Genomic DNA, 72,089 nt, shown 5'->3' with positions numbered 1-72,089 from the left:
AACTACTTCAGGTCATCCAGGGAACGATCAAATCGTAGACTGTTAGAGACATTACGCCCATGGTGAAAAGTGCGCATAGTGACTGTTGTATGCAATCCCGATGCCATTTCTGCGTTTCATGAACACTCAGATAGTCCACAGATTGCAGAATGCCTCCAGATGTGCATCGGAAACTACTACTGGTCTTCCAGGGAACGTTCAAAGCCTAGACTGCTTGAGACATTACTAACATGGAGAAAAGAGCGGATGGTGACTGTTGTATTCAATCCCGATGTAATTTCTGTGTTTCATCAACACTTTGAAGGTCCACAGATTATAGAATGCCTCCAGATGTGCATCGAAAACTACTTGTGGTCTTCCAGGGAACGATCAAAGAATAGACTGTTTAAGACATTACTCCCTTGGAGGAAAGTGCGCATGGTGCCTGTTGTATTCAATCCCGATGCAATTACTGTGTTTCATCAACAGTCTGATAGTCCACAGATTACAGAGTGCCTCCAGATGTGCATCGGAAACTACTACTGGTTTTCCAGGGAATGATCAAAGCGTAGTCTGCTTGAGACTCTACTTTTATGGAGGAAAGTGTGCATGGTGACATTTGTATTCAATCCCGATGCAACTTCTGTGTTTCATCAACACTCTGATACTCCACAGATTACAGTATGCCTCCAGATGTGTATCGGAAACTACTACTGGTCTACCATTGAACGATCAAAGCTTAGACTGTTTGAGACATTACTCTCATGGAGGAAAGTGCTCATGGTGACTGTTGTATTCAATCCCGATGCAATTTCTGTGTTTCATCAGCTCTCTGATAGTCCACAGATTACAGAATGCCTCCAGATGTGCATTGGAAACTACTACTGGTCTTCCAGGGAACGATCAAATCGTAGACTGTTAGAGACATTACTCCCATGGAGGAAAGTGCGCATAGTGATTGCTGTATTCAATCCCGATGCAATTTCTGTGTTTCATCAACACTCTGATAGTCCACAGATTACAGAATGCCTCCAGATGTGCATCGGACACTACCACTGGTCTTCCAGGGACTATCAAAGTGTAGACTTTTTGAGACATTACTCCCATGGAGGAAAGTGGGCATGGTGATTGTTGTATTCATTCCCGATGCAATTTCTGTGTTTCATCAACGCTCTGATAGTCCACAGGTTACAGATTGTCTCCAGATGTGCATCGGAAACTACTACTGGTCTTCCTGGGAACGATCAAAACGTAGACTGTTTGAGAATTACTTCCATGGAGGAAAGAGCGCATGGTAACTGTTGTATTCAATCCCGATGCAATTTCTGTGTTTCATCAACACTCTGATAGTCGTCAGATTACAGAATGACTCCAGATGTCCATCGGAAACTACTACTGGTCTTCCAGTGAACGATCAAAGCGTAGACTGTTTGAGTCATCTCTTCTATGGAAGAAAGTGCGCATGGTGACTGTTGTATTCAATCCCGATGCAATTTCTGTGTTTCATCAACACTGTGATAGTCCACAGAAAACAGAATGCCTCCAGATGTGCATCGGAAAATACTTCTGGTCATCCAGGGAACGATCAAATCGTAGACTGTTAGAGACATTACTCCCATGGTGGAAAGTGCGCATGGTGACTGTTGTATGCAATCCCGATGCCATTTCTGTGTTTCATGAACACTCAGATAGTACACTGATTGCAGAATGCCTCCAGATGTGCATCGGAAACTACTACTGGTCTTCCAGGGAACGATTAAAGCCTAGACTGCTTGAGACATTACTAACATGGAGAAAAGTGCGGATGGTGTTATTGTATTCAATCCCGATGCGATTTCTGTGTTTCATCAACACTTTGAAGGTCCACAGATTATAGAATGCCTCCAGATGTGCATCGAAAACTACTTGTGGTCTTCCAGGGAACGATCAAAGAATAGACTGTTTAAGACATTACTCTCTTGGAGGAAAGTGCACATGGTGCCTGTTGTATTCAATCCCGATGCAATTTCTGTGTTTCATCAACAGTCTGATAGTCCACAGATAACAGAGTGCCTCCAGATGTGCATCGGAAACTACTACTGGTCTTCCGGGAATGATCAAAGCGTAGACTGTTTGAGACATTCCTCCCAGGGAGGAAAGTGCGCGTGGTGACTGTTGTACTCAATACCGATGCATTTTCTGTGTTTCAACAACACTCTGATAGTCCACAGATTACAGAATGCCTCCAGATGTGCATCGAAATCTACTACTGGTCTTCCTGGGAACGATCAAAACGTAGACTGTCTGCGACGTTACTCCCATGGAGGAATGTGCTCATGGTGACTGTTGTATTCAAACCCGATGCAATTTCTGTGTTTCATCAGCACTCTGATAGTCCACAGATTACAGAATGCCTCCAGATGTGCATCGGAAACTACTACTGGTCTTCCAGGGAACGATCAAAGCGTAGACTGTTAGAGACATTACTCCCATGGAGGAAAGTGCACATGGTGAGAGCTGTATTCAATCCCGATGCAATTTCTGTGTTTCATCAACACTCTGATAGTCCACTGATTACAGAATGCCTCCAGATGTGCATCGGACACTACCACTGGTCTTCCAGGGACGATCAAAGTATAGCCTGTTTGAGACATTACTCCCATGGGGGAAAGTGGGCATGGTGACTGTTGTATTCAATCCCGATGCAATTTTTGTGTTTCATCAACGCTCTGACAGTCCACAGGTTACAGATTGTCTCCAGATGTGGATTGGAAACTACTACTGGTCATCCTGGGAACGATCAAAGCGTAGACTGTTTCAGACATTACACCCATGGAGGAAAGTGCGTATAGTGACTGTTGTATTCAATCCCGATGCAATTTCTGTGTTTCATCAACAGTCGAATAGTCCACAGATTACAAAATGCCTCCAGATGTGCATCGGAAACTACTACTGGACTTCCAGGGAACGATCAAAGCGTAGACTGTTTCAGACACTACTCCCATGGAGGAAAGTGGGCATGGTGACTGTTGTATTCAATACCGAGGCAATTTCTGTGTTTCATCAACACTTTGAAGGTCCACAGATTACGGAATGCCTCCAGATGTGCATCGGACACTACTACTGGTCTTCCAGGGAACGATCAAAGCGTAGACTGTTTGAGAATTACTCCCATGGAGGAAAGTGCGCATGGTGCCATTTGTATTCAATCCCAAAGCAATTTCTGTGTTCCTAAACACTCTGATAGTCCACAGATTACAGAATGCCTCCGGATGTGCATCGGAAGCTACTACTGGTCTTCCAGTGAACGATCAAAGCGTAATCTCTTTGAGTCATTACTCCCATGGGAGAAAGTGCCCATGGAGACTGTTGTATTCAATCCCGATGCATTTTCTGTGTTTCATCAACACTCTAATAGTCCACAGACTACAAAATGCCTCCAGATGTGCATCGTAAACTACTACTAGTCTTCCAGGGAACGATCAAACCGTAGACTGTTTGAGACATTACTCCCATGGAGGAAACTGCGCATGGTGACTGTTGTATTCAATCCCGATGCAATTTCCGTGTTTCATCAACACTCTGATAGTCCACAGTTTACAGATTGTCTCCAGATGTGCATCGGAAACTACTACTGGTCTTCCTGGGAACGATCAAAGCGTAGACTGTTTGAGACATTACTCCCATGGAGGAAAGTGGGCATGGTGACTGTTGTATTCAATCCCAATGCAATTTCAGTGTTTCATCAACGCTCTGATAGTCCACAGATTACAGATTGTCACCAGATGTGCATCGGAAACTACTACTGGTCCTCCTGGGAACGATCAAAGCGTAGACTGTTTGAGACATTACTCCCATGGAGGAAAGTGGGCATGGTGACTGTTGTATTCAATCCCAATGCAATTTCAGTGTTTCATCAACGCTCTGATAGTCCACAGATTACAGATTGTCTCCAGATGTGCATCGGAAACTACTACTGGTCTTCCTGGGAACGTTCAAAGCGTAGACTGTTTCAGACATTACTCCCATGGAGGAAAGTGCGTATGGTGACTGTTGTATTCAATCCCGTTGGAATTTCTGTGTTTCATCAACAGTCTGATAGTCCACAGATTACAGAATGCCTCCAGATGTGCATCGGAAACTACTACTGGTCTTCCATTGAACGATCAAAGCGTAAACTCTTTGAGTCATTACTCCCATAGGAGAAAGTGGACATGGAGACTGTTGTATTCAATCCCGATGCATTTTCTGTGTTTCATCAACACTCTGATAGTCCACAGATTACAGAATGCCTCCAGATGTGCACCGGAAACTACTACTGGTCTTCGTGTGAACGATCAAAGCGTAGACTGTCTGAGACATTACTCCCATTGAGGAAAGTGCACATGGTGCCTGTCGTATTCAATCCCGATGCAACTTCTGTATTTCATCAAAAGTCTGATAGTCCACAGATTACAGAATGCCTCCAGATGTGCATATTAAACTACTACTGTTCTTCCTGGGAACGATGAAACCGTAGACTGTTTGAGACATTACTCCTATGGAGGAAACTGCGCATGGTGTCTGTTGTATTCAATCCCGATGCAATTTCCCTGTTTCATCAACACACTGATAGTCCACAGATTACAGATTGTCTCCAGATGTGCATCGGACACTACCACTGGTCTTCCAGGGACGATCAAAGTGTGGACTGTTTGAGACATTACTCCCATGGAGGAAAGTGGGCATGGTGACTGTTGTATTCAATCCCGATGCAATTTCTGTGTTTCATCAACGCTCTTATAGTCCACAGGTTACAGATTGTCTCCAGATGTGCATCGTAAACTACTACTGGTCTTGTTGGGAACGATCAAAGCGTAGACTGTTTCAGACATTACACCCATGGAGGAAAGTGCGTATGGTGACTGTTGTATTCAATCCCGATGCAATTTCTGTGTTTCATCAACAGTCTGATAGTCCACAGATTACAGAATGCCTCCCGATGTGCTTCAGAAACTACTACTGGTCTTCCAGGGAACGATCAAATCGCAGCCTGTTTTAGGATTACTCCCATGGAGGAAAGTGCGGATGGTGACTGTTGTATTCACTCCCGATGTAATTTCTGTGTTTCATCAACACTTCGAAGGTCCACAGATTACAGAATAATTCCAGATGTGCATCGGAAACTACCACTGGTCTTCCAGGGAACGATCAAAGCGTAGACTGTTTCAGACATTACACCCATGGAGAAAAGTGCGCATGGTGACTGTTGTATTCAATACCGAGGCAATTTCTCTGTTTCATCAATACCTTGAAAGTCCACAGATTACAGAATGCCTCCAGATATGCATCGGAAACTACTAATGGTCTTCCAGGGAACGATCAAACCGTAGACTGTTTGAGAATTACTCCCATGGAGGAAAGTGCGCATGGTGACTGTTGTATTCAATCACGATGCAATTTCTGTGTTTCATCTATACTCTGATAGTCCACAGATTACAGATTGCCTCCAGATGTGCAGCGGAAACTACCACTGGTCTTCTAGGGAGCGATCACAGCGTAGACTGTTTGACACATTACTCACATGGAGGAAAGTGCGCATGGTGACTCTTGTATTCAATCCCGATGCAATTCTAGTGTTTCATCAACACTCTGATAGTCCACAGATTACAGAATGCCTCCAGATGTGGATCGGTAACTACTACTGGTCTTCCAGGGAACGATCAAAGCTTAGACTGTTTCAGACATTACTCCCATGGAGGAAAGTGCGCATGGTGACTGTTGTATTCAATTCCGATGCAATTTCTGTGTTTCATCAACACTTCGAAGGTCCACAGATTACAGAATGATTCCAGATGTGCAGCGGAAACTACTACTGTTCTTCCAGGCAACGATCAAAGCGTAGACTGTTTCAGACATTACTCCCATGGAGGAAAGTGCCCATGGTGACTGTTGTATTCAATACCGAGGCAATTTCTCTGTTTCATCAACACTTTGAAGGTCCACAGATTACAGAATGCCTCCAGATGTGCATCGGAAACTACTACTGGTCTTCCAGGGAACGATCAAAGCGTAGACTGTTTGAGAATTACTCCCATGGAGGAAAGTGCGCATGGTGACTTTTGTATTCAATCCCAAAGCAATTTCTGTGTTCCTAAACACTCTGATAGTCCACAGACTACAGAATGCCTCCGGATGTGCATCGGAAGCTACTACTGGTCTTCCAGTGAACGATCAAAGCGTAAACTCTTTGAGTCATTACTGCCATGGGAGAAAGTGCCCATGGAGACTGTTGTATTCAATCCCGATGCATTTTCTGTGTTTCATCAACACTCTGATAGTCCACAGATTACAGAATGCCTCCAGATGTGCATCGTAAACTACTACTAGTCTTCCAGGGAACGATCAAACCGTAGACTGTTTGAGACATTACTCCCATGGAGGAAACTGCGCATGGTGACTGTTGTATTCAATCCCGATGCAATTTCCGTGTTTCATCAACACTCTGATAGTCCACAGATTACAGATTGTCTCCAGATGTGCATCGGAAACTACTACTGGTCTTCCTGGGAACGATGAAAGCGTAGAATGTTTGATACATAACTCCCATGGAGGAAAGTGCGCATGGTGACTGTCGTATTCAGTCCCAATGCAATTTCTGTGTTTCATCAACACTCTGATAGTCCACAGATTACAGAATGCCTCCAGATGTGCATCGGAAACTACTACTGGTCTTCCAGGGAACGATCAAAGCGTAGACTGTTTGAGACATTACTCCCATGGAGGAAAGTGCGCATGGTGATTGCTGTATTCAATCCCGATGCAATTTCTGTGTGTCATCAACACTCTGATAGTCCACAGATTACAGAATGCGTCCAGATGTGCATCGGACACTACCACTGGTCTTCCTTGGACGATCAAAGTGTAGACTGTTTGAGACATTACTCCCATGGAGGAAAGTGGGCATGGTGACTGTTGTATTCAATCCCAATGCAATTTCTGTGTTTCATCATTGCTCTGATAGTCCACAGATTACAGATTGTCTCCAGATGTGCAACGGAAACTACTACTGGTCTTCCAGGGAACGATCAAAGCGTAGAATGTTTGATACATTACTCCCATGGAGGAAAGTGCGCATGGTGACTGTCGTATTCAGTCCCAATGCAATTTCTGTGTTTCATCAACACTCTGATAGTCCACAGATTGCAGAATGCCTCCAGATGTGCATCGTAAACTACTACTAGTCTTCCAGGGAACGATCAAACCGTAGACTGTTTGAGACATTACTCCCATGGAGGAAACTGCGCATGGTGACTGTTGTATTCAATCCCGATGCAATTTCCGTGTTTCATCAACACTCTGATAGTCCACAGATTGCAGATTGTCTCCAGATGTGCATCGGAAACTACTACTGGTCTTCCAGGGAACGATTAAAGCCTAGACTGCTTGAGACATTACTAACATGGAGAAAAGTGCGGATGGTGACTGTTGTATTCAATCCCGATGCGATTTCTGTGTTTCATCAACACTTTGAAGGTCCACAGATTATAGAATGCCTCCAGATGTGCATCGAAAACTACTTGTGGTCTTCCAGGGAACGATCAAAGAATAGACTGTTTAAGACATTACTCTCTTGGAGGAAAGTGCGCATGGTGCCTGTTGTATTCAATCCCGATGCAATATCTGTGTTTCATCAACAGTCTGATAGTCCACAGATAACAGAGTGCCTCCAGATGTGCGACGGAAACTACTACTGGTCTTCCGGGAATGATCAAAGCGTAGACTGTTTGAGACATTCCTCCCATGGAGGAAAGTGCGCGTGGTGATTGTTGTATTCAATCCCGATGCAATTTTTGTGTTTCTTCAACAATCTGATAGTCCACAGATTACAGAATGATTCCAGATGTACATCGGAAACTACTACTGGTTTTCCAGAGAATGATCAAAGCGTAGTCTGTTTGAGACTCCACTTTTATGGAGGAAAATGTGCATGGTGACATTTGTATTCAATCCCGATGCAACTTCTGTGTTTCATCAACACTCTGATACTCCACAGATTACAGAATGAGTCCAGATGTGTATCGGAAACTACTACTGGTCTTCCATTGAACGATCAAAGCTTAGACTGTGTGAGACATTACTCTCATGGACGAAAGTGCGCATGGTGACTGTTGTACTCAATACCGATGCATTTTCTGTGTTTCAACAACACTCTGATAGGCCACAGATTACAGAATGAATCCAGATGTGCATCGAAATCTACTACTGGTCTTCCTGGGAACGATCAAAACGTAGACTGTCTGAGACATTATTCCAACTGAGGAAAGTGCGCATGGTGCCTGTCGTGTTCAATCCCGATGCAACTTCTGTATTTCATAAAAAGTCTGATAGTCCACAGATTACAGAATACCTCCAGATGTGCATCGTAAACTACTACTGGTCTTCCAGGGAACGATCAAAGCGTAGACTGTTTGAGACATTACTCCCATGGAGGAAAGTGCTCATGGTGACTGTTGTATTCAATCCCGATGCAATTTCTGTGTTTCATCAGCACTCTGATAGTCCACAGATTACAGAATGCCTCCAGATGTGCATCGGAAACTACTACTGGTCTTCCATTGAACGATCAAAGCGTAGACTGTTAGAGACATTACTCCCATGGAGGAAAGTGCACATGGTGATTGCTGTATTCAATCCCGATGCAATTTCTGTGTTTCATCAACACTCGGATAGTCCACTGATTACAGAATGCCTCCAGATGTGCCTCGGACACTACCACTGGTCTTCCAGGGACGATCAAAGTGTAGACTGTTTGAGACATTACTCCCATGGAGGAAAGTGGGCATGGTGACAGTTGTATTCAATACCGATGCAATTTTTGTGTTTCATCAACGCTCTGACAGTCCACAGGTTACAGATTGTCTCCAGATGTGGATCGGAAACTACTACTGGTCTTCCTGGGAACGATCAAAGCGTAGACTGTTTCAGACATTACACCCATGGAGGAAAGTGCGTATGGTGACTGTTGTATTCAATCCCGATGCAATATCTGTGTTTCATCAACTGTCTGATAGTCCACAGATTACAGAATGCCTCCAGATGTACATCGGAAACTACTACTGGTCTTCCAGGGAACTATCAAAGCGTAGAATGTTTGATACATTACTCCCATGGAGGAAAGTGCGCATGGTGACTGTCGTATTCAGTCCCAATGCAATTTCTGTGTTTCATCAACACTCTGATAGTCCACAGATTGCAGAATGCCTCCAGATGTGCATCGTAAACTACTACTAGTCTTCCAGGGAACGATCAAACCGTAGACTGTTTGAGACATTACTCCCATGGAGGAAACTGCGCATGGTGACTGTTGTATTCAATCCCGATACAATTTCCGTGTTTCATCAACACTCTGATAGTCCACAGATTGCAGATTGTCTCCAGATGTGCATCGGAAACTACTACTGGTCTTCCAGGGAACGATTAAAGCCTAGACTGCTTGAGACATTAGTAACATGGAGAAAAGTGCGGATGGTGACTGTTGTATTCAATCCCGATGCGATTTCTGTGTTTCATCAACACTTTGAAGGTCCACAGATTATAGAATGCCTCCAGATGTGCATCGAAAACTACTTGTGGTCTTCCAGGGAACGATCAAAGAATAGACTGTTTAAGACATTACTCTCTTGGAGGAAAGTGCGCATGGTGCCTGTTGTATTCAATCCCGATGCAATATCTGTGTTTCATCAACAGTCTGATAGTCCACAGATAACAGAGTGCCTCCAGATGTGCGACGGAAACTACTACTGGTCTTCCGGGAATGATCAAAGCGTAGACTGTTTGAGACATTCCTCCCATGGAGGAAAGTGCGCGTGGTGATTGTTGTATTCAATCCCGATGCAATTTCTGTGTTTCATCAACAATCTGATAGTCCACAGATTACAGAATGATTCCAGATGTACATCGGAAACTACTACTGGTTTTCCAGAGAATGATCAAAGCGTAGTCTGTTTGAGACTCCACTTTTATGGAGGAAAGTGTGCATGGTGACATTTGTATTCAATCCCGATGCAACTTCTGTATTTCATAAAAAGTCTGATAGTCCACAGATTACAGAATACCTCCAGATGTGCATCGTAAACTACTACTGGTCTTCCAGGGAACAATCAAAGCGTAATCTCTTTGAGTCATTACTCCCATGGGAGAAAGTGCCCATGGAGACTGTTGTATTCAATCCCGATGCATTTTCTGTGTTTCATCAACACTCTAATAGTCCACACACTACAGAATGCCTCCAGATGTGCATCGTAAACTACTACTAGTCTTCCAGGGAACGATCAAACCGTAGACTGTTTGAGACATTACTCCCATGGAGGAAACTGCGCATGGTGACTGTTGTATTCAATCCCGATGCAATTTCCGTGTTTCATCAACACTCTGATAGTCCACAGTTTACAGATTGTCTCCAGATGTGCATCGGAAACTACTACTGGTCTTCCTGGGAACGATCAAAGCGTAGACTATTTGATACATTACTCCCATGGAGGAAAGTGCGCATGGTGACTGTCGTATTCAGTCAGAATGCAATTTCTGTGTTTCATCAACACTTTGATGCTCCACAGATTACAGAATGCCTCCAGATGTGCATCGGAAACTACTACTGGTCTTCCAGGGAACGATCAAAGCGTAGACTGTGAGAGACATTACTCCCATGGAGGAAAGTGCGCATGGTGATTGCTGTATTCAATCGCGATACAATTTCTGTGTTTCATCAACACTCTGATAGTCCACAGATTACAGAATGCCTCCAGATGTGCATCGGAAACTACTACTGGTCTTCCAGGGAACGATCAAATCGTAGCCTGTTTGAGAATTACTCCCATGGAGGAAAGTGCGGATGGTGACTGTTGTATTCACTCCCGATGTAATTTCTGTGTTTCATCAACACTTCGAAGGTCCACAGATTACAGAATGATTCCAGATGTGCATCGGAAACTACTACTGGTCTTCCAGGGAACGATCAAAGCGTAGACTGTTTCAGACATTACACCCATGGAGGAAAGTGCGCATGGTGACTTTTGTATTCAATCCCAAAGCAATTTCTGTGTTCCTAAACACTCTGATAGTCCACAGATTACAGAATGCCTCCGGATGTGCATCGGAAGCTACTACTGGTCTTCCAGTGAACGATGAAAGCGTAAACTCTTTGAGTCATTACTGCCATGGGAGAAAGTGCCCATGATGCCTGTCGTATTCAATCCCGATGCAACTTCTGTATTTCATCAAAAGTCTGATAGTCCACAGATTACAGAATGCCTCCAGATGTGCATATTAAACTACTACTGGTCTTCCTGGGAACGATCAAACCGTAGACTGTTTGAGACATTACTCCCATGGAGGAAACTGCGCATGGTGACTGTTGTATTCAATCCCGATGCAATTTCCGTGTTTCATCAACACTCTGATAGTCCACAGATTACAGATTGTCTCGAGATGTGCATCGGAAACTACTACTGGTGTTCCTGGGAACGATCAAAGCGTAGACTGTTTGAGACATTACTCCCATGGAGGAAAGTGCGCATGGTGACTGTCATATTCAGTCCCAATGCAATTTCTGTGTTTCATCAACACTCTAATAGTCCACAGATTACAGAATGCCTCCAGATGTGCTTCGGAAAGTACTACTGGTCTTCCAGGGAACGATCAAAGCGTAGACTGTTTGAGACATTACTCCCATGGAGGAAAGTGCTCATGGTGACTGTTGTATTCAATCCCGATGCAATTTCTGTGTTTCATCAGCACTCTGATAGTCCACAGATTACAGAATGCCTCCAGATGTGCACCGGAAACTACTACTGGTCTTCCTGGGAACGATCAAAGGGTAAACTCTTAGAGTCATTACTCCCATGGGAGAATGTGCCCATGGAGACTGTTGTATTCAATCCCGATGCAATTTCTGTGTTTCATCAACAGTCTGATAGTCCACAGATTACAGAAATCCTCCAGATGTGCATCGGAAACTACTACTGGTCTTCCAGGGAACGATCACATCGTAGCCTGTTTGAGAATTACTCCCATGGAGGAAAGTGCGGATGGTGACTGTTGTATTCAATACCGATTCAATTTCTCTGTTTCATCAACACTTTGAAGGTCCACAGATTACAGAATGCCTCCAGATGTGCATCGGAAACTACTACTGGTCTTCCAGGGAACGATCAAAGCGTATACTGTTTGAGAATTACTCCCATTTAGGAAAGTGCGCATGGTGACTTTTGTATTCAATCCCAAAGCAATTTCTGTGTTCCTAAACACTCTGATAGTCCACAGATTACAGAATGCCTCCGGATGTGCATCGGAAGCTACTACTGGTCTTCCAGTGAACGATCAAAGCGTAAACTCTTTGAGTCATTACTGCCATGGGAGAAAGTGCCCATGGTGCCTGTCGTATTCAATCCCGATGCAACTTCTGTATTTCATCAAAAGTCTGATAGTCCACAGATTACAGAATGCCTCCAGATGTGCATATTAAACTACTACTGGTCTTCCTGGGAACGATCAAACCGTAGACTGTTTGAGACATTACTCCCATGGAGGAAACTGCGCATGGTGACTGTTGTATTCAATCCCGATGCAATTTCCGTGTTTCATCAACACTCTGATAGTCCACAGATTACAGATTGCCTCCAGATATGCATCGGAAACTACTACTGGTCTTCCTGGGAACGATCAAAGCGTAGACTGTTTGAGACATTACTCCCATGGAGAAAAGTGCGCATGGTGACTGTTGTATTCAATTCCGATGCAATTTCTGTGTTTCATCAACATTCTGATAGTCCACAGATTACAGAATGCCTCCAGATGTGCATCGGAAAGTAATACTGGTCTTCCAGGGAACGATCAAAGCGTGTACCGTTTGAGACATTACTCCCATTGAGGAAATTGCGCATGGTGACTATTGTATTCAATCCTTGTACAATTTCTGTGTTTCATCAACAATCTGATAGTCCACAGAATACAGATTGCCTCCATATGAGCATCGGAAACTACTACTGGTCTTCCAGGGAACGATCAAAGCGTAGACTGTTAGAGACGTTACTCCCATAGAGGAAAGTGCGCATGGTGATTGCTGTATTCAATCCCGATGCAATTTCTGTGTTCCTAAACACTGTGATAGTCCACAGATTACAGAATGCCTCCAAATGTGCACCGGAAACTACTACTGGTCTTGCTGGGAACGATCAAAGGGTAAACTCTTTGAGTCATTACTCCCATGGGAGAATGTGCCCATGGAGACTGTTGTATTCAATTCCGATGCAATTTCTGTGTTTCATCAACAGTCTGATAGTCCACAGATTACAGAATGCCTCCAGATGTGCATCGGAAACTACTACTGGTCTTCCAGGGAACGATCAAATCGTAGCCTGTTTGAGAATTACTCCCATGGAGGAAAGTGCGGATGGTGACTGTTGTATTCACTCCCGATGTAATTTCTGTGTTTCATCAACACTTCGAAGGTCCACAGATTACAGAATGATTCCAGATGTTCATCGGAAACTACTACTGGTCTTCCAGGGAACGATCAAAGCGTAGACTGTTTCAGACATTACTATCATGGAGGAAAGTGCGGATGGTGACTGTTGTATTCACTCCCGATGTAATTTCTGTGTTTCATCAACACTTCGAAGGTCCACAGATTACAGAATGATTCCAGATGTGCATCGGAAACTACTACTGGTCTTCCAGGGAACGATCAAAGCGTAGACTGTTTGAGAATTACTCCCATGGAGGAAAGTGCGCATGGTGACTTTTATATTCAATCCCGATGCAATTTCTGTGTTCCTAAACACTCTGATAGTCCACAGATTACAGAATGCCTCCGGATGTGCATCGGAAGCTACTACTGGTCTTCCAGTGAACGATCAAAGCGTAAACTCTTTGAGTCATTACTGCAATGGGAGAAAGTGCCCATGGAGACTGTTGTATTCAATCCCGATGCATTTTCTGTGTTTCATCAACACTCTGATAGTCCGCAGATTACAGAATGCCTCCAGATGTGCATATTAAACTAGTACAGGTCTTCCTGGGAACGATCAAACCGTAGACTGTTTGAGACATTACTCCCATGCAGGAAACTGCGCGTGATGACTGTTGTATTCAATCCCGATGCAATTTCCCTGTTTCATAAACACTCTGATAGTCCACAGAATACAGATTGTCTCCAGATGTGCATCGGACACTACCACTGGTCTTCCAGGGACGATCAAAGTGTGGACTGTTTGAGACATTACTCCCATGGAGGAAAGTGCGCATGGTGACGGTTGTATTCAATCCCGAGGTAATTTCTGTGTTACATCAATACTTTAAAGGTCCACAGATTACAGATTGTCTCCAGATGAGCGTCGGAAACTACTACTGATCTTCCTGGGAACGATCAAAACGTAGACTGTTTGAGACACTACTCCCATTGAGGAAAGTGCGTATGGTGACTGTTGTATTCAATCCCGATGCAATTTCCGTGTTTCATGAACAGTCTGATAGTCCACTGATTACAGAATGCCTCCTGATGTGCATCGGAAACTACTACTGGTCTTCCAGGGAACGATCAAATCGTAGCCTGTTTGAGAATTACTCCCATGGAGGAAAGTGCGGATGGTGACTGTTGTATTCACTCCCGATCTAATTTCTGTGTTTCATCAACACTTCGAAGGTCCACAGATTACAGAATGATTCCAGATGTGCATCGGAAACTACCACTGGTCTTCCAGGGAACGATCAAAGCGTAGACTGTTTCAGACATTACACCCATGGAGGAAAGTGCGCATGGTGACTTTTGTATTCAATCCCAAAGCAATTTCTGTGTTCCTAAACACTCTGATAGTCCACAAATTACAGAATGCCTCCGGATGTGCATCGGAAGCTACTACTGGTCTTCCAGTAAACGATCAAAGCGTAAACTCTTTGAGTCATTACTGCCATGGGAGAAAGTGCCCATGGTGCCTGTCGTATTCAATCCCGATGCAACTTCTGTATTTCATCAAAAGTCTGATAGTCCACAGATTACAGAATGCCTCCAGATGTGCATATTAAACTACTACTGGTCTTCCTGGGAACGATCAAACCGTAGACTGTTTGAGACATTACTCCCATGGAGGAAACTGCGCATGGTGACTGTTGTATTCAATCCCGATGCAATTTCCGTGTTTCATCAACACTCTGATAGTCCACAGATTACAGATTGTCTCGAGATGTGCATCGGAAACTACTACTGGTCTTCCTGGGAACGATCAAAGCGTAGACTGTTTGAGACATTACTCCCATGGAGGAAAGTGCGCATGGTGACTGTCATATTCAGTCCCAATGCAATTTCTGTGTTTCATCAACACTCTAATAGTCCACAGATTACATAATGCCTCCAGATGTGCATTGGAAACTACTACTGGTCTTCCAGGGAACGATCAAAGCGTAGACTGTTTGAGACATTACACCCATGGAGGAAAGTGCTCATGGTGACTGTTGTATTCAATCCCGATGCAATTTCTGTGTTTCATCAGCACTCTGATAGTCCACAGATTACAGAATGCCTCCAGATGTGCACCGGAAACTACTACTGGTCTTCCTGGGAACGATCAAAGGGTAAACTCTTAGAGTCATTACTCCCATGGGAGAATGTGCCCATGGAGACTGTTGTATTCAATCCCGATGCAATTTCTGTGCTTCATCAACAGTCTGATAGTCCACAGATTACAGAATGCCTCCAGATGTGCATCGGAAACTACTAGTGGTCATCCAGGGAACGATCAAATCGTAGCCTGTTTGAGAATTACTCCCATGGAGGGAAGTGCGGATGGTGACTGTTGTATTCATTCCCGATGTAATTTCTGTGTTTCATCAACACTTCGAAGGTCCACAGATTACAGAATGATTCCAGATGTGCATCGGAAACTACTACTGGTCTTCCAGGGAACGATCAAAGCGTAGACTGTTTCAGACATTACTCCCATGGAGGAAAGTGCGCATGGTGACTGTTGTATTCAATACCGAGGCAATTTCTCTGTTTCATCAACACTTTGAAGGTCCGCAGATTACAGAATGCCTCCAGATGTGCATCGGAAACTACTACTGGTCTTCCAGGGAACGATCAAAGCGTAGACTGTTTGAGAATTACTCCCATGGAGGAAAGTGCGCATGGTGAATTTTGTATTCAATCCCAAGGCAATTTCTGTGTTCCTAAACACTCTGACAGTCCACAGATTACAGAATGCCTCCGGATGTGCATCGGAAGCTACTACTGGTCTTCCAGTGAACGGTCATAGCGTAAACTCTTTGAGTCATTACTGCCATGGGAGAAAGTGCCCATGGTGCCTGTCGTATTCAATCCCGATGCAACTTCTGTATTTCATCAAAAGTCTGATAGTCCACAGATTACAGAATGCCTCCAGATGTGCATATTAAACTACCACTGGTCATCCTGGGAACGATCAAACCGTAGACTGTTTGAGACATTACTCCCATGGAGGAAACTGCGCATGGTGACTGTTGTATTCAATCCCGATGCAATTTCCGTGTCTCACCAACACTCTGATAGTCCACAGATTACAGATTGTCTCCAGATATGCATCGGAAACTACTACTGGTCTTCCTGGGAACGATCAAAGCGTAGACTGTTTGAGACATTACTCCCATGGAGGAAAGTGCGCATGGTGACTGTCATATTCAGTCCCAATGCAATTTCTGTGTTTCATCAACACTCTAATAGTCCACAGATTACAGAATGCCTCCAGATGTGCATCGGAAACTACTACTGGTCTTCCAGGGAACGATCAAAGCGTAGACTATTAGAGACGTTACTCCCATAGAGGAAAGTGCGCATGGTGATTGCTGTATTCAATCCCGATGCAATTTCTGTGTTCCTAAACACTGTGATAGTCCTCAGATTACAGAATGCCTCCAGATGTGCACCGGAAACTACTACTGGTCTTCCTGGGAACGATCAAAGGGTAAACTCTTTGAGTCATTACTCCCATGGGAGAATGTGCCCATGGAGACTGTTGTATTCAATCCCGATGCAATTTCTGTGTTTCATCAACAGTCTGATAGTCCACAGATTACAGAATGCCTCCAGATGTGCATCGGAAACTACTACTCGTCTTCCAGGGAACGATCAAATCGTAGCCTGTTTGAGAATTACTCCTATGGAGGAAAGTGCGGATGGTGACTGTTGTATTCACTCCCGATGTAATTTCTGTGTTTCATCAACACTTCGAAGGTCCACAGATTACAGAATGATTCCAGATGTGCATCGGAAACTACTACTGGTCTTCCAGGGAACGATCAAAGCGTAGACTGTTTCAGACATTACTCCCATGGAAGAAAGTGCGCATGGTGACTGTTGTATTCAATCCCGATGCAATTTCTGTGTTTCATCAACGCTCTTATAGTAGACAGGTTACAGATTGTCTCCAGATGTGCATCGTAAACTACTACTGGTCTTCCTGCGAACGATCAAAGCGTAGACTGTTTGAGACATTACACCCATGGAGGAAAGTGCGTATGGTGACTGTTGTATTCAATCCCGATGCAATTTCTGTGTTTCATCAACAGTCTGATAGTCCACAGATTACAGAATGCCTCCGGATGTGCATCGGAAGCTACTACTGGTCTTCCAGTGAACGATCAAAGCGTAAACTCTTTGAGTCATTACTGCAATGGGAGAAAGTGCCCATGGAGACTGTTGTATTCAATCCCGATGCATTTTCTGTGTTTCATCAACACTCTGATAGTCCGCAGATTACAGAATGCCTCCAGATGTGCATATTAAACTAGTACAGGTCTTCCTGGGAACGATCAAACCGTAGACTGTTTGAGACATTACTCCCATGCAGGAAACTGCGCGTGATGACTGTTGTATTCAATCCCGATGCAATTTCCCTGTTTCATAAACACTCTGATAGTCCACAGAATACAGATTGTCTCCAGATGTGCATCGGACACTACCACTGGTCTTCCAGGGACGATCAAAGTGTGGACTGTTTGAGACATTACTCCCATGGAGGAAAGTGCGCATGGTGACGGTTGTATTCAATCCCGAGGTAATTTCTGTGTTACATCAATACTTTAAAGGTCCACAGATTACAGATTGTCTCCAGATGAGCGTCGGAAACTACTACTGATCTTCCTGGGAACGATCAAAACGTAGACTGTTTGAGACACTACTCCCATTGAGGAAAGTGCGTATGGTGACTGTTGTATTCAATCCCGATGCAATTTCCGTGTTTCATGAACAGTCTGATAGTCCACTGATTACAGAATGCCTCCTGATGTGCATCGGAAACTACTACTGGTCTTCCAGGGAACGATCAAATCGTAGCCTGTTTGAGAATTACTCCCATGGAGGAAAGTGCGGATGGTGACTGTTGTATTCACTCCCGATCTAATTTCTGTGTTTCATCAACACTTCGAAGGTCCACAGATTACAGAATGATTCCAGATGTGCATCGGAAACTACCACTGGTCTTCCAGGGAACGATCAAAGCGTAGACTGTTTCAGACATTACACCCATGGAGGAAAGTGCGCATGGTGACTTTTGTATTCAATCCCAAAGCAATTTCTGTGTTCCTAAACACTCTGATAGTCCACAAATTACAGAATGCCTCCGGATGTGCATCGGAAGCTACTACTGGTCTTCCAGTAAACGATCAAAGCGTAAACTCTTTGAGTCATTACTGCCATGGGAGAAAGTGCCCATGGTGCCTGTCGTATTCAATCCCGATGCAACTTCTGTATTTCATCAAAAGTCTGATAGTCCACAGATTACAGAATGCCTCCAGATGTGCATATTAAACTACTACTGGTCTTCCTGGGAACGATCAAACCGTAGACTGTTTGAGACATTACTCCCATGGAGGAAACTGCGCATGGTGACTGTTGTATTCAATCCCGATGCAATTTCCGTGTTTCATCAACACTCTGATAGTCCACAGATTACAGATTGTCTCGAGATGTGCATCGGAAACTACTACTGGTCTTCCTGGGAACGATCAAAGCGTAGACTGTTTGAGACATTACTCCCATGGAGGAAAGTGCGCATGGTGACTGTCATATTCAGTCCCAATGCAATTTCTGTGTTTCATCAACACTCTAATAGTCCACAGATTACAGAATGCCTCCAGATGTGCATTGGAAACTACTACTGGTCTTCCAGGGAACGATCAAAGCGTAGACTGTTTGAGACATTACACCCATGGAGGAAAGTGCTCATGGTGACTGTTGTATTCAATCCCGATGCAATTTCTGTGTTTCATCAGCACTCTGATAGTCCACAGATTACAGAATGCCTCCAGATGTGCACCGGAAACTACTACTGGTCTTCCTGGGAACGATCAAAGGGTAAACTCTTAGAGTCATTACTCCCATGGGAGAATGTGCCCATGGAGACTGTTGTATTCAATCCCGATGCAATTTCTGTGCTTCATCAACAGTCTGATAGTCCACAGATTACAGAATGCCTCCAGATGTGCATCGGAAACTACTAGTGGTCATCCAGGGAACGATCAAATCGTAGCCTGTTTGAGAATTACTCCCATGGAGGGAAGTGCGGATGGTGACTGTTGTATTCATTCCCGATGTAATTTCTGTGTTTCATCAACACTTCGAAGGTCCACAGATTACAGAATGATTCCAGATGTGCATCGGAAACTACTACTGGTCTTCCAGGGAACGATCAAAGCGTAGACTGTTTCAGACATTACTCCCATGGAGGAAAGTGCGCATGGTGACTGTTGTATTCAATACCGAGGCAATTTCTCTGTTTCATCAACACTTTGAAGGTCCGCAGATTACAGAATGCCTCCAGATGTGCATCGGAAACTACTACTGGTCTTCCAGGGAACGATCAAAGCGTAGACTGTTTGAGAATTACTCCCATGGAGGAAAGTGCGCATGGTGAATTTTGTATTCAATCCCAAGGCAATTTCTGTGTTCCTAAACACTCTGACAGTCCACAGATTACAGAATGCCTCCGGATGTGCATCGGAAGCTACTACTGGTCTTCCAGTGAACGGTCATAGCGTAAACTCTTTGAGTCATTACTGCCATGGGAGAAAGTGCCCATGGTGCCTGTCGTATTCAATCCCGATGCAACTTCTGTATTTCATCAAAAGTCTGATAGTCCACAGATTACAGAATGCCTCCAGATGTGCATATTAAACTACCACTGGTCATCCTGGGAACGATCAAACCGTAGACTGTTTGAGACATTACTCCCATGGAGGAAACTGCGCATGGTGACTGTTGTATTCAATCCCGATGCAATTTCCGTGTTTCACCAACACTCTGATAGTCCACAGATTACAGATTGTCTCCAGATATGCATCGGAAACTACTACTGGTCTTCCTGGGAACGATCAAAGCGTAGACTGTTTGAGACATTACTCCCATGGAGGAAAGTGCGCATGGTGACTGTCATATTCAGTCCCAATGCAATTTCTGTGTTTCATCAACACTCTAATAGTCCACAGATTACAGAATGCCTCCAGATGTGCATCGGAAACTACTACTGGTCTTCCAGGGAACGATCAAAGCGTAGACTATTAGAGACGTTACTCCCATAGAGGAAAGTGCGCATGGTGATTGCTGTATTCAATCCCGATGCAATTTCTGTGTTCCTAAACACTGTGATAGTCCTCAGATTACAGAATGCCTCCAGATGTGCACCGGAAACTACTACTGGTCTTCCTGGGAACGATCAAAGGGTAAACTCTTTGAGTCATTACTCCCATGGGAGAATGTGCCCATGGAGACTGTTGTATTCAATCCCGATGCAATTTCTGTGTTTCATCAACAGTCTGATAGTCCACAGATTACAGAATGCCTCCAGATGTGCATCGGAAACTACTACTCGTCTTCCAGGGAACGATCAAATCGTAGCCTGTTTGAGAATTACTCCTATGGAGGAAAGTGCGGATGGTGACTGTTGTATTCACTCCCGATGTAATTTCTGTGTTTCATCAACACTTCGAAGGTCCACAGATTACAGAATGATTCCAGATGTGCATCGGAAACTACTACTGGTCTTCCAGGGAACGATCAAAGCGTAGACTGTTTCAGACATTACTCCCATGGAAGAAAGTGCGCATGGTGACTGTTGTATTCAATCCCGATGCAATTTCTGTGTTTCATCAACGCTCTTATAGTAGACAGGTTACAGATTGTCTCCAGATGTGCATCGTAAACTACTACTGGTCTTCCTGCGAACGATCAAAGCGTAGACTGTTTGAGACATTACACCCATGGAGGAAAGTGCGTATGGTGACTGTTGTATTCAATCCCGATGCAATTTCTGTGTTTCATCAACAGTCTGATAGTCCACAGATTACAGAATGCCTCCGGATGTGCATCGGAAGCTACTACTGGTCTTCCAGTGAACGATCAAAGCGTAAACTCTTTGAGTCATTACTGCCATGGGAGAAAGTGCCCATGGAGACTGTTGTATTCAATCCCGATGCATTTTCTCTGTTTCATCAACACTCTGATAGTCCACAGATTACAGAATGCCTCCAGATGTGCATCGGAAACTACCACTGGTCTTCAAGGGAACGATCAAAGCGTAGACTGTGAGAGACGTTACTACCATATAGGAAAGTGCGCATGGTGATTGCTGTATTCAATCCCGATGCAATTTCTGTGTTCCTAAACACTGTGATAGTCCACAGATTATAGAATGCCTCCAGATGTGCACCGGAAACTACTACTGGTCTTCCTGGGAACGATCAAAGGATAAACTCTTAGAGTCATTACTCCCATGGGAGAATGTGCCCATGGAGACTGTTGTATTCAATCCCGATGCAATTTCTGTGTTTCATCAACAGTCTGATAGTCCACAGATTACAGAATGCCTCCAGATGTGCATCGGAAACTACTACTGGTCTTCCAGGGAACGATCAAATCGTAGCCTGTTTGAGAATTACTCCCATGGAGGAAAGTGCGGTGGTGACTGTTGTATTCAATACCGAGGCAATTTCTCTGTTTCATCAACACTTTGAAGGTCCACAGATTACAGAATTCCTCCAGATATGCATCGGAAACTACTACTGGTCTTCCAGGGAACAATCAAAGCGTAGACTGTTTGAGAATTACTCCCATTTAGGAAAGTGCGCATGGTGACTTTTTTATTCAATCCCAAAGCAATTTCTGTGTTCCTAAACACCCTGATAGTCCACAGATTACAGAATGCCTCCGGATGTGCATCGGAAGCTACTACTGGTCTTCCAGTGAACGATCAAAGCGTAAACTCTTTGAGTCATTACTGCCATGGGAGAAAGTGCCCATGGTGCCTGTCGTATTCAATCCCGATGCAACTTCTGTATTTCATCAAAAGTCTGATAGTCCACAGATTACAGAATGCCTCCAGATGTGCATATTAAACTACTACTGGTCTTCCTGGGAACGATCAAAGCGTAGACTGTTTGAGACATTACTCCCATGGAGAAAAGTGCGCATGGTGACTGTTGTATTCAATTCCGATGCAATTTCTGTGTTTCATCAACATTCAGATAGTCCACAGATTACAGAATGCCTCCAGATGTGCATCGGAAAGTAATACTGGTCTTCCAGGGAACTATCAAAGCGTGTACCGTTTGAGACATTACTCCCATGGAGGAAAGTGCGCATGGTGACTATTGTATTCAATCCTTGTACAATTTCTGTGTTTCATCAACAATCTGATAGTCCACAGAATACAGATTGCCTCCATATGAGCATCGGAAACTACTACTGGTCTTCCAGGGAACGATCAAAGCGTAGACTGTTAGAGACGTTACTCCCATAGAGGAAAGTGCGCATGGTGATTGCTGTATTCAATCCCGATGCAATTTCTGTGTTCCTAAACACTGTGATAGTTCACAGATTACAGAATGCCTCCAGATGTGCACCGGAAACTACTACTGGTCTTCCTGGGAACGATCAAAAGGTAAACTCCTTGAGTCATTACTCCCATGGGAGAATGTGCCCATGGAGACTGTTGTATTCAATTCCGATGCAATTTCTGTGTTTCATCAACAGTCTGATAGTCCACAGATTACAGAATGCCTCCAGATGTGCATCGGAAACTACTACTGGTCTTCCAGGGAACGATCAAATCGTAGCCTGTTTGAGAATTACTCCCATGGAGGAAAGTGCGGATGGTGACTGTTGTATTCACACCCGATGTAATTTCTGTGTTTCATCAACACTTCGAAGGTACACAGATTACAGAATGATTCCAGATGTGCATCGGAAACTACTACTGGTCTTCCAGGGAACGATCAAAGCGTAGACTGTTTCAGACATTACTCCCATGGAGGAGAGTGCGGATGGTGACTGTTGTATTCACTCCCGATGTAATTTCTGTGTTTCATCGACACTTCGAAGGTCCACAGATTACAGAATGATTCCAGATGTGCATCGGAAACTACTACTGGTCTTCCAGGGAACGATCAAAGCGTAGACTGTTTGAGAATTACTCCCATGGAGGAAACTGCGCATGATGACTGTTGTATTGAATCCCGATGCAATTTCCCTGTTTCATAAACACTCTGATAGTCCACAGAATACAGATTGTCTCCAGATGTGCATCGGACACTACCACTGGTCTTCCAGGGACGATCAAAGTGTGGACTGTTTGAGACATTACTCCCATGGAGGAAAGTGGGCATGGTGACTGTTGTATTCAATCCCGATGCAATTTCTGTGTTTCATCAACGCTCTTATGGTCCACAGGTTACAGATTGTCTCCAGATGTGCATCGTAAACTACTACTGGTCTTCCTGCGAACGATCAAAGCGTAGACTGTTTCAGACATTACACCCATGGAGGAAAGTGCGTATGGTGACTGTTGTATTCAATCCCGATGCAATTTCTGTGTTTCATGAACAGTCTGATAGTCCACATATTACAGAATGCCTACAGATGTGCATCGGAAACTACTACTGGTCTTCCAGGGAAAGATCAAATCGTAGCCTGTTTGAGAATTACTCCCATGGAGGAAAGTGCGGATGGTGACTGTTGTATTCACTCCCGATGTAATTTCTGTGTTTCATCAACACTTCGAAGGTCCACAGATTACAGAATGATTCCAGATGTGCATCGGAAACTACTACTGGTCTTCCAGGGAACGATCAAAGCGTAGACTGTTTCAGACATTACACCAATGGAGGAAAGTGCGCATGGTGACTTTGGTATTCAATCCCAAAGCAATTTCTGTGTTCCTAAACACTCTGATAGTCCACAAATTACAGAATGCATCCGGATGTGCATCGGAAGCTACTACTCGTCTTCCAGTGAACGATCAAAGCGTAAACTCTTTGAGTCATTACTGCCATGGGAGAAAGTGCCCATGGTGCCTGTCGTATTCAATCCCGATGCAACTTCTGTATTTCATCAAAAGTCTGATAGTCCACAGATTACAGAATGCCTCCAGATGTGCATATTAAACTACTACTGGTCTTCCTAGGAACGATCAAACCGTAGACTGTTTGAGACATTACTACCATGGAGGAAACTGCGCATGGTGACTGTTGTATTCAATCCCGATGCAATTGCCGTGTTTCATCAACACTCTGATAGTCCACAGATTACAGATTGTCTCGAGATGTGCATCGGAAACTACTACTGGTCTTCCTGGGAGCGATCAAAGCGTAGACTGTTTGAGACATTACTCCCATGGAGGAAAGTGCGCATGGTGACTGTCATATTCAGTCCCAATGCAATTTCTGTGTTTCATCAACACTCTAATAGTCCACAGATTACAGAATGCCTCCAGATGTGCATCGGAAACTACTACTGGTCTTCCAGGGAACGATCAGAGCGTAGACTGTTTGAGACATTACTCCCATGGAGGAAAGTGCTCATGGTGACTGTTGTATTCAATCCCGATGCAATTTCTGTGTTTCATCAGCACTCTGATAGTCCACAGATTACAGAATGCCTCCAGATGTGCATCGGAAACTACTACTGGTCTTCCTGGGAACGATCAAAGGGTAAACTCTTAGAGTCATTACTCCCATGGGAGAATGTGCCCATGGAGACTGTTGTATTCAATCCCGATGCAATTTCTGTGTTTCATCAACAGTCTGATAGTCCACAGATTACAGAATGCCTCCAGATGTGCATCGGAAACTACTACTGGTCTTCCAGGGAACGATCAAATCGTAGCCTGTTTGAGAATTACTCCCATGGAGGAAAGTGCGGATGGTGACTGTTGTATTCACTCCCGATGTAATTTCTGTGTTTCATCAACACTTCGAAGGTCCACAGATTACAGAATGATTCCAGATGTGCATCGGAAACTACTACTGGTCTTCCAGGGAACGATCAAAGCGTAGACTGTTTGAGAATTACTCCCATGGAGGAAAGTGCGCATGGTGACTTTTATATTCAATCCCGATGCAATTTCTGTGTTCCTAAACACTCTGATAGTCCACAGATTACAGAATGCCTCCGGATGTGCATCGGAAGCTACTACTGGTCTTCCAGTGAACGATCAAAGCGTAAACTCTTTGAGTCATTACTGCAATGGGAGAAAGTGCCCATGGAGACTGTTGTATTCAATCCCGATGCATTTTCTGTGTTTCATCAACACTCTGATAGTCCGCAGATTACAGAATGCCTCCAGATGTGCATATTAAACTAGTACAGGTCTTCCTGGGAACGATCAAACCGTAGACTGTTTGAGACATTACTCCCATGCAGGAAACTGCGCGTGATGACTGTTGTATTCAATCCCGATGCAATTTCCCTGTTTCATAAACACTCTGATAGTCCACAGAATACAGATTGTCTCCAGATGTGCATCGGACACTACCACTGGTCTTCCAGGGACGATCAAAGTGTGGACTGTTTGAGACATTACTCCCATGGAGGAAAGTGCGCATGGTGACTGTTGTATTCAATCCCGAGGTAATTTCTGTGTTACATAAATACTTTAAAGGTCCACAGATTACAGAATGATTCCAGATGTGCATCCGAAACTACTACTGGTCTTCCAGGGAACGATCAAAGCGTAGACTGTTTCAGACATTACTCCCATGGAGGAAAGTGCGCATGGTGACTGTTGTATTCAATACCGAGGCAATTTCTCTGTTTCATCAACACTTTGAAGGTCCACAGATTACAGAATGCCTCCAGATGTGCATCGGAAACTACTACTGGTCTTCCAGGGAACGATCAAAGCGTAGACTGTTTGAGAATTACTCCCATGGAGGAAAGTGCGCATGGTGACTTTTGTATTCAATCCCAAAGCAATTTCAGTGTTCCTAAACACTCTGATAGTCCACAGATTACAGAATGCCTCCGGATGTGCATCGGAAGCTACTACAGGTCTTCCAGTGAACGATCAAAGCGTAAACTCTTTGAGTCATTACTACCATGGGAGAAAGTGCCCATGGTGCCTGTCGTATTCAATCCCGATGCAACTTCTGTATTTCATCAAAAGTCTGATAGTCCACAGATTACAGAATGCCTCCTGATGTGAATATTAAACTACTACTGGTCTTCCTGGGAACGATTAAACCGTAGACTGTTTGAGACATTACTCCCATGGAGGAAACTGCGCATGGTGACTGTTGTATTCAATCCCGATGCAATTTCCGTGTTTCATCAACACTCTGATAATCCACAGATTACAGATTGTCTCCAGATATGCATCGGAAACTACTACTGGTCTTCCTGGGAACGATCAAAGCGTAGACTGTTTGAGACATTACTCCCATGGAGGAAAGTGCGCATGGTGACTGTCATATTCAGTCCCAATGCAATTTCTGTGTTTCATCAACACTCTAATAGTCCACAGATTACAGAATGCCTCCAGATGTGAATCGGAAACTACTACTGGTCTTCCAGGGAACGATCAAAGCATAGACTGTTAGAGACGTTACTCCCATAGAGGAAAGTGCTTATGGTGATTGCTGTATTCAATCCCGATGCAATTTCTGTGTTCCTAAACACTGTGATAGTCCACAGATTACAGAATGCCTCCAGATGTTACCGGAAACTACTACTGGTCTTCCTGGGAACGATCAAAGGGTAAACTCTTTGAGTCATTACTCCCATGGGAGAATGTGCCCATGGAGGCTGTTGTATTCGATCCCGATGCAATTTCTGTGTTTCATCAACAGTCTGATAGTCCACAGATTACAGAATGCCTCCAGATGTTCATCGGAAACTACTACTGGTCTTCCAGGGAACGATCAAATCGTAGCCTGTTTGAGAATTACTCCCATGGAGGAAAGTGCGGATGGTGACTGTTGTATTCACTCCCGATGTAATTTCTGTGTTTCATCAACACTTCGAAGGTCCACAGATTACAGAATGATTCCAGATGTGCATCGGAAACTACTACTGGTCTTCCAGGGAACTATCAAAGCGTAGATTGTTTCAGACATTACTCCCATGGAGGAAAGTGCGCATGGTGACTGTTGTATTCAATACCGAGGCAATTTCTCTGTTTCATCAACACTTTAAAGGTCCACAGATTACAGAATGCCTCCAGATGTGCATCGGAAACTACTACTGGTCTTCCAGCGAACGATCAAAGCGTAGACTGTTTGAGAATTACTCCCATGGAGGAAAGTGCGCATGGTGACTTTTGTATTCAATCCCAAAGCAATTTCTGTGTTCCTAAACACTCTGATAGTCCACAGATTACAGAATGCCTCCGGATGTGCATCGGAAGCTACTACTGGTCTTCCAGTGAACGATCAAAGCGTAAACTCTTTGAGTCATTACTGCCATGGGAGAAAGTGCCCATGGAGAATGTTGTATTCAATCCCGATGCATTTTCTGTGTTTCATCAACACTCTGATAGTCCACAGATTATAGAATGCCTCCAGATGTGCATCGTAAACTACTACTAGTCTTCCAGGGAACGATCAAACCGTAGACTGTTTGAGACATTACTCCCATGGAGGAAACTGCGCATGGTGACTGTTGTATTCAATCCCGATGAAATTTCCGTGTTTCATCAACACTCTGATAGTCCACAGATTACAGATTGTCTCCAGATGTGCATCGGAAACTACTACTGGTCTTCCTGGGAACGATCAAAGCGTAGAATGTTTGATACATAACTCCCATGGAGGAAAGTGCGCATGGTGACTGTCGTATTCAGTCCCAATGCAATTTCTGTGTTTCATCAACACTCTGATAGTCCACAGATTACAGAATGCCTCCAGATGTGCATCGGAAACTACTACTGGTCTTCCAGGGAACGATCAAAGCGTAGACTGTTAGAGACATTACTCCCATGGAGGAAAGTGCGCATGGTGATTGCTGTATTCAATCCCGATGCAATTTCTGTGTTTCATCAACACTCTGATAGTCCACAGATTACAGAAGGATTCCAGATGTGCATCGGAAACTACTACTGGTCTTCCTGGGAACGATCAAAGCGTAGAAAGTTTGATACATTACTCCCATGGAGGAAAGTGCGCATGGTGACTGTCGTATTCAGTCCCAATGCAATTTCTGTGTTTCATCAACACTCTGATAGTCCACAGATTACAGAATGCCTCCAGATGTGCATCGTAAACTACAACTAGTCTTCCAGGGAACGATCAAACCGTAGACTGTTTGAGACATTACTCCCATGGAGGAAACTGCGCATGGTGACTGTTGTATTCAATCCCGATGCAATTTCTGAGTTTCATCAACAGTCTGATAGTCCACAGATTACAGAATGCCTCCAGATGTGCATCGGAAACTACTAATGGTCTTCCAGGGAACGATCAAAGCGTAAACTCTTTGAGGCATTACTCCCATGGGAGAAAGTGCCCATGGAGTCTATTGTATTCAATCCCGATGCATTTTCTGTGTTTCATCAACACTCTGATAGTCCACAGATTACAGAATGCCTCCAGATGTGCATCGGAAAGTACTACTGGTCTTCCTGGGAACGATCAAAGCGTAGACTCTTTGAGACATAACTCCCATGGAGGAAAGTGCGCACGGTGACTGTCATATTCAGTCCCAATGCAATTTCTGTGTTTCAACAACACTCTTATAGTCCACAGATTACAGAATGCCTCCAGATGTGCTTCGGAAACTACTACTGGTCTTCCAGGGAACGATCAAAGCGTAGACTGTTTGAGACATTACTCCCATGGAGGAAAGTGCTCATGGTGACTGTTGTATTCAATCCCGATGCAATTTCTGTGTTTCATCAGCACTCTGATAGTCCACAGATTACAGAATGCCTCCTGATGTGCACCTGAAACTACTACTGGTCTTCCTTGGAACGATCAAATCGTAGACTGTCTGAGACATTACTCCCATTGAGGAAAGTGCGCATGGTGCCTGTCGTATTCAATCCCGATGAAACTTCTGTATTTCATCAAAAGTCTGATAGTCCACAGATTACAGAATTCCTCCAGATGTGCATCGTAAACTACTACTGGTCTTCCAGGGAACGATCAAACCGTAGACAGTTAGAGACATTACTCCCATAGAGGAAAGTGCGCATGGTGATTGCTGTATTCAATCCCGATGCAATTTCTGTGTTTCATCAACACTCTGATAGTCCACAGATTACGGAATGCCTCCAGATGTGCACCGAAATCTACTACTGGTCTTCCTGGGAACGATCAAAGCGTAAACACTTTGAGTCATTACTCCAATGGGAGAAAGTGCCCATGGATACTGTTGTATTCAATCCCGATGCATTTTCTGTGTTTCATCAGCACTCTGATAGTCCACAGATTACAGAATGCCTAAAGATGTGCACCGGAAACTACTACTGGTCTTCCTGGGAACGATCAAAGCGTAGACTGTCTGAGACATTACTCCCATTGAGGAAAGTGCGCATGGCGCCTGTCGTATTCAATCCCGATGCAACTCCTGTATTTCATCAAAAGTCTGATAGTCCACAGATTACAGAATGCCTCCAGATGTGCATCGTAAACTGCTACTGGTCTCCCAGGGAACGATCAAACCGTAGACTGTTTGAGACATTACTCCCATGGAGGAAACTGCGCATGGTGACTGTTGTATTCAATCCCGATGCAATTTCTGAGTTTCATCAACAGTCTGACAGTCCACAGATTACAGAATGCCTCCAGATGTGCATCGGAAACTACTAATGGTCTTCCAGGGAACGATCAAAGCGTAAAATCTTTGAGTCATTACTCCCATGGGAGAAAGTGCCCATGGAGTCTATTGTATTCAATCCCGATGCATTTTCTGTGTTTCATCAACACTCTGATAGTCCACAGATTACAGAATGCCTCCAGATGTGCAGCGGAAACTACTACTGGTCTTCCTGTGAACGATCAAAGCGTAGACTGTCTGAGACATTACTCCCATTGAGGAAAGTGCGCTTGGTACCTGTCGTTTTCAATCCCGATGCAATTTCTGTATTTCATCAAAAGTCTGATAGTCCACAGATTACAGAATGCCTCCAGATGTGCTTCGGAAACTACTACTGGTCTTCCAGGGAACGATCAAAGCGTAGACTGTTTGAGACATTACTCCCATGGAGGAAAGTGCTCATGGTGACTGTTGTATTCAATCCCGATGCAATTTCTGTGTTTCATCAGCACTCTGATAGTCCACAGATTACAGAATGCCTCCAGATATGCATCGGAAACTACTACTGGTCTTCCAGGGAACGATCAAAGCGTAGACTGTTAGAGACATTACTCCCATAGAGGAAAGTGCGCATGGTGATTGCTGTATTCAATCCCGATGCAATTTCTGAGTTTCATCAACACTCTGATAGTCCACAGATTACAGAATGCCTCCAGATGTGCACCGGAAACTACTACTGGTCTTCCTGGGAACGATCAAAGCGTAAACTCTTTGAGTCATTACTCCCATGGGAGAAAGTGCCCTTGGAGACTGTTGTATTGAATCCCGATGCATTTTCTGTGTTTCATCAGCACTCTGATAGTCCACAGATTACAGAATGCATCCTGATGTGCACCTGAAACTACTACTGGTCTTCCTGGGAACGATCAAATCGTAGACTGTCTGAGACATTACTCCCATTGAGGAAAGTGCGCATGGTGCCTGTCGTATTCAATCCCGATGAAACTTCTGTATTTCATCAAAAGTCTGATAGTCCACAGATTACAGAATGCCTCCAGATGTGCATCGTAAACTACAATTGGTCTTCCAGGGAACGATCTAACCGTAGACAGTTAGAGACATTACTCCCATAGAGGAAAGTGCGCATGGTGATTGCTGTATTCAATCCCGATGCAATTTCTGTGTTTCATCAACACTCTGATAGTAAACAGATTACGGAATGCCTCCAGATGTGCACCGAAATCTACTACTGGTCTTCCTGGGAACGATCAAAGCGTAAACACTTTGAGTCATTACTCCAATGGGAGAAAGTGCCCATGGAGACTGTTGTATTCAATCCCGATGCATTTTCTGTGTTTCATCAACACTCTGATAGTCCACAGATTACAGAATGCCTAAAGATGTGCACCGGAAACTACTACTGGTCTTCCTGGGAACGATCAAAGCGTAGACTGTCTGAGACATTACTCCCATTGAGGAAAGTGCGCATGGCGCCTGTCGTATTCAATCCCGATGCAACTCCTGTATTTCATCAAAAGTATGATAGTCCACAGATTACAGAATGCCTCCAGATGTGCATCGTAAACTGCTACTGGTCTCCCAGGGAACGATCAAACAGTAGACTGTTTGAGACTTTACTCCCATAGAGGAAACTGCGCATGGTGACTGTTGTATTCAATCCCGATGCAAATTCCGTGTTTCATCAACACTCTGATAGTCCACAGATTACAGAATGCCTCTAGATGTTTATCGGAAACTACTACTGGTCTTCCAGGGAACGATCAAATCGTAGCCTGTTTGAGAATTACTCCCATGGAGGAAGGTGTGGATGGTGACTGTTGCATTCACTCCCGATGTAATTTCTGTGTTTCATCAACACTTCGAAGGTCCACAGATTACAGAATGATTCCAGATGTGCATCGGAAACTACTACTGGTCTTCCAGGGAACAATCAAAACGTAGACTGCTTCAGACAATACTCCCATGGAGGAAAGTGCGCATGGTGACTGTTGTATTCAATCCCAAAGCAATTTATGTGTTCCTAAACACTCTGATAGTCCACAGATTACAGAATGCCTCCAGGTGTGCATCGGAAACTACTACTGGTCTTCCAGCGAATAATCAAAGCGTAGAATGTTAGAGACATTACTCCCATGGAGGAAAGTGCGTATGGTGACTGTTGTATTCAAACCCGATGCAATTTCAGTGTTTCATCAACACTCTGATTGTACACAAATTACAGAATGCCTGCAGATGTGCATCGGAAACTACTACTGGTCTTCCTGGGAATGATCAAAGCGTAGACTGTTTCAGGCATTACTCCCATGGAGGAAAGTGCGTATGGTGAATGTTGTATTCACCCCGATGCAATTTCTGTGATTCATCAACAGTCTGATAGTCCACAGAATACAGAATGCCTCCAGATGTGCATCGGAAACTACTACTGGTCTTCCAGGGACGATCAAAGTGAAGACTGTTTGAGACATTACTCCCATGGAGGAAAGTGCGCATGGTGACTGTTGCATTCAATCCCGATGGAATTTCTGTGTTTCATCGACACTCTGATAGTCCACAGATTACAGATTGTCTCCAGATGTGCGTCGGAAACTACTACTGGTCTTCCAGGGAACGATCAAAACGTAGCCTGCTTGAGAATTACTCCCATGGAGGAAAGTGCAGATGGTGACTGTTGTATTCAATCCTGATACAATTTCTGTGTTTCGTTACCTCTCTGATAGTCCACAGATTACAGAATGCCTCCAGATGTGCATCGGAAACTACTACTGGTCTTCCAGGGAACGATCAAAAAGTAGACTGTTTGAGAATTACTCCCATGGAGGAAAGTGCGCATGGTGACTGTTGTAATTCAATCCCGATGCAATTTCTGTGTTTCATCAGCACTGTGATACTCCACAGATAACAGAATACCTCCAGATGTGCATCGGAAGTTACTACTGGTCTTCCAGGGAACGATCAGAGAGTAAACTCTTTGAGACATTACTCCCATGGAGGAAAGTGCGCATGGTGACTCTTGTATTCAATCCCGATGCAATTTCTGTGTTTCATCAATACTCTGATAGTCCACAGGTTACAGAATGCCTCCAGATGTGCGTCGGAAGCTACTACTGATCTTCCTGGGAACGATCAAAACGTAGACTGTTTGAGAATTACTTCCATGGAGGAAAGAGCGCATGGTAACTGTTGTATTCAATCCCGATGCAATTTCTGTGTTTCATCTACACTCTGATAGTCCACAGATTACTGAATGCCTCCAGACGTGCATCGGAAACTACTCCAGGTCTTCCAGGGAACGATCAAAGCGTGAACTGTTTGAGACATTACTTCCATGGAGGAAAGTACGCATGGTGACTGTTGTATCCAATCCCGAATCACTTTCTGTGTTTCATCAACACTCTGATAGTCCACAGATTACATAATGCCTCCAGATGTGCATCATAGACTACTACTGGTCTTCCTGGGAACGATCAAAGCGTAGACTGTTTGAGAAATGACTCGCATGGAGGAAAGTGCGCATGGTGACCGTTGTATTCAATCCCGAGGCAATTTCTGTGTTTCATCAACACTCTGATTGTCCACAGATTACAGAATGCCTCCAGATCTGCAGCGGAAACTGCTACTGGCCTTCCAGGGAACGATCAAAGCGTAGACTGGTTGAGACATTACTCCCATGAAGGAAAGTGCACATTGTGATTGTTGTATTCAGTCCCGATGCAATTTCTGTGTTTCATCAACACTCTGATAGTCCACAGATTACAGAATGCCACCAGATGTGCATCGGAAACTACTTCTGCACATCCTGGGAAGGATCAAAGCGTAGACTGTTTGAGACATTACTCCCATTCAGGAGAGTGCACATGGTGATTGTTGTATTCAGTCCCGATGCAATTTCTGTGTTTCATCAACACTCTGATAGTCCACAGATTACAGAATGCCTCCAGATGTGCATCGGAAACTACTACTGGTCTTCCAGGGACCGATCAAATCGTAGACTGTTAGAGACATTTCTCCCGTGAAGGAAAGTGCGCATGGTGACTTTTGTATTCAATCCCGATGTAATTTCTGTGTTTCATCAATACTCTGATAGTCCACAGATTACAGAATGCCTCCAGATGTGCATCGGAAACTACTACTGGTCTTCCAGGGAACGATCAAAGCGTAGACTGGTTGAGACACTACTCCCATGGAGGAAAGTGCGCATGGTGACTGTTGTATTCAATCCCGATGCATTTTCTGTGTTTCATCAACACTCTGCTAGTCCACGGATTACAGAATGCCTCCAGATGTACATCGGAAACTACTACTGGTCTTCCTGGGATCGATCAAAGCGTAGATTGTTTGAGACATTACTCCCATGAGGGAAAGTGCACATTGTGATTGTTGTATTCAGTCCCGATGCAATTTCTGTGTTTCATCAACACTCTGATAGTCCACAGATTACAGAATGCCACCAGATGTGCATCGGAAACTACTTCTGCACATCCTGGGAAGGATCAAAGCGTAGACTGTTTGAGACATTACTCCCATTCAGGAGAGTGCACATGGTGATTGTTGTATTCAGTCCCGATGCAATTTCTGTGTTTCATCAACACTCTGATAGTCCACAGATTACAGAATGCCTCCAGATGTAAATCGGAAACTACTTCTGGTCTTCCTGGGAACGATCACAGCGTAGACTGTTTGAGACATTACTCCCATTCAGGAATGTGCGCATGATGACTGTTGTATTCAATCCCGATGCAATTTCTGTGTTTCATCAATACTCTGATAGTCCACAGATTACAGAATGCCTCCAGATGTGCACCTGAAACTACTACTGGTCTTCCTGGGAACGATCAAATCGTAGACTGTCTGAGACACTACACCAATGGAGGAAAGTGCGCACGGTGAATGTTGTATTCAATCCCAATGCAATTTCTGTGTTTCTTCAACACTCTGATAGTTCACAGATTACAGAATGCCTCCAGATGTGCATCGGAAACTACTAATAGTCTTCCAGGGAACGATCAAATCGTAGACTGTTAGAGACATTTCTCCCATGGAGGAAAGTGCGCATGGTGACTGTTGTATTCAATCCCGATGTAATATCTGTGTTTCATCAATACTCTGATAGTCCACAGATTACAGAATGCCTCCAGATGTACATCGGAAACTACCACTGGTCTTCCAGGGAACGATCAAATTGTAGACTGTTTGAGACATTACCCCCATGGAGGAATGTGCAAATGGTGACTGTTGTATTCAATCCCAAAGCAATTTTGTGTTTCATCAACACTCTGATAGTCCACAGATTACAGATTGAATCCAGATGTGCATCGGTAACTACTAATAGTCTTCCAGGGAACGATCAAATCGTAGACTGTTAGAGACATTTCTCCCATGGAGGAAAGTGCGCATGGTGACTGTTGTATTCAACCCCGATGTAATATCTGTGTTTCATCAATACTCTGATAGTCCACAGATTACAGAATGCCTCCAGATGTACATCGGAAACTACCACTGGTCTTCCAGGGAACGATCAAATTGTAGACTGTTTGAGACATTACTCCCATGGAGGAAAGTGCGCATGGTGAATGTTGCATTCAATCCCGATGGAATTTCTGTGTTTCATCGACACTCTGATAGTCCACATATTACAGATTGTCTCCAGATGTGCGTCGGAAACTACTACTGGTCTTCCAGGGAACGATCAAAACGTAGCCTGCTTGAGAATTACTCCCATGGAGGAAAGTGCAGATGGTGACTGTTGTATTCAATCCTGATACAATTTCTGTGTTTCGTTACCTCTCTGATAGTCCACAGATTACAGAATGCCTCCAGATGTGCATCGGAAACTACTACTGGTCTTCCAGGGAACGATCAAAAAGTAGACTGTTTGAGAATTACTCCCATGGAGGAAAGTGCGCATGGTGACTGTTGTATTCAATCCCGATGCAATTTCTGTGTTTCATCAGCACTGTGATACTCCACAGATAACAGAATACCTAAAGATGTGCATCGGAAGTTACTACTGGTCTTCCAGGGAACGATCAGAGAGTAAACTCTTTGAGACATTACTCCCATGGAGGAAAGTGCGCATGGTGACTCTTGTATTCAATCCTGATGCAATTTCTGTGTTTCATCAATACTCTGATAGTCCACAGGTTACAGAATGCCTCCAGATGTGCGTCGGAAGCTACTACTGATCTTCCTGGGAACGATCAAAACGTAGACTGTTTGAGAATTACTTCCATGGAGGAAAGAGCGCATGGTAACTGTTGTATTCAATCCCGATGCAATTTCTGTGTTTCATCTACACTCTGATAGTCCACAGATTACTGAATGCCTCCAGACGTGCATCGGAAACTACTCCAGGTCTTCCAGGGAACGATCAAAGCGTGAACTGTTTGAGACATTACTTCCATGGAGGAAAGTACGCATGGTGACTGTTGTATCCAATCCCGAATCACTTTCTGTGTTTCATCAACACTCTGATAGTCCACAGATTACAGAATGCCTCCAGATGTGCATCGGAAACTACTACTGGTCTTCCTGGGAACGATCAAAGCGTAGACTGTTTGAGAAATGACTCGCATGGAGGAAAGTGCGCATGGTGACCGTTGTATTCAATCCCGATGCAATTTCTGTGTTTCATCAACACTCTGATTGTCCACAGATTACAGAATGCCTCCAGATGTGCAGCGGAAACTGCTACTGGCCTTCCAGGGAACGATCAAAGCGTAGACTGGTTGAGACACTACTCCCATGGAGGAAAGTGCGCATGGTGAATGTTGTATTCAATCCCGATGCAATTACTGTGTTTCATCAACACTCAGATAGTCCACAGATTACAGAATGCCTCCAGATGTGCATCGGAAACTACTACTGGTCTTCCAGGGACCGATCAAATCGTAGACTGTTAGAGACATTTCTCCCATGAAGGAAAGTGCGCATGGTGACTGTTGTATTCAATCCCGATGTAATTTCTGTGTTTCATCAATACTCTGATAGTCCACAGATTACAGAATGCCTCCAGATGTGCATCGGAAACTACTACTGGTCTTCCAGGGAACGATCAAAGCGTAGACTGGTTGAGACACTACTCCCATGGAGGAAAGTGCGCATGGTGACTGTTGTATTCAATCCCGATGCATTTTCTGTGTTTCATCAACACTCTGCTAGTCCACGGATTACAGAATGCCTCCAGATGTACATCGGAAACTACTACTGGTCTTCCTGGGATCGATCAAAGCGTAGATTGTTTGAGACATTACTCCCATGAGGGAAAGTGCACATTGTGATTGTTGTATTCAGTCCCGATGCAATTTCTGTGTTTCATCAACACTCTGATAGTCCACAGATTACAGAATGCCACCAGATGTGCATCGGAAACTACTTCTGCACATCCTGGGAAGGATCAAAGCGTAGACTGTTTGAGACATTACTCCCATTCAGGAGAGTGCACATGGTGATTGTTGCATTCAGTCCCGATGCAATTTCTGTGTTTCATCAACACTCTGATAGTCCACAAATTACAGAATTTATCTAGATGTGCATCGTTAACTACTACTGGTCTTCCAGGGAACAATAAAGGCGTAGACTGTTTGAGACATTACTCCCACAGAGGAAAGTGCGCATGGTGACGGTTGTATTCAATCGCGAGGCAATTTCTGTGTTTCATCAACACTTTGAAGGTCCACAGATTACAGATTGTCTCCAAATGTGCGTCGGAAACTACTACTGATCTTCCTAGGAACGATCAAAACGTAGACTGTTTGAGAATTACTTCCATGGAGGAAAGAGCGCATGGTAACTGTTGTGTTCAATCCCGATGCAATTTCTGTTTTTCATCAACACTGTGATAGTCCACAGATTACAGAACGCCTCCAGATGTTCATCGAAAACTACTACTGGTCTCCCAGGGAACGAACAAACCGTAGACTGTTTCAGACATTTCTCCCATGGAGGAAAGTGCGTACGGTGACTGTTGTATTCAATCCCGATGCAATTTCTGTGTTTCATCAACAGTCTGATTGTCCACAGATTACAGAATGCCTTCAGATGTGCGTCGGAAACTACTACTGGTCTTCCAGGGAACGATCAAAACGTAGCCTGCTTGAGAATTACTCCCATGGAGGAAAGTGCAGATGGTGACTGTTGTATTCAATCCCGATGCAATTTCTGTGTTTCATCAAGACTCTGATAGTCCACAGATTACAGAATGCCTCCAGATGTGCATCGGAAACTACTACTGGTCTTCCAGGGAACGATGAAAGCGTAAACTCTTTGAGACATTACTCCCATGGAGAAAAGTGCGCACGGTGACTGTTGTATTCAATCGCGATGCAATTTCTGTGTTTCATCAACACTCCGATAGTCCACAAATTACAGAATTTATCTAGATGTGCATCGTTAACTACTACTGGTCTTCCAGGGAACAATAAAGGCGTAGACTGTTTGAGACATTACTCCCACAGAGGAAAGTGCGCATGGTGACGGTTGTATTCAATCCCGAGGCAATTTCTGTGATTCATCAACACTTTGAAGGTCCACAGATTACAGATTGTCTCCATATGTGCGTCGGAAACTACTACTGATCTTCCTAGGAACGATCAAAACGTAGACTGTTTGAGAATTAATTCCATGGAGGAAAGAGCGCATGGTAACTGTTGTATTCAATCCCGATGCAATTTCTGTTTTTCATCAACACTGTGATAGTCCACAGATTACAGAACACCTCCAGATGTTCATCGAAAACTACTACTGGTCTCCCAGGGAGCGAACTAACCGTAGACTGTTTCAGACATTACTCCCATGGAGGAAAGTGCGTATGGTGACTGTTGTATTCATTCGCGATGCATTTTCTGTGTTTCATTAACACTCTGATAGTCCACAGATTACAGAATGCCTCCAGATGTGCATCGGAATCTACTACTGGCCTTACAGGGAACGATCAAAGCGTAGACTGGTTGAGACATTTCTCACATGGAGGAAAGGGCGCATGGTGACTGTTGTATTCCATCCCGATGCAATTTCTGTGTTTCATCTATACTCTGACAGTCCACAGATTACAGAATGCCGCCAGATGTACATCGGAAGTTACTACTGGTCTTCCAGGGAACAATCAAAGAGTAAACTCTTTTAGACATTACTCCCATGGAGGAAAGTGAACATGGAGACTGTTGTATTCAATCCCGATGCATTTTCTGTGTTTCATCAACACTCTGATAGTCCACAGGTTACAGAATGCCTCCAGATGTGCAACGGAAACTACGAATGGTCTTCCTGGGTACGATCACACCGTAGACTGTTTGAGACATTACTCCCATGGAGAAATGTGCGGATGGTTACTGTTGTATTCAATCACGATGCAATTTCTGTGTTTCATCAACAGTCTGATAGTCCACAGGTTACAGAATGCCTCCAGATGTGCAACGGAAACTACTACTGGTCTTCCTGGGAACGATCACAGCGTAGACTGTTTGAGACATTACTCCCATGGAGAAAAGTGCGAATGGTGACTGTTGTATTCAATCCCGATGCAATTTCTGTGTTTCGTCAACAGTCTTATAGTCCACAGATTACAGAATGCCACCAGATGTGAATCGGAAACTACTACTGGTCTTCCAGGGAACGATCAAAGCGTAGACTGTTTGAGACATTACTCCCATGGAGAAAAGTGCGCATGGTGACTGTTGTATTCAATTCCGAAGCAATTTCTGTGTTTTGTCAACAGTCTGATAATCCACAGATTACAGAATGCCTCCAGATGTACATCGAAAACTACTAGTGGACTTCTATTGAACGATCAAAGCGTAGACTGTTTGAGACATTACTCCCATGGAGGAAAGTGCGCATGGTGACTGTTGTTTTCAATCCTTATGCAATTTCTGTGTTTCATAAACACTCTGACAGTCCACAGAATACAGATTGCCACCAGATGTGCATCGAAAACTACTACTGGTCTTTCTGGGAACGATCAAAGCGTAGACTGAGACATTACTCCCATGGAGGAAAGTGTGTATGGTGACTGTTATATTCAATCGCGATGCAATTTCTGTGTTTCATTAACACTCTGATAGTCCACAGGTTACTGATTGCCTCCAGATGTGCATCGGAAACTACTACTCGTCTTCCTGGGAACGATCAAAGCGTAGACTGTGTCAGACATTACTGCCATGGAGTAAAGTGCGCATGGTGACTATTGTATTCAATCATTGTACAATTTCTGTGTTTCATCAACAATCTGATAGTCCACAGAATACAGATTGCCTCCAGATGTGCATCGAAAACAACTACTGGTCTTTCTGGGAACGATCAAAGCGTAGACTGTTAGACACATTACACCCATGGAGGAAAGTGTGCATGGTGACTGTTATATTCAATCGCGATGCAATTTCTGTGTTTAATCAACACTCTGATAGTCCACAGATTACTGATTGACTCCAGATGTGCATCGGAAACTACTACTGGTCTTCAAGGGAACGATCAAATCGTAGCCTGCTTGAGAATTACTCACATGGAGGAAAGTGCGGATGGTGATTGTTTATTCACACCCGATGCAATTTCTGTGTTACTTTAACACTTTGAAGGTCCACAGATTACAGAATGCCTCCAGATGTGCATCGGAAACTACTACTGGTCTTACAGGGACCGATCAAAGCGTAGACTGTTTGAGAATTACTCCCATGGAGGAAACTGCGCATGGTGACAGTTGTATTCAGTCCCGATGCAATTTCTGTGTTTCATCAACACTCTGATACGCCACAGATTGCAGAATGCCTCCAGATGTGCTTCGGAAGTTACTACTGGTCTTCAAGGGAACGATCAAAGAGTAAACTCTTTGAGACATTACTCCCATGGAGGAAAGTGCCTATGGAGACTGTTGTATTCAATCCCGATGCATTTTCTGTGTTTCATCAACACTCTGATAGTCCACAGGTTACAGAATGCCTCCAGATGTGCAACGGAAACTACTACTGGTTTTCCTGGGAACGATCACAGCGTAGGCTGCTTGAGAAATTACTCCCATGGAGAAAAGTGCGAATGGTGACTGTTGTATTCAATTCCGATGCAATTTCTGTGTTTTGTCAACAGTCTGATAATCCACAGATTACAGAATGCCTCCAGATGTACATCGGAAACTACTACTGGACTTCTATTGAACGATCAAAGCGTAGACTCTTTGACACATTACTCCCATGGAGGAAAGTGCGCATGGTGACTGTTGTATTCAATCCCGATGCAATTTCTGTGTTTCATCATATTACAGAATGCCCCCAGATGTGCAGCGGAAACTGCTACTCGCCTTCCAGGTAACGATCAAAGCGTAGACTGTTTGAGATACTACTCCCATGGAGGAAAGTGCACATGGTGACTGTTGTATTCAATCCCGATGCAATATCTGTGTTTCATCAACACTCTGATAGTCCACAGGTTACAGAATGCCCCGAAATGTGCATCGGAAACTACTACTGGTCTTCCAGGGAACGATCAAAGCGTAGACTGTTAGAGACATTACTCCCATGGAGGAAAGTGCGGATGGTGACAGTTGTATTCACTCCCGATGCAATATCTGTGTTTCATCAACACTTTGAAGGTCCACAGAGTACAGAATGCCTCCAGATGTGCATCGGAAACTACTACTGGTTTTCCAGCGAACGATCAAAGCGTAGACTGTTTGAGACATTACTCCCATGGAGGAAAGTGCGCATTGTGACTGTTGTATTCAATACCGATTCAATTTCTGTGTTTCATCGATACTTTGAAGGTCCACGGATTATAGAATGCCTCCAGATGCTCATCGGAAACTACAACTGGTCTTCCAGGGAACGATCAAAGCGTAGACTGTTTGAAACATTGCTCCCATGGAGGAAAGTGCGCATGGTGACTGTTGTATTCAATCGCGATGCAATTTCTGTGTTTCATCAACACTCTGATAGTCCACAAATTACAGAATTTATCTAGATGTGCATCGTTAACTACTACTGGGCCTCCAGGGAACAATAAAGGCGTAGACTGTTTGAGACATTACTCCCACAGAAGAAAGTGCGCATGGTGACGGTTGTATTCAATCCCGAGGCAATTTCTGTGTTTCATCAACACTTTGAAGGTCCACAGATTACAGATTGTCTCCAAATGTGCGTCGGAAACTACTACTGATCTTCCTAGGAACGATCAAAACGTAGACTGTTTGAGAATTACTTCCATGGAGGAAAGAGCGCATGGTAACTGTTGTGTTCAATCCCGATGCAATTTCTGTTTTTCATCAACACTGTGATAGTCCACAGATTACAGAACGCCTCCAGATGTTCATCGAAAACTACTACTGGTCTCCCAGGGAACGAACAAACCGTAGACTGTTTCAGACATTTCTCCCATGGAGGAAAGTGCGTACGGTGACTGTTGTATTCAATCCCGATGCAATTTCTGTGTTTCATCAACACTCTGATTGTCCACAGATTACAGAATGCCTTCAGATGTGCGTCGGAAACTACTACTGGTCTTCCAGGGAACGATCAAAACGTAGCCTGCTTGAGAATTACTCCCATGGAGGAAAGTGCAGATGGTGACTGTTGTATTCAATCCCGATGCAATTTCTGTGTTTCATCAAGACTCTGATAGTCCACAGATTACAGAATGCCTCCAGATGTGCATCGGAAACTACTACTGGTCTTCCAGGGAACGATGAAAGCGTAGACTGGTTGAGACATTTCTCACATGGAGGAAAGGGCGCATGGTCACTGTTGTATTCCATCCCGATGCAATATCTGTGTTTCATCTATACTCTGACAGTCCACAGATTACAGAATGCCGCCAGATGTACATCGGAAGTTACTACTGGTCTTCCAGGGAACAATCAAAGAGTAAACTCTTTTAGACATTACTCCCATGGAGGAAAGTGAACATGGAGACTGTTGTATTCAATCCCGATGCATTTTATGTGTTTCATCAACACTCTGATAGTCCACAGGTTACAGAATGCCTCCAGATGTGCAACGGAAACTACGAATGGTCTTCCTGGGTACGATCACACCGTAGACTGTTTGAGACATTACTCCCATGGAGAAATGTGCGGATGGTTTCTGTTGTATTCAATCACGATGCAATTTCTGTGTTTCATCAACAGTCTGATAGTCCACAGGTTACAGAATGCCTCCAGATGTGCAACGGAAACTACTACTGGTCTTCCTGGGAACGATCACAGCGTAGACTGTTTGAGACATTACTCCCATGGAGAAAAGTGCGAATGGTGAGTGTTGTATTCAATTCCGATGCAATTTCTGTGTTTCGTCAACAGTCTTATAGTCCACAGATTACAGAATGCCACCAGATGTGAATCGGAAACTACTACTGGTCTTCCAGGGAACGATCAAAGCGTAGACTGTTTGAGACATTACTCCCATGGAGAAAAGTGCGCATGGTGACTGTTGTATTCAATTCCGAAGCAATTTCTGTGTTTTGTCAACAGTCTGATAATCCACAGATTACAGAATGCCTCCAGATGTGCATCGGAAACTACTAGTGGACTTCTATTGAACGATCAAAGCGTAGACTGTTTGAGACATTACTCCCATGGAGGAAAGTGCGCATGGTGACTGTTGTTTTCAATCCTTATGCAATTTCTGTGTTTCATAAACACTCTGACAGTCCACAGAATACAGATTGCCACCAGATGTGCATCGAAAACTACTACTGGTCTTTCTGGGAACGATCAAAGCGTAGACTGAGACATTACTCCCATGGAGGAAAGTGTGTATGGTGACTGTTATATTCAATCGCGATGCAATTTCTGTGTTTCATTAACACTCTGATAGTCCACAGGTTACTGATTGCCTCCAGATGTGCATCGGAAACTACTACTCGTCTTCCTGGGAACGATCAAAGCGTAGACTGTGTCAGACATTACTGCCATGGAGTAAAGTGCGCATGGTGACTATTGTATTCAATCATTGTACAATTTCTGTGTTTCATCAACAATCTGATAGTCCACAGAATACAGATTGCCTCCAGATGTGCATCGAAAACAACTACTGGTCTTTCTGGGAACGATCAAAGCGTAGACTGTTAGACACATTACACCCATGGAGGAAAGTGTGCATGGTGACTGTTATATTCAATCGCGATGCAATTTCTGTGTTTCATCAACACTCTGATAGTCCAAAGATTACTGATTGACTCCAGATGTGCATCGGAAACTACTACTGGTCTTACAGGGACCGATCAAAGCGTAGACTGTTTGAGAATTACTCCCATGGAGGAAACTGCGCATGGTGACAGTTGTATTCAGTCCCGATGCAATTTCTGTGTTTCATCAACACTCTGATACGCCACAGATTGCAGAATGCCTCCAGATGTGCTTCGGAAGTTACTACTGGTCTTCAAGGGAACGATCAAAGAGTAAACTCTTTGAGACATTACTCCCATGGAGGAAAGTGCCTATGGAGACTGTTGTATTCAATCCCGATGCATTTTCTGTGTTTCATCAACACTCTGATAGTCCACAGGTTACAGAATGCCTCCAGATGTGGAACGGAAACTACTACTGGTTTTCCTGGGAACGATCACAGCGTAGGCTGCTTGAGACATTACCCCCATGGAGAAAAGTGCGAATGGTGACTGTTGTATTCAATTCCGATGCAATTTCTGTGTTTTGTCAACAGTCTGATAATCCACAGATTACAGAATGCCTCCAGATGTACATCGGAAACTACTACTGGACTTCTATTGAACGATCAAAGCGTAGACTGTTTGAGACATTACTCACACGGAGGAAAGTGCGCATGGTGACTGTTGTATTCAACCCTGATGCAATTCTAGTGTTTCATCAACACTCTGATAGTCCACAGATTACAGAATGCCTCCAGACGTGCATAGGAGACTACTACTGGTCTTCCAGGGAACGATCAAATAGTAGACTGTTAGAGACATTACTCCCATGGAGGAAAGTGTGGATGGTGATTGTTGTATTCATCAAGAGGCAATTTCTGTGTTTCATCAACACTTTGAAGGTTTACAGATATAGAATGACTCCAGATGTGCATCGGAAACTACTTCTGGTCTTCCAGGGAACGATCAAAGCGTAGACTGTTTCAGACATTACTCAAATGGAGGAAAGTGCGCATGGTGACTGTTGTATTCAATACCGATGCAATTTCTGTGTTTCATCGACACTTTGAAGGTCCACGGATTACAGAATGCCTCCAGATGTGCATCAGAAACTACTACTGGTCTTGCAGATAACGATCAAATCGTAGCCTGCTTGAGAATTACTCCCAAGGAGGAAAGTGCGGATGGTGACTGTTGTATTCACTCCCGATGCAATTTCTGTGTTACATCTACACTTTGAAGATCAGCAGATTACAGAATGCCTCCAGATGTGCATCGGAAACTACTACTGGTCTCCCAGGGAACGAACAAATCGTAGACTGTTTCAGACATTTCTCCCATGGAGGAAAGTGCGCATGGTGACTGTTGTATTCAATACCGAGGCAATTTCTGTGTTTCATCAACACTTTGAAGGTCCACATATTACAGAATGCCTCCTGATGTGCATCGGAAACTACTACTGGTCTTCCAGGGACCGATCAAAGCGTAGACTGTTTGAGAATTACTCCCATGGAGGAAAGTGCGCATAGTGACTGTTGTGTTCAATCCCGATGCAATTTCTGTGTTTCTTCAACACTCTGATAAGCCACAGATTGCAGAATGCCTCCAGATGTGCATCAGAAGTTACTACTGGTCTTCCAGGGATCGATCAAAGAGTTAACTCTTTGAGACATTACTCCCATGGAGGAAAGTGCCCATGGAGACTGTTGTATTCAATCCCTATGCATTTTCTCTGCTTCATCAACACTCTGATAGTCCACAGGTTACAGATTGCCTCCAGATGTGCAACGGAAACTACTACTGGTTTTCCCTGGTACGATCACAGCGTTGACTGTTTCAGACATTACTCCCATGGAGAAATGTGCGCATGGTGACTGTTGTATTGAATTCCGATTAAATTTCTGTGTGTCTTCAACAGTCTGATAGTCCACAGATCACAGAATGCCTAAAGATGTGAATCGGAAACTACTACTTGTCTTCCAGCCAACGATCAAAACGTAGACTGTTTAAGACATTACTCCCATGGAGAAAAGTGCGCATGGTGACTGTTGTATTCAATTCCGATGCAATTTATGTGTTTCATCAACATTCTGATAGTCCACAGATTACAGAATGCCTCCAGATGTGCATCAGAAACTACTACTGGTCTTGCAGATAACGATCAAATCGTAGCCTGCTTGAGAATTACTCCCAAGGAGGAAAGTGCGGATGGTGACTGTTGTATTCACTCCCGATGCAATTTCTGTGTTACATCTACACTTTGAAGATCAGCAGATTACAGAATGCCTCCAGATGTGCATCGGAAACTACTACTGGTCTCCCAGGGAACGAACAAATCGTAGACTGTTTCAGACATTTCTCCCATGGAGGAAAGTGCGCATGGTGACTGTTGTATTCAATACCGAGGCAATTTCTGTGTTTCATCAACACTTTGAAGGTCCACATATTACAGAATGCCTCCTGATGTGCATCGGAAACTACTACTGGTCTTCCAGGGACCGATCAAAGCGTAGACTGTTTGAGAATTACTCCCATGGAGGAAAGTGCGCATAGTGACTGTTGTGTTCAATCCCGATGCAATTTCTGTGTTTCTTCAACACTCTGATAAGCCACAGATTGCAGAATGCCTCCAGATGTGCATCAGAAGTTACTACTGGTCTTCCAGGGATCGATCAAAGAGTTAACTCTTTGAGACATTACTCCCATGGAGGAAAGTGCCCATGGAGACTGTTGTATTCAATCCCTATGCATTTTCTCTGCTTCATCAACACTCTGATAGTCCACAGGTTACAGATTGCCTCCAGATGTGCAACGGAAACTACTACTGGTTTTCCCTGGTACGACCACAGCGTTGACTGTTTCAGACATTACTCCCATGGAGAAATGTGCGCATGGTGACTGTTGTATTGAATTCCGATTAAATTTCTGTGTGTCTTCAACAGTCTGATAGTCCACAGATCACAGAATGCCTAAAGATGTGAATCGGAAACTACTACTGGTCTTCCAGCCAACGATCAAAACGTAGACTGTTTAAGACATTACTCCCATGGAGAAAAGTGCGCATGGTGACTGTTGTATTCAATTCCGATGCAATTTATGTGTTTCATCAACATTCTGATAGTCCACAGATTACAGAATGCCTCCATATGTGCATCGGAAAGTAATACTGGTCTTCCAGGGAACGTTCAAAGCGTGTACCGTTTGAGACATTACTCCCATGGAGGCAAGTTCGCATGGTGACTATTGTATTCAATCCTTGTACAATTTCTGTGTTTCATCAACAATCTGATAGTCCACAGAATACAGATTGCCTCCATATGTGCATCGAAAACTACTACTGGTCTTTCTGGGAACGATCAAAGCGTAGACTGTTTGAGACATTACTCCCATGGAGTAAAGTTTGCATGGTGACTGTTATATTCAATCGCGATGCAATTTCTGTGTTTCATCAACACTCTGATAGTCCACAGATTACTGATTGCCTCCAGATGTGCATCGGAAACTACTACTCGTCTTTTGGGAACGATCAAAGCGTAGACAGTTTGAGACATTACTCCCATGGAGGAAAGTGCGGATGGTTACTGTTGTATTCAATCTCGATGCAATTTCTGTGTTTCATCAACAGTCTGATAGTCCACAGGTTACAGAATGCCTCCAGATGTGCAACGGAAACTACTACTGGTCTTCCAGGGAACGATCAAAGGGTAGACTGTTTGAGACATTACTCCCATGGAGAAAAGTGCGCATGGTGACTGTTGTATTCAATTCCGGTGCAATTTCTGTGTTTTGTCAACAGTCTGATAATCCACGGATTACAGAATGCCTCCAGATGTGCATCGGAAACTACTACTGGTCTTCCAGGGAACGATCAAATCGTAGCCTGCTTGAGAATTACTCCCAAGGAGGAAAGTGCTAATGGTGACTGTTCTATTCACTCCCGATGCAAGTTCTGTGTTACATCAACACTTTGAAGGTCCACAGATTACAGAATGCCTCCAGATGTGCATCTGAAACTACTACTGGTCTCCCAGGGAACGAACAAATCGTAGACTGTTTCAGACATTACTACCATGGAGGAAAGTGCGCATGGTGACTGTTGTATTCAATACCGAGGCAATTTCTGTGTTTCATCAACACTTTGAAGGTCCACAGTTTACAGAATGCCTCCTGATGTGCATCGGAAACTACTACTGGTCTTCCAGGGACCGATCAAAGCGTAGACTGTTTGAGAATTACTCCCATGGAGGAAAGTGCGCATGGTGACTGTTGTGTTCAATCCCGATGCAATTTCTGTGTTTCATCAACACTCTGATAAGCCACAGATTGCAGAATGCCTCCAGATGTGCATCGGAAGTTACTACTGGTCTTCCAGGGAACGATCAAAGAGTAAACTCTTTGAGACATTACTCCCATGGAGGAAAGTGCCCATGGAGACTTTTGTATTCAATCCCGATGCATTTTCTGTGTTTCATCAACACTCTGATAGTCCACAGGTTACAGAATGCCTCCAGATGTGCAACGGAAACTACTACTGGTTTTCCTGGGTACGATCACAGCGTTGACTGTTTAAGAAATTACTCCCATGGAGAAAAGTGCGCATGGTGATTGTTGTATTCAATTCCGATGCAATTTCTGTGTTTCATCAACATTCTGATAGTCCACAGATTACAGAATGCCTTCAGATGTGCATTGGAAAGTAATACTGGTCTTCCAGGGAACGATCAAAGCGTGTACCGTTTGAGACATTACTCCCATGGAGGAAAGTGCGCATGGTGACTATTGTATTCAATCCTTGTACAATTTCTGTGTTTCATCAACAATCTGATAGTCCACAGAATACACATTGCCTCCATATGAGCATCGAAAACTACTACTGGTCTTTCTGGGAACGATCAAAGCGTAGACTGTTTGAGACATTACTCCCATGGAGTAAAGTGTGCATGGTGACTGTTATATTCAATCGCGATGCAATTTCTGTGTTTCATCAACACTCTGATAGTCCACAGATTACTGATTGCCTCCAGATGTGCATCGGAAACTACTACTCGTCTTTTGGGAACGATCAAAGCGTAGACTGATTGAGAAATTACTCCCATGGAGAAAAGTGCGCATGGTGACTGTTGTATTCAATTCCGATGCAATTTCTGTGTTTTGTCAACAGTCTGACAATCCACAGATTGCAGAATGCCTCCAGACGTGCATCGGAAACTACTAGTGGACTTCTATTGGACGATCAAAGCGTAGACTGTTTGAGACATTACTCCCATGGAGGAAAGTGCGCATGGTGACTGTTGTGTTCAATCCCGATGCAATTTCTGTGTTTCATCAACACTCTGATACGCCCCAGATTGCAGAATGCCTCCAGATGTGCATCGGAAGTTACTACTGGTCTTCCAGGGAACGATCAAAGAGTAAACTCTTTGAGACATTAATCCCCTGGAGGAAAGTGCCCATGGAGACTGTTGTATTCAATCCCGATGCATTTTCTGTGTTTCATCAACAATCTGACAGTCCACAGGTTACAGAATGCCCCCAGATGTGCAACGGAAACTACTACTGGTCTTCCTGGGTACGATCACAACGTAGACTGTTTGAGACATTACTCCCATGGAGAAATGTGCGGATGGTTACTGTTGTATTCAATCGCGATGCAATTTCTGTGTTTCATCAACAGTCTGATAGTCCACAGGTTACAGAATGCCTCCAGATGTGCAACGGATACTACTACTGGTCTTCCTGGGAACGATCACAGCGTGGACTGTTAGAGACATTACTCCTATGGAGGAAAGTGCGCATGGTGACTGTTGTATTCAATTCCGATGCAATTTCTGTGTTTCATCAACAGTCTGATAGTCCACAGGTTACGGAATGCCTCCAGATGTGCAACGGAAACTACTACTCGTTTTCCTGGGTACGATCACAGCGTTGACTGTTTGAGACATTACTCGAATGGAGAAATGTGCGCATGGTGACTGTTGTATTCAATTCCAAATCAATTTCTGTGTTTCTTCAACAGTCTGATAGTCCACAGATCACAGAATGCCTAAAGATGTGAATCGGAAACTACTACTGGTCTTCCAGGGAACGATCAAAACGTAGACGTTTTAAGACATTACTCCCATGGAGGAAAGTGCGCATAGTAACTGTTGTATTCAATCCCGATGCAATTTCCGTGTTTCATCAACTCTCTGATACTCCACAGATTACAAAATGCCACCAGATGTGCATCGGAAACTACTACTGGTCTTCCAGGGAACGATCAAAGCGTAGAATGTTTGAGGCATTACTCCCATGGAGTAAAGTGTGCATGGTGACTGTTATATTCAATCGCGATGCAATTTCTGTGTTTCATCAACAGTCTGATAGTCCACAGAATACAGATTGCCTCCATATGTGCAACGGAAACTACTACTGGTCCTCCTGGGAACGATCACAGCGTAGACTGTTTGAGACATTACTCCCATGGAGAAAAGTGCGCATGGTGACTGTTGTATTCAATTCCGATGCAATTTCTGTGTTTCGTCAACAGTCTTATAGTCCACGGATTACAGAATGCCACCAGCTGTGAATCGGAAACTACTACTGGTCTTCCAGGGAACGATCTAAGCGTAGACTGTTTGAGACATTACTCCCATGGAGAAAAGTGCGCATGGTGACTGTTGTATTCAATTCCGATGCAATTTCTGTGTTTTGTCAACAGTCTGATAATCCACAGATTACAGAATGCCTCCAGATGTGCATCGGAAACTACTACTGGACTTCTATTGGACGATCAAAGCGTAGACTGTTTGAGACATTACCCCCATGGAGGAAAGTGCGCATGGTGACTGTTGTTTTCAATCCCTATGCAATTTCTGTGTTTCATCAACAATCTGATAGTCCACAGAATACAGATTGCCACCAGATGTGCATCGAAAACTACTACTGGTCTTTCTGGGAACGATCAAAGCGTAGACTGTTTGAGACATTACTCCCATGAAGGAAAGTATGTATGGTGACTGTTATATTCAATCGCGAAGTATTTTCTGTGTTTCATCAACACTCTGATAGTCCACAGATTACTGATTGCCTCCAGATGTGCATCGGAAACTACTACTCGTCTTCCTGGGAACGATCAAAGCGTAGACTGTTTCAGACATTACTGTCATGGAGGAAAGTGCGGATAGTGACTGTTGCATTCAATCCCGATGCAATTTCTGTGTTTCATCAACATTCTGATAGTCCACAGATTACAGATTGCCTCCAGATGTGCATCGGAAAGTAATACTGGTCTTCCAAGGAACGATCAAAGCGTGTACCGTTTGAGACATTACTCCCATGGAGGAAAGTGCGCATGGTGACTATTGTATTCAATCATTGTACAATTTCTGTGTTTCATCAACAATCTGATAGTCCACAGAATACAGATTGCCTCCAGATGTGCATCGAAAACAACTACTGGTCTTTCTGGGAACGATCAAAGCGTAGACTGTTTGAGACATTATTCCCATGGAGGAAAGTGCGGATGGTGACTGTTGTATTCAATCCCGATGCAATTTCTGTGTTTCATCAACAGTCTGATAGTCCACAGATTACAGAATGCTTTCCGATGTGCATCGGAAACTACTACTGGTCTTCAAGGGAACGATCAAATGGTAGCCTGCTTGAGAATAACTCCCATGGAGGAAAGTGTGCATGGTGACTGTTGTATTCATTCCCGATGCAATTTCTGTGTTTCATCAACACTCTGATACGCCACAGATTGCAGAATGCCTCCAGATGTGCATCGGAAGTTACTACTGGTCTTCAAGGGAACGATCAAAGAGTAAACTCTTTGAGACATTACTCCCATGGAGGAAAGTGCGGATGGTGACTGTTGTATTCAATCCCGATGCAATTTCTGTGTTTCATCAACAGTCTGATAGTCCACAGATTACAGAATGCCTTCAGATGTGCATCGGAAACTACTACTGGTCTTCAAGGGAACGATCAAAGCGTAGACTGTTTGAGACATTACACCCATGGAGGAAAGTGTGCATGGTGACTGTTATATTCAATCGCGATGCAATTTCTGTGTTTCATCAACACTCTGATAGTCCACAGATTGCTGATTGCCTCCAGATGTGCATCGGAAACTACTACTCGTCTTCCAGGGAACGATCAAAGCGTAAACTGTTTGAGACATTACTCCCATGGAGGAAAGTGCGGATGGTGACTGTTGTATTCAATCCCGATGCAATTTCTGTGTTTCATCAACAGTCTGATAGTCCACAGATTACAGAATGCCTTCAGATGTGCATCGGAAACTACTACTGGTCTTCAAGGGAACGATCAAATGGTAGCCTGCTTGAGAATTACTCCCATGGAGGAAAGTGCGGATGGTGATTGTTGTAATCACTCCCGATACAATTTCTGTGTTACATCAACACTTTGAAGGTCCACAGATTACAGAATGCCTCCAGATGCGCATCGGAAACTACTACTGGTCTCCCAGGGAACGAACAAATCGTAGACTGTTTCAGACATTACTCCCATTTAGGAAAGTGTTCATGGTGACTGTTGTATTCAATACCGAGGCAATTTCTGTGTTTCATCAACACTTTGAAGGTCCACAGATTACAGAATGCCTCCAGATGTGCATCGGAAACTACTACTGGTCTTCCAGGGACCGATCAAAGCGTAGACTGTTTGAGACATTACTCGCATGGAGAAAAGTGCGCATGGTGACTGTTGTATTCAATTCCGATGCAATTTCTGTGTTTTGTCAACAGTCTGATAATCCACAGATTACAGAATGCCTCCTGAAGTGCATCGGAAACTACTACTGGACTTCTATTGAACGATCAAAGCGTGGACTATTTGAGACATTACTCACATGGAGGAAAGTGCGCATGGTGACTGTTGTATTCAATCCCGATGCAATTCTAGTGTTTCATCAACACTCTGATATGCCACAGATTGCAGAATGCCTCCAGATGTGCATCGGAAGTTACTACTGGTCTTCCAGTGAACGATCAAAAAGTAAACTCTTTGAGACATTACTCCCATGGAGGACAGTGCCTATGGAGACTGTTGTATTCAATCCCGATGCATTTTCTGTGTTTCACCAACACTCTGATAGTCCACAGGTTACAGAATGCCTCCAGATGTGCAACGGAAACTACTACTGGTCTTCCTGGGAACGATCACAGCGTAGACTGTTTGAGACATTACCCCCATGGAGAAAAGTGCGCATGGTGACTGTTGTATTCAATTCCGATGCAATTTCTGTGTTTTGTCAACAGTCTTATAGTCCACAGATTACAGAATGCCTCCAGATGTGCATCGGAAACTACTACTGGTCTTCCAGGGAACGATCAAAGCGTAGACTGTTTGAGACATTACTCCCATGGAGAAAAGTGCTCATGGTGACTGTTGTATTCAATTCCGATGCAATTTCTGCGTTTTGTCAACAGTCTGATAATCCACAGATTACAGAATGCCTCCTGAAGAGCATCTGAAACTACTACTGGACTTCTATTGAACGATCAAAGCGTAGACTGTTTGAGACATTACTCACATGGAGGAAAGTGCGCATGGTGACTGTTGTATTCAATCCCGATGCAATTCTAGTGTTTCATCAACACTCTGATAGTCCACAGATTACAGAATGCCTCCAGATGTGGATCGGTACCTACTACTGGTGTTCAAGGGAACGATGAAAGCGTAGACTGTTTGAGACATTACTCCCATGGAGGAAAGTGGGCATGGTGAATGTTGTATTGAATCCCAATGCAATTTCTGTGTTTCATGAACACTCTGATAGTCCACAGATTACGCAATGAATCCAGATGTGCATCGGTAACTACTACAGGTCTTCCAGGGAAGGATCAAAGCTTAGACTGTTTCAGACATTACTCCCATGGAGAAAAGTGCGCATGGTGACTGTTGTATTCAATTCCGATGCAATTTCTGTGTTTCATCGACACTTTGAAGGTCCACGGATTACAGAATGCCTCCAGATGTGCATCGGAAACTACTACTGGTCTTCCAGGGAACGATCAAAGCGTAGACTGTTTGAAACATTGCTCCCATGGAGGAAAGTGCGCATGGTGACTGTTGTATTCAATCCCGATGCAATTTCTGAGTTTCATGAACACTCTGATAGTCCACAGATTACAGAATGAATCCAGATGTGCATCGGTAACTACTACTGGTCTTCCAGGGAACGAACAAAGCGTATATTGTTTGAGACATTACTGCCATGAAGGAAGGTGCACATGGTGACTGTTGTATTCAATCCCGATTCTTTTTCTGTGTTTCACCAACACTCTGATAGTCCACAGGTTACAGAATGCCTCCAGATGTGCAACGGAAACTACTACTGGTCTTCCTGGGAACGATCACAGCGTAGACTGTTTGAGACGTTACCCCCATGGAGAAAAGTGCGCATGGTGACTGTTGTATTCAATTCCGATGCAATTTCTGTGTTTTGTCAACAGTCTTATAGTCCACAGATTACAGAATGCCTCCAGATGTGAATCGGAAACTACTACTGGTCTTCCAGGGAACGATCAAAGCGTAGACTGTTTGAGACATTACTCCCATGGAGAAAAGTGCGCATGGTGACTGTTGTATTCAATTCCGATGCAATTTCTGCGTTTTGTCAACAGTCTGATAATCCACAGATTACAGAATGCCTCCTGAAGAGCATCTGAAACTACTACTGGACTTCTATTGAACGATCAAAGCGTAGACTGTTTGAGACATTACTCACATGGAGGAAAGTGCGCATGGTGACTGTTGTATTCAATCCCGATGCAATTCTAGTGTTTCATCAACACTCTGATAGTCCACAGATTACAGAATGCCTCCAGATGTGCATCGGAAACTACCCACTGGTCTTCCAGCTACGATCAAAGGGTAGACTGTTTGAAACATTGCTCCCATGGAGGAAAGTGCGCATGGTGACTGTTGTATTCAATCCCGATGCAATTTCTGTGTTTCATGAACACTCTGATAGTCCACAGATTACAGAATGAATCCAGATGTGCATCGGTAACTACTACTGGTCTTCCAGGGAACGAGCAAAGCGTATATTGTTTGAGACATTACTGCCATGAAGGAAGGTGCACATGGTGACTGTTGTATTCAATCCCGTTCCAATTTCTGTGTTTCACCAACACTCTGATAGTCCACAGATTACAGAATGCCTCCAGATGTGCATCGGAAACTACCCACTGGTCTTCCAGCTACGATCAAAGGGTAGACTGTTTGAGACATTACTCCCATGGAGGAAAGTGCGCATGGTGACTGTTGTATTCAACCCCGATGCAATTTCTGTGTTTCATCAACACTCTGATAGTCCACAGATTACAGAATGCCTCCAGATGTGCAGCGGAAACTGCTACTAGTCTTCCAGGGAACGATCAAAGCGTAGACTTGTTTGAGACATTTCTCACGTGGAGGAAAGTGCGCATGGTGACTGTTGTATTCAATCACGATGCAATTTCTGTGTTTCATCTATACTCTGATAGTCCACAGATTACAGATTGCCTCCAGATGTGCAGCGGAAACTACCACTGGTCTTCTAGGGAGCGATCACAGCGTAGACTGTTTGACACATTACTCACATGGAGGAAAGTGCGCATGGTGACTCTTGTATTCAATCCCGATGCAATTCTAGTGTTTCATCAACACTCTGATAGTCCACAGATTACAGAATGCCTCCAGATGTGGATCGGTAACTACTACTGGTCTTCCAGGGAACGATCAAAGCTTAGACTGTTTCAGACATTACTCCCATGGAGGAAAGTGCGCATGGTGACTGTTGTATTCAATTCCGATGCAATTTCTGTGTTTCATCGACACTTTGAAGGTCCACGGATTACAGAATGCCTCCAGATGTGCATCGGAAACTACTACTGGTCTTCCAGGGAACGATCAAAGCGTAGACTGTTTGAAACATTGCTCCCATGGAGGAAAGTGCGCATGGTGACTGTTGTATTCAATCCCGATGCAATTTCTGTGTTTCATGAACACTCTGATAGTCCACAGATTACAGAATGAATCCAGATGTGCATCGGTAACTACTACTGGTCTTCCATTGAACGATCAAAGCGTATATTGTTTGAGACATTACTGCCATGAAGGAAAGTGCACATGGTGACTGTTGTATTCAATCCCGATCCAATTTCTGTGTTTCATCAACACTCTGTTAGTCCACAGATTACAGAATGCCTCCAGATGTGCAGCGGAAACTGCTACTAGTCTTCCAGGGAACGATCAAAGCGTAGACTGTTTGAGACATTACTCCCATTCAGGAAAGTGCGCATGGTGACTGTTGTATTCAATCCCGATGCAATTACTGTGTTTCATCAATACTCTGATAGTCCACAGATTACAGAATGCCTCCAGATGTGCATCGGAAACTACCCCTGGTCTTCCAGGGAACGATCAAAGCGTAGACTGGTTGAGACATTACTCACATGGAGGAAAGTGCTCATGGTGACTGTTGTATTCAATCCCGATGCAATTCTAGTGTTTCATCAACACTCTGATTGTCCACAGATTACAGAATGCCTCCAGATGTGGATCGGTAACTACTACTGGTGTTCAAGGGAACGATGAAAGCGTAGACTGTTTGAGACATTACTCCCATGGAGGAAAGTGCGCATGGTGAATGTTGTATTCAATCCCAATGCAATTTCTGTGTTTCATGAACACTCTGATAGTCCACAGATTACGCAATGAATCCAGATGTGCATCGGTAACTACTACTGGTCTTCCAGGGAACGATCAATGCTTAGACTGTTTCAGACATTACTCCCATGGAGGAAAGTGCGTATGGTGACTGTTGTATTCAATCCCGATGCAATTTCTGTGTTTCATCAACACTCTGATATGCCACAGATTGCAGAATGCCTCCAGATGTGCATCGGAAGTTACTACTGGTCTTCCAGTGAACGATCAAAAAGTAAACTCTTTGAGACATTACTCCCATGGAGGACAGTGCCTATGGAGACTGTTGTATTCAATCCCGATGCATTTTCTGTGTTTCACCAACACTCTGATAGTCCACAGGTTACAGAATGCCTCCAGATGTGGAACGGAAACTACTACTGGTCTTCCTGGGAACGACCACAGCGTAGACTGTTTGAGACATTACCCCCATGGAGAAAAGTGCGCATGGTGACTGTTGTATTCAATTCCGATGCAATTTCTGTGTTTTGTCAACAGTCTTATAGTCCACAGATTACAGAATGCCTCCAGATGTGAATCGGAAACTACTACTGGTCTTCCAGGGAACGATCAAAGCGTAGACTGTTTGAGACATTACTCCCATGGAGAAAAGTGCTCATGGTGACTGTTGTATTCAATTCCGATGCAATTTCTGCGTTTTGTCAACAGTCTGATAATCCACAGATTACAGAATGCCTCCTGAAGAGCATCTGAAACTACTACTGGACTTCTATTGAACTATCAAAGCGTAGACTGTTTGAGACATTACTCACATGGAGGAAAGTGCGCATGGTGACTGTTGTATTCAATCCCGATGCAATTCTAGTGTTTCATCAACACTCTGATAGTCCACAGATTACAGAATGCCTCCAGATGTGGATCGGTAACTACTACTGGTGTTCAAGGGAACGATGAAAGCGTAGACTGTTTGAGACATTACTCCCATGGAGGAAAGTGCGCATGGTGAATGTAGTATTCAATCCCAATGCAATTTCTGTGTTTCATGAAGAATCTGATAGTCCACAGATTACGCAATGAATCCAGATGTGCATCGGTAACTACTACTGGTCTTCCAGGGAACGATCAAAGCGTAGACTGTTTGAAACATTGCTCCCATGGAGGAAAGTGCGCATGGTGACTGTTGTATTCAATCCCGATGCAATTTCTGTGTTTCATGAACACTCTCATAGTCCACAGATTACAGAATGAATCCAGATGTGCATCGGTAACTACTACTGGTCTTCCAGGGAACGATCAAAGCGTATATTGTTTGAGACATTACTGCCATGAAGGAAAGTGCACATGGTGACTGTTGTATTCAATCACGATCCAATTTCTGTGTTTCATCAACACTCTGATAGTCCACAGATTACAGAATGCCTCCAGATGTGCAGCGGAAACTGCTACTAGTCTTCCAGGGAACGATTAAAGCGTAGACTGTTTGAGATATTACTCCCATTCAGGAAAGTGCGCATGGTGACTGTTGTATTCAATCCCGATGCAATTACTGTGTTTCATCAATACTCTGATAGTCCACAGATAACAGAATGCCTCCAGATGTGCATCGGAAACTACCACTGGTCTCCCAGGGAACGATCAAAGCGTAGACTGTTTGAGACATTACTCCCATGGAGGAAAGTGCGCATGGTGACTGTTGTATTCAACCCCGATGCAATTTCTGTGTTTCATCAACACTCTGATAGTCCACAGATTACAGAATGCCTCCAGATGTGCAGCGGAAACTGCTACTAGTCTTCCAGGGAACGATCAAAGCGTAGACTTGTTTGAGACATTTCTCACGTGGAGGAAAGTGCGCATGGTGACTGTTGTATTCAATCACGATGCAATTTCTGTGTTTCATCAATACTCTGATAGTCCACAGATTACAGAATGCCTCCAGATGTACATCGGAAACTACCACTGGTCTTCTAGGGAACGATTAAAGCGTAGACTGTTTGAGACATTACTCCCATGGAGGAAAGTGCACATGTTGACTGTTGTATTCAATCACGATGCAATTTCTGTGTTTCATCAACAGTCAGATAGTCCACAGATTATAGATTGCCTCCAGATGTGCATCGGAAACTACTACTGGTCTTCCAGGAACGATCAAAGCGTAGACTGTTTCAGACATTACTCCCATGGAGGAAAGTGCGGATGGTGACTGTTGTATTCACTCCCGATGCAATATCTGTGTTTCATCAACACTTCGAAGGTCCACACAGTACAGAATGCCTCCAGATGTGCAACGGAAACTACTACTGGTCTTCCAGGGAACGATCAAAGCGTAGACTGTTTCAGACATTACTGCCATGGAGGAAAGTGCGGATGGTGACTGTTGTATTCAATACCGATGCAATTCTAGTGTTTCATCAACACTCTGATATTCCACAGAATACAGATTGCCTCCAGATGTGCATAGAAAACTATTACTGGTCTTTCTGGGAACGTTCAAAGCGTAGACTGTTTGAGACATTACTCTCATGGAGGAAAGTGTTCATGGTGACTGTTATATTCAATCGCGATGCAATTTCTGTGTTTCATCAACACTCTGATAGTCCACAGATTACTGATTGCCTCCAGATGTGCATCGGAAACTACTACTCGTCTTACTGGGAACGATCAAAGCGTAGACTGTTTGAGACATTAGTCCCATGGAGGTAAGTGCGGATGGTGACTGTTGTATTCAATCCCGATGCAATTTCTGTGTTTCATCAACAGTCTGATAGTCCACAGATTACAGAATGCCTTCAGATGTGCATCGGAAACTACTATTGGTCTTCAAGGGAACGATCAAATCGTAGCCTGCTTGAGAATTACTCCCATGGAGGAAAGTGCGGATGGTGATTGTTGTATTCACTCCCGATGCAATTTCTGTGTTACATCAACACTTTGAAGGTCCACAGATTACAGAATGCCTCCAGATGTGCATCGGAAACTACTACTGGTCTCCCAGGGAACGAACAAATCCTAGACTCTTTCAGACGTTACTCCCATGGAGGAAAGTGCGCATGGTGACTGTTGTATTCAATACCGAGGCAATTTCTGTGTTTCATCAACACTTTGAACGTCCACAGATTACAGAATGCCTCCAGATGTGCATCGGAAACTACTACTGGTCTTCCAGGGACCGATCAAATCGTAGACTGTTTGAGAATTACTCCCATGGAGGAAATTGCGCATGGTGACTGTTGTATTCAATCCCGATGCAATTTCTGTGTTTCATCAACACTCTGATACGCCACAGATTGCAGAATGCCTCCAGATGTGCATCGGAAGTTACTACTAGTCTTCCAGGGAACGATCAAAGAGTAAACTCTTTGAGACATTACTCCCATGGAGGAAAGTGCGCATGGTGACTGTTGTATTGAATCCCGATGCAATTCTAGTGTTTCATCAACACTCTGATAGTCCACAGATTAGAGAATGCCTCCAGATGTGCATAGGAAACTACTACTGTCCTTCCAGGGAACGATCAAATGGTAGACTGTTTGAGACATTACTCCCATGGAGGAAAGTGCGAATGGAGACTGTTGAATCAATCACAATGCAATTTCTGTGTTTCATCAACACTTTGAAGGTCCATAGATAAAGAATGACTCCAGATGTGCATCGGAAACTACTTCTGGTCTTCCAGGGAACGATCAAAACGTAGACTGTTTCAGACATTACTCCCATGGAGGAAACTGCGCATGGTGACTGTTGTATTCAATACCGATGCAATTTCTGTGTTTCATCGACACTTTGAAGGTCCACGGATTACAGAATGCCTCCAGATGTGCATCGGAAACTACTACTGGTCTTCCAGGGAACGATCAAAGCGTAGACTGTTTGAAACATTGCTCCCATGGAGGAAAGTGCGCATGGTGACTGTGGTATTCAATCCCGATGCAATTTCTGTGTTTCATCAACACTCTGATAGTAAAAAAGATTACAGAATGCCTCTAGATGTGCATCGGTAACTACTACTGGTGTTCAAGGGAACGATGAAAGCGTAGACTGTTTGAGACATTACTCCCATGGAGGAAAGTGCGCATTGTGACTGTTGTATTCAATCCCAATGCAATTTCTGTGTTTCATGAACACTCTGATAGTCCACAGATTACAGATTGAATCCAGATGTGCATTGGTAACTACTATTGGTCTTCCAGGGTACGATCAAAGCGTAGACTGTTTGAGACATTACTCCCATCGAGGAAATTGCGGATGGTTTCTGTTGTATTCAATCCCGATGCAATATCTGTGTTTTATCAACACTTTCAAGGTCCACGGAGTACAGAATGCCTCCAGATGTGCAACGGAAACTACTACGGGTCTTCCAGGGAACGGTCATAGTGTAGAATGTTTGAGACATTACTCCCATGGAGGAAAGTGCGCATGGTGACTGTTGTATTCATTCCTGATGCATTATCTGTGTTTCATCAACACTCTGATAGTCCACAGATTACTGAATGCCTCCAGATGTGCATCGGAAACTACTACTGGTCTTCCTGGGATCGATCAAAGCGTAGATTGTTTGATACATTACTCCCATGAAGGAAAGTGCACATGGTGAATGTTGTAATCAATCCCGATGCAATTTCTGCGTTTCATCAACACTCTGATAGTCCACAATTTACAGAATGCTTCCAGATGTGCATCGGAAACTACTTCTGAGCTTCCTGGGATCGATCAAAGCGTAGACTGTTTGAGACATTACTCCCATGGAGGAAAGTGCGAATGGTGACTGTTGTATTCAATCCCGATGCAATTTCTGTGTTTCATCAATACTCTGATAGTCCACAGGTTACAGAATGCCTCCAGATGTGCATCGGAAACTACCACTGGTCTTCCAGGGAACGATCAAAGCGTAGACTGTTTGAGACATTACTCCCATGGAGGAAAGTGCGCATGGTGACTGTTGTATTCAACCGCGATGCAATTTCTGTGTTTCATCAACACTCTGATAGTCCACAGATTACAGAATGCCTCCAGATGTGCTGCGGAAACTGCTACTGGCCTTCCAGGGAACGATCAAAGCGTAGACTTGTTTGAGACATTTCTCATGTTTAGGAAAGTGCGCATGGTGACTTTTGTATTCAATCCCGATGCAATATCTGTGTTTCATCAACACTTTGAAGGTCCACAGAGTACAGAATGCCTCAAGATGTGCAACGGAAGCTACTACTGGTCTTCCAGGGAACGTTCTAAGAATAGACTGTTTCATACATTACTCCCATGGAGGAAAGTGCGGATGTTGACTGTTGTATTCAATCCCGATGCAATTTCTGTGTTTCATGAACACTCTGATAGTCCACAGATTACAGATTATCTCCAGATGTGCATCGGAAACTACTACTGGTCTTCCTGTCAACGATCAAAGCGTAGACTGTTTCAGACAATAACTCCCATGGAGGAAAGTGCGGATGGTGACTGTTGTATTCAATCCCGATGCAATTTCGGCGTTTCTTCAATGCTTTTAAGGTCTACAGAGTTCAGAATGAATCCTGATGTGCAACGGACACTACTACTGGTCTTCCAGGAAACGATCAAAGCGTAGACTGTTTCAGACATTACTGCCATGTAGGAAAGTGCGGATGGTGACTGTTGTATTCAATCCCGATGCAATTTCTGTGTTTCATCAACATTCTGATAGTCCACAGATTACAGAATGCCTCCAGATGTGCAAGGGAAAGTAATACTGGTCTTCCAGGGAACGATCAAAGCGTGTACCGTTTGAGACATTACTCCCATGGAGGAAAGTGCGCATGGTGACTATTGTATTCAATCCTTATGCAATTTCTGTGTTTCATCAACACTATGATAGTCCACTGATTACAGATTATCTCCAGATGTGCATCGGAAACTACTACTGGTCTTCCAGGCAACGATCAAAGCGTAAACACTTTGAGACATTACTCCTATGGAGGAAAGTGCGCATGGTGACTGTTGTATTCATTCCCCAATGCATTTTCTGTGTTTCATCAACACTCTGATAGTCCACAGATTACAGAATGCCTCCAGATGTTCATCGGTAACTACTACTGGTCTTCCTGGGAACGATCAAAGCGTAGACAGTTTGAGACATTACTCCCATGGAGGAAAGTGCGAATGGTGAGTGTTGTATTCATTCCCGATGCATTATCTGTGTTTCATCAACACTCTGATAGTCCACAGATTACAGAATGCCTCCAGATGTGCATCGGAAACTACCACTGGTCTTCCAGGGACAGATCAAAGCGTAGACTGTTTGAGACATTACTCCCATGGAGGAAAGTGCGCATGGTGACTGTTGTATTCAACCGCGATGCAATTTCTGTGTTTCATCAACACTCTGATAGTCCACAGATTACAGAATGCCTCCAGATGTGCAGCGGAAACTGCTACTGGCCTTCCAGGGAACGATCAAAGCGTAGACTTGTTTGAGACATTTCTCATGTGGAGGAAAGTGCGCATGGTGACTGTTGTATTCAATCCCGATGCAATTTCTGTGTTTCATCAATACTCTGATAGTCCACAGATTACAGAATGCCTCCAGATGTGCATCGGAAACTACTATTGGTCTTCAAGGGAACGATCAAATCGTAGCCTGCTTGAGAATTACTCCCATGGAGGAAAGTGCGGATGGTGATTGTTGTATTCACTCCCGATGCAATTTCTGTGTTACATCAACACTTTGAAGGTCCACAGAATACAGAATGCCTCCAGGAGTGCATCGGAAACTACTACTGGTCTCCCAGGGAACGAACAAATCCTAGACTGTTTCCGACATTACTTCCATGGAGGAAAGTGCGCATGGTGACTGTTGTATTGAATCCCGATGCAATTCTAGTGTTTCATCAACACTCTGATAGTCCACAGATTACAGAATGCCTCCAGATGTGAATAGGAAACTACTACTGGTCTTAGAGGGAACGATCAAATGGTAGACTGTTAGAGACAGTACTCCCATGGAGGAAAGTACGGATGGTGATTGCTGTATTCATCACGATGCAATTTATGTGTTTCATCAACACTTCGAAGGTCCACAGATAAGGAATGACTCCAGATGTGCATCGGAAACTACTTCTGGTCTTCCAGGGAACGATCAAACCGTAGACTGTTTCAGACTTTACTCCCATGGAGGAAAGTGCGCATGGTGACTGTTGTATTCAATCCCGATGCAATTTCTGTGTTTCATCAACACTCTGATAGTCCAAAGATTACAGAATGCCTCCAGATGTGCATCGGAAACTACTACTGGTCTCCCAGGGAACGAACAAATCCTAGACTCTTTCAGACGTTACTCCCATGGAGGAAAGTGCGCATGGTGACTGTTGTATTCAATACCGAGGCAATTTCTGTGTTTCATCAACACTTTGAACGTCCACAGATTAAAGAATGCCTCCAGATGTGCATCGGAAACTACTACTGGTCTTCCAGGGACCGATCAAATCGTAGACTGTTTGAGAATTACTCCCATGGAGGAAATTGCGCATGGTGACTGTTGTATTCAATCCGGATGCAATTTCTGTGTTTCATCAACACTCTGATACGCCACAGATTGCAGAATGCCTCCAGATGTGCATCGGAAGTTACTACTAGTCTTCCAGGGAACGATCAAAGAGTAAACTCTTTGAGACATTACTCCCATGGAGGAAAGTGCCCATGGAGACTGTTGTATTCAATCCCGATGCATTTTCTGTGTTTCATCAACACTCTGATAGTCCACAGGTTACAGAATGCCTCCAGATGTGCATCGGAAACTACTACTGGTCTTCCTGGGAACGATCACAGCGTAGACTGTTTGAGACATTACTCCCATGGAGAAAAGTGCGCATGGTGACTGTTGTATTCAATTCCGATGCAATTTCTGTGTTTTGTCAACAGTCTGATAATCCACAGATTACAGAATGCCTCCAGATGTGCATCGGAAACTACTACTGGACTTCTAATGAACGATCAAAGCGTAGACTGTCTGAGACATTACTCCCATGGAGGAAAGTGCGCATGGTGACTGTTGTATTGAATCCCGATGCAATTCTAGTGTTTCATCAACACTCTGATAGTCCACAGATTAGAGAATGCCTCCAGATGTGCATAGGAAACTACTACTGTCCTTCCAGGGAAGGATCAAATGGTAGACTGTTTGAGACATTACTCCCATGGAGGAAAGTGCGAATGGAGACTGTTGAATCAATCACAATGCAATTTCTGTGTTTCATCAACACTTTGAAGGTCCATAGATAAAGAATGACTCCAGATGTGCATCGGAAACTACTTCTGGTCTTCCAGGGAACGATCAAAACGTAGACTGTTTCAGACATTACTCCCATGGAGGAAACTGCGCATGGTGACTGTTGTATTCAATACCGATGCAATTTCTGTGTTTCATCAACACTTTGAAGAACCACGGATTACAGAATGCCTCCAGATGTGCATCGGAAACTACTACTGGTCTTCCAGGGAACGATCAAAGCGTAGACTGTTTGAAACATTGCTCCCATGGAGGAAAGTGCGCATGGTGACTGTGGTATTCAATCCCGATGCAATTTCTGTGTTTCATCAACACTCTGATAGTCCAAAGATTACAGAATGCCTCCAGATGTGCATCGGTAACTACTACTGGTGTTCAAGGGAACGATGAAAGCGTAGACTGTTTGAGACATTACTCCCATGGAGGAAAGTGCGCATTGTGACTGTTGTATTCAATCCCAATGCAATTTCTGTGTTTCATGAACACTCTGATAGTCCACAGATTACAGATTGAATCCAGATGTGCATTGGTAACTACTATTGGTCTTCCAGGGTACGATCAAAGCGTAGAAAGTTTGAGACATTACTCCCATCGAGGAAAGTGCGGATGGTTTCTGTTGTATTCAATCCCGATGCAATATCTGTGTTTCATCAACACTTTCAAGGTCCACGGAGTACAGAAGGCCTCCAGATGTGCAACGGAAACTACTACGGGTCTTCCAGGGAACGGTCATAGTGTAGAATGTTTGAGACATTACTCCAATGGAGGAAAGTGCGCATGGTGACTGTTGTATTCATTCCTGATGCATTATCTGTGTTTCATCAACACTCTGATAGTCCACAGATTACTGAATGCCTCCAGATGTGCATCGGAAACTACTACTGGTCTTCCTGGGATCGATCAAAGCGTAGCTTGTTTGATACATTACTCCCATGAAGGAACGTGCACATGGTGAATGTTGTAATCAATCCCGATGCAATATCTGTGTTTCATCAACACTCTGATAGTCCACAATTTACAGAATGCTTCCAGATGTGCATCGGAAACTACTTCTGAGCTTCCTGGGATCGATCAAAGCGTAGACTGTTTGAGACATTACTCCCATGGAGGAAAGTGCGAATGGTGACTGTTGTATTCAATCCCGATGCAATTTCTGTGTTTCATCAATACTCTGATAGTCCACAGGTTACAGAATGCCTCCCGATGTGCATCGGAAACTACCACTGGTCTTCCAGGGAACGATCAAAGCGTAGACTGTTTGAGACATTACTCCCATGGAGGAAAGTGCGCATGGTGACTGTTGTATTCAACCGCGATGCAATTTCTGTGTTTCATCAACACTCTGATAGTCCACAGATTACAGAATGCCTCCAGATGTGCTGCGGAAACTGCTACTGGCCTTCCAGGGAACGATCAAAGCGTAGACTTGTTTGAGACATTTCTCATGTTTAGGAAAGTGCGCATGGTGACTTTTGTATTCAATCCCGATGCAATATCTGTGTTTCATCAACACTTTGAAGGTCCACAGAGTACAGAATGCCTCAAGATGTGCAACGGAAGCTACTACTGGTCTTCCAGGGAACGTTCAAAGAATAGACTGTTTCATACATTACTCCCATGGAGGAAAGTGCGGATGTTGACTGTTGTATTCAATCCCGATGCAATTTCTGTGTTTCATCAACACTCTGATAGTCCACAGATTACACATTATCTCCAGATGTGCATCGGAAACTACTACTGGTCTTCCTGTCAACGATCAAAGCGTAGACTGTTTCAGACAATAACTCCCATGGAGGAAAGTGCGGATGGTGACTGTTGTATTCAATCCCGATGCAATTTCGGCGTTTCTTCAACGCTTTTAAGGTCTACAGAGTACAGAATGAATCCTGATGTGCAACGGACACTACTACTGGTCTTCCAGGAAACGATCAAAGCGTAGACTGTTTCAGACATTACTGCCATGTAGGAAAGTGCGGATGGTGACTGTTGTATTCAATCCCGATGCAATTTCTGTGTTTCATCAACATTCTGATAGTCCACAGATTACAGAATGCCTCCAGATGTGCAAGGGAAAGAAATACTGGTCTTCCAGGGAACGATCAAAGCGTGTACCGTTTGAGACATTACTCCCATGGAGGAAAGTGCGCATGGTGACCATTGTATTCAATCCTTATGCAATTTCTGTGTTTCATCAACACTCTGATAGTCCACAGATTACAGATTATCTCCAGATGTGCATCGGAAACTACTACTGGTCTTCCAGGCAACGATCAAAGCGTAAACACTTTGAGACATTACTCCTATGGAGGAAAGTGCGCATGGTGACTGTTGTATTCATTCCCCAATGCATTTTCTGTGTTTCATCAACACTCTGATAGTCCACAGATTACAGAATGCCTCCAGATGTTCATCGGTAACTACTACTGGTCTTCCTGGGAACGATCAAAGCGTAGACAGTTTGAGACATTACTCCCATGGAGGAAAGTGCGCATGGTGAGTGTTGTATTCATTCCCGATGCATTATCTGTGTTTCATCAACACTCTGATAGTCCACAGATTACAGATTGCCTCCAGATGTGCATCGGAAACTACCACTGGTCTTCCAGGGACAGATCAAAGCGTAGACTGTTTGAGACATTACTCCCATGGAGGAAAGTGCGCATGGTGACTGTTGTATTCAACCGCGATGCAATTTCTGTGTTTCATCAACACTCTGATAGTCCACAGATTACAGAATGCCTCCAGATGTGCAGCGGAAACTGCTACTGGCCTTCCAGGGAACGATCAAAGCGTAGACTTGTTTGAGACATTTCTCATGTGGAGGAAAGTGCGCTTGGTGACTGTTGTATTCAATCCCGATGCAATTTCTGTGTTTCATCAATACTCTGATAGTCCACAGATTACAGAATGCCTCCAGATGTGCATCGGAAACTACTATTGGTCTTCAAGGGAACGATCAAATCGTAGCCTGCTTGAGAATTACTCCCATGGAGGAAAGTGCGGATGGTGATTGTTGTATTCACTCCCGATGCAATTTCTGTGTTACATCAACACTTTGAAGGTCCACAGAATACAGAATGCCTCCAGGAGTGCATCGGAAACTACTACTGGTCTCCCAGGGAACGAACAAATCCTAGACTGTTTCAGACATTACTTCCATGGAGGAAAGTGCGCATGGTGACTGTTGTATTGAATCCCGATGCAATTCTAGTGTTTCATCAACACTCTGATAGTCCACAGATTACAGAATGCCTCCAGATGTGAATAGGAAACTACTACTGGTCTTAGAGGGAACGATCAAATGGTAGACTGTTAGAGACAGTACTCCCATGGAGGAAAGTACGGATGGTGATTGCTGTATTCATCACGATGCAATTTATGTGTTTCATCAACACTTCGAAGGTCCACAGATAAAGAATGACTCCAGATGTGCATCGGAAACTACTTCTGGTCTTCCAGGGAACGATCAAAACGTAGACTGTTTCAGACTTTACTCCCATGGAGGAAAGTGCGCATGGTGACTGTTGTATTCAATCCCGATGCAATTTCTGTGTTTCATCAACACTCTGATAGTCCAAAGATTACAGAATGCCTCCAGATGTGCATCGGTAACTACTACTGTTGTTCAAGGGAACGATGAAAGCGTAGACTGTTTGAGACATTACTCCAATGGAGGAAAGTGCGCATGGTGACTGTTGTATTCAATCCCAATGCAATTTCTGTGTTTCATGAACACTCTGATAGTCCACAGATTACAGATTGAATCCAGATGTGCATCGGTAACTACTACTGGTCTTCCAGGGAACGATCAAAGCGTAGACTGTTTGAGACATTACTCCCATGGAGGAAAGTGCGCAAGGTGACTGTTGTATTCATTCCCGATGCATTATCTGTGTTTCATCAACACTCTGATAGTCCACAGATTACAGAATGCCTCCAGATGTGCATCGGAAACTACTACTGGTCTTCCTGGGATCGATCAAAGCGTAGATTGTTTGAAACATTACTCCCATGAAGGAAAGTGCACATGGTGAATGTTGTAATCAATCCCGATGCAATATCTGTGTTTCATCAACACTCTGAAAGTCCACAGATTACAGAATGCTTCCAGATGTGCATCGGAAACTACTTCTGAGCTTCCTGGGAACGATCAAAGCGTAGACTGTTTGAGACATTACTCCCATGGAGGAAAGTGCGAATGGTGACTGTTGTATTCAATCCCGATGCACTATCTGTGTTTCACCAATACTCTGATAGTCCACAGGTTACAGAATGCCTCCAGATGTGCAACGGAAACTACCACTGGTCTTCCAGGGAACGATCAAAGCGTAGACTGTTTGAGACATTACTCCCATGGAGGAAAGTGCGCATGGTGACTGTTGTATTCAACCGCGATGCAATTTCTGTGTTTCATCAACACTCTGATAGTCCACAGATTACAGAATGCCTCCAGATGTGCAGCGGAAACTGCTACTGGCCTTCCAGGGAACGATCAAAGCGTAGACTTGTTTGAGACATTTCTCATGTGAAGGAAAGTGCGCATGGTGACTGTTGTATTCAATCCCGATGCAATATCTGTGTTTCATCAACACTTTGAAGGTCCACAGAGTACAGAATGCCTCCAGATGTGCAACGGAAACTACTACTGGTCTTCCAGGGAACGATCAAAGCGTAGACTGTTTCATACATTACTCCCATGGAGGAAAGTGCGGATGTTGACTGTTGTATTCAATCCCGATGCAATTTCTGTGTTTCATCAACACTCTGCTAGTCCACAGATTACAGATTATCTCCAGATGTGCATCGGAAACTATTACTGGTCTTCCTGTCAACGATCAAAGCGTAGACTGTTTCAGACAATAACTCCCAAGGAGGAAAGTGCGGATGGTGACTGTTGTATTCAATCCCGATGCAATTTCTGTGTTTCTTCAAAACTTTTAAGGTCTACAGAGTACAGCATGAATCCAGATGTGCAACGGACACTACTACTGGTCTTCCAGGAAACGATCAAAGCGTGTACCGTTTGAGACATTACTCCCATGGAGGAAAGTGCGCATGGTAACTATTGTATTCAATCCTTATGCAATTTCTGTGTTTCATGTACAATCTGATAGTCCACAGAATACATATTTTCTCCAAATGTGCATCGAAAACTACTACTGGTCTTTCTGGGAACGATCAAAGCGTATACTGTTTGAGACATTACTCCCATTAAGGAAAGTGTGCATGGTGACTGTTATATTCAATCCCGATGCAATTTCTGTGTTTCATCAACACTCTGATAGTCCACAGATTACTGATTGCCTCCAGATGTGCAACGGAAACTACTACTGGTCTTCCTGGGAACGATCAATGCGTAGACTGTTTGAGACATTACTCCCATGGAGGAAAGTGCGGAAGGTGACAGTTGTATTCAATCCCGATGCAATTTCTGTGTTTCATCAACACTCTGATAGTCCACAGATTACAGAATGCCTCCAGATGTGCATCGGAAACTACTACTGGTCTTCCAGGGAACGATCAAAACGTAAACACTTTGAGTCATTACTTCTATGGAGGAAAGTGCACATGGTGACTGTTGTATTCATTCCCGATGCATTTTCTGTGTTTCATCAACACTCTGATAGTCCACAGATTACAGAATGTCTCCAGATGTGCATCGGGAACTACTACTGGTCTTCCTGGGAACGATCAAAGCGTAGACTGTTTGAGACATTACTCCCATGGAGGAAAGTGCGCATGGTGACTGTTGTATTCAACCCCGATGCAATTTCTGTCTTTCATCAATACTCTGATAGTCCACAGATTACTGATTGCCTCCAGATGTGCTTCGGAAACTACTACTCGTCTTCCTGGGAACGATCAAAGCGTAGACTGTTTGAGACATTACTCCCATGGAGGAAAGTGCGGATGGTTACTGTTGTATTCAATCCCGATGCAATTTCTGTGTTTCATCAACACTCTGATAGTCCACAGAATACAGAATGCCTCCAGATGTGCATCGGAAACTACTAGTGGTCTTCCAGGGAACGATCAAAGCGTAAACACTTTAAGACATTACTCCTATGGAGGAAAGTGCGCATGGTGACTGTTGTATTCATTCCCGATGCATTTTCTGTGTTTCATCAACACTCTGATAGTTCACAGATTACAGAATGCCTCCAGATGTGCATCGGTAACTACTACTGGTCTTCCTGGGAACGATCAAAGCGTAGACTATTTGAGACATTACTCCCATGGAGGAAAGTGCGCATGGTGACTGTTGTATTCATTCCCGATGAATTATCTGTGTTTCATCAACTCTCTGATAGTCCACAGATTACAGAATGCCTCCAGATGTGCATCGGAAACTACTACTGGTATTCCTGGGATCGATCAAAGCGTAGATTGTTTGAGACATTACTCCCATGAAGGAAAGTGCACATGGTGACTGTTGTATTCAATCCCGATGCAATTTCTGTGTTTCATTAACACTCTGATAGTCCACAGATTACAGAATGCTTCCAGATGTGCATCGGAAACTACTTCTGAGCTTCCTGGGAACGATCAGAGCGTAGACTGTTTGAGACATTACTCCCATTCAGGAAAGTGCGCATGGTGACTGTTGTATTCAATCCCGATGCAATTTCTGTGTTTCATCAATAATCTGATAGTCCACAGATTACAGAATGGATCCAGATGTGCATCGGAAACTACCACTGGTCTTCCAGGGAACGATCATAGCGTAGACTGTTTGAGACATTACTCCCATGGAGGAAAGTGCGCATGGTGACTGTGGTATTCAATCCCGATGCAATTTCTGTGTTTCATCAACACTCTGATAGTCCAAAGATTACAGAATGCCTCCAGATGTGCATCGGTAACTACTACTGGTGTTCAAGGGAACGATGAAAGCGTAGACTGTTTGAGACATTACTCCCATGGAGGAAAGTGCGCATTGTGACTGTTGTATTCAATCCCAATGCAATTTCTGTGTTTCATGAACACTCTGATAGTCCACAGATAACAGATTGAATCCAGATGTGCATTGGTAACTACTATTGGTCTTCCAGGGTACGATCAAAGCGTAGACTGTTTGAG

The sequence above is a fragment of the Schistocerca gregaria genome, unplaced genomic scaffold (assembly GCF_023897955.1).
Source record: "Schistocerca gregaria isolate iqSchGreg1 unplaced genomic scaffold, iqSchGreg1.2 ptg000169l, whole genome shotgun sequence".
NCBI classification, from domain to species: domain Eukaryota; kingdom Metazoa; phylum Arthropoda; class Insecta; order Orthoptera; family Acrididae; genus Schistocerca; species Schistocerca gregaria.
This window is presented reverse-complemented; position numbering follows the sequence as displayed.